Source organism: Astyanax mexicanus, chromosome 20 (assembly GCF_023375975.1).
Source record: "Astyanax mexicanus isolate ESR-SI-001 chromosome 20, AstMex3_surface, whole genome shotgun sequence".
NCBI classification, from domain to species: Eukaryota; Metazoa; Chordata; class Actinopteri; order Characiformes; family Acestrorhamphidae; genus Astyanax; species Astyanax mexicanus.
In genome coordinates this window covers 10,978,508-11,039,455 of record NC_064427.1, presented here as the reverse complement: position 1 = coordinate 11,039,455, position 60,948 = coordinate 10,978,508, and the positions used below count along the sequence as shown (strand labels likewise).

Sequence of the window (60,948 nt, the reverse complement as noted above, 5' to 3'; positions counted from 1 at the left end):
GCACTGTTTCGTCTTACAGACAGGAGTACAGGAGTTCCGTGAGGGAAAGATCACAGAGGAAGATGGTCCAGATGAACAGTCGAAGAGAAACATCGTTCAGAGTGAGTGCTTTTGGATAACACGGAGGGGGGGAGCAGGAAGGGAACTAATCCCAGGCTCAGGACGACAAGGGAAAGGTGCTTCAAAGTTTACCGGCTTTGCTCGCAGGCTCTGCACAAGCCAAAAGGGACCACATTCTTCAGAATCTGAATTCCAAAGGCCATGAGTTAACAGGATGCATTCAGATTCAGATGATATAGCCTACAAGCCATGGATATGGTTTCAGTTGAACGGCCTTGGAACTGGAAGCCAGCCCTCTGAACCACTGTGCAACATTCCATAAAATAAATCCACTGTTCATCTTCTTCACAGAGAGCCTTTTAACATAGCAAGCTTATCATATGCTTGGGGATCTATTACTTTAGCTGACTTGAGGAGAGAGAAATTCAACTCCTACGCCCATTAGTTATCATGTTTAAACGTGAACATATGTTCATCTCAGTGCAACTAAGGAAAAAATGGAGACCAAACTCTGGACCGAAGATCACACAAATAACAATAATTTATTACAGTGTGGAAAACAGAGCCAACTTCAAATTCTATAGTTGAATGGAAAACGCATTGGCCGATGACAGAGGGACAAGAATTTGCCTTGTCTGTGCAGTATCCAACCCTTCACACTAACCCCGTCGGGAGCGTAGCAAATGAGCAATTGTTTTCGAGACGGATCTAAGTGGATATTTTTCTGGATTTAATACATCCCCAGGGAAGACACATCTATCATTTTGATGTGGGCAAGTCCTGTATAACAATGAAGTCCCAATCAACAATTCAGCAAGTTATAGTAAATGAATGGACTTGTATAAACCACTTTGACTATAATAACTCAGAACGCTGTTAGAAGCGATCTTTAATTTTCTTAAAAACCTTCTGCCCTTTGAAAGGCCCGTCTTTTCGTCAATGAATGAATGCAGTGCTTCATAATTAAGCTAATAAACTCTTGTTTGACTGATTTGTGGTTGTGTGTACAACAGCACTGTCTTGTTAATAGCCTTATATGACTTTGCACTCTAACCTTTCCTACTGCCTTTCTTACAAGACATGACCCTAAAAAGATCAAAGGCCATTGCCCCAAAGGTGATTCTGGGTCCAAGATTACAGGAAAATACAAGACGAATGGCTTCTCAGTGAGATCTCAAGATCTAACCCTGAAAACAATATTCAGTGATGGATCTGCAGTCTACAAGTCTTAGGTTAAGGGTTTGCTGCAAATCATCGACGTGCAACAGGGGGCCAGGCTGACTCTGTGAAAGGCAAAGAACAAAAAGCCCAAACAAGCCATCAGAGTTAAGGGATTAATCATTAACCCTCTTTAACTCAAGAGAAGTAAAGAGAACTGTTGAAGGAAGCAGTGGATTATTTTTTTTTACTTGTTCTGGAAAATAACAAATAAACCATTCAGTGTGAAAGGGAGAAAACTACCAGACAACATCTGTACTCATAAATGTGTGTGTGTATATATTAAATAAATAAATAAATAAATAAATAAATAAATAAATAAATAAATATAAACACACATACACTCACAAACAACATGGCAGAACATTTAGCTCAAATCAGCAAAGTAAGACCCTGGAGGCCAAACTTAAAAAATAAATAAATAAATGTCTGCTTGAGGCAATAGCTAATGCAGATTTTAAAATGTAGACAATGATCCCGCTGCATTTGGGTGACTAACACCGTGCACAGCCAACAAGGTCACTTGTTTCTTCTCAAATTAAGAAGTGCATATTGTGTTTTTTTTCATCAAAAGAAGATGATCATTTTGATTTAAAACTATCCTAACTATAATCCAACTTTAGCTTTCTTATATATTTTTAATGTATATTAATGCAAAGCCAAAATCTTATATCTTGTTTAAAGAATCTATAGGTTACAACCTGAATAAAACACATTACAAGAAAAGTCTTGACATGAGAAGGTAATAATGCACAAAGGGATCACTGAAATAGTCAGTGACATTGCCTGACTCTGCAGGTCAGACCAAGATGGTTTACATATGTACTATAGGAGGGGATGCCTTTGTTTTGACCTCTTCAGCTGAAATTAATATGGACCTAATATGGAAGAACAGTTAAAAATGGACAAAGCATTAAACAGAAATGTGCAATTTACCACACCATCTACCATAATTACAAAATAGATAAATAATATATACATATAATAGAAATATATACATATACAATATTTGTGTGATGTGTGCTGATTATTTACAAAAAAGTTGCTCCAAGGTTTCTAGACATATGGGACTGAGTCTCACAGCAAACTGGAGTCTCGCTACAAACAGTAAGGAAAGCTAAGCCTGCCATCTTGTGGACATTCAGACAAGATGCTTTTACCATTTTATAAAGGCTGGAATTAAGTGACAAGAAAAAGATTCATGTAAATTTTTTTATTTGTTTATTTTAGTCAAATATATATGAATGCGTCCTTCACGAGGAGGGCTTATGGGAGAGAATGTTTACAGAAATTATTTTTTCTAAATCAAACTGCAAACAAATTAAAACTGTGACATACAATGAAACATAACATTTTAATTTGTGCCATGGGTTGACATTGTGACATGATGCAGCCATTTTAAATGTATGGGTTTTTCATTTAAACATAGGCAACCTGCCTAAATGTGTCCTTACTCGTAATGTATCTTATCGGATTTACATGACAAAAAATGCTTAAAAGTTCCTGAAGATGCTGGAAAGCTTCCAAAAAGCCTGGCTTGAAAGCATTTTTTCAGACATCCGACGCTTCATGTTCCAAGAGTCAGGGTGTTTTGCATAAAGGCACAAAAGCATTAGAGCCCTCCGAGGGCATTTTTTAATTTTTTTGGCAAGACATTGGTCCCCAATAGGCAGTCCTTTTTCTTATTCCACATCACAAAGAAAAAATAAGACCGAACAAAATAAAACATACAATTATTAGATTATACTTAGTGTACAAGTCTAAATCATTTTTCTAATAAAAAAAGCCTACAGAAACCTATGCTCAGATTTGAACAATAAAGGTGGATACAGTGGGTCACTGAGGACTTCAGCAGTTTTGGACACCCTAATGAAAAGCTAGTTTGCGAGCAGTTGAGGGCAAACCTCTACGAAGGATACAGCACAGGTAAGGTTGTCTGACGCTGTTGGATAAAGTCTATTAGACTCTTCTTCCCCTGTCTAGTAGTCCACTCCCCTCTGCAGCAGGGCAGGACCACCAGGAGCTGAAGAATCGTCTTAATGTTGGGAAAGGACATTGTATCTGTGGCCTTGAGGGTGTCTAGGATGCAGGTGGGGAGGGGACTTTGAGCAGCCAAGCTTGCCATCCATTTTTCCCTCCACTTTTGTAGCTCCACCTGCAGAGAGCCCCATTCAGGTAGTTCTTCCTGGTATACCTTGAAAGGCTCAACATCAATGCAGCCTCCTTCCATCTTGGATATGACATAAGGCACAACCTGCATGCAGCGAAGAGCTGACAGAACACTGCTGGAGAAAAGCGCAGTTATCTCGTTAACACAGTACGTTACTGCTCCTTTGCTTACAACATCTCTGTAGTGCATAATCACCGGCTGAATACTGTGGTGAACACTGATTTTCAACTTGGAAGCTAGTACCAGTGTCTCTTGCAGCCATGTCTGAAGATGACTGTCAATATTTATGGTAACATCCTTCAGCGTGGAAAGTAGATCAGGCAGGCTGTTCCCAGCTTGACATAAGTCAAGAGATCCACCCTGGAGACTCTGGCTTATATTTTTGGTGAGACTTAAGATGTTTTTCAATATTACCACTGTCAGGATGAACTCAAAGTTCTGAAAAATGGAGAGAAAATGAATGGCCTGTGCTCTTACTGCCTGGTTGCCACGGTCTTCCTTCATCTCTTTCAAACAGAGCATTATGGCTTCTAGAATTTCTACTGCAAAATCAAGGACATCATGGCTCCTGTCCCATTGGCTTCTGGTTAACTTATCACTCAGTTCTGTATACTTGCTTACCTCTTGTTTAAACAAGGACTTGACTGTGCTTTGTAACTTAGCCTGTTTCTCAGCATCTTCGGTCAACCAGTGGAGCAGCTTCTCAACCCACATGGAGCAGTCTGCAATCTCTGTGACTGGAGAGGATCTGGCCAGCCATACGTTGAGAGACAGTGAAGAGTTTAGTGTACATACAGCCTGTGGGTACCTCTGAGATATCAATGATGCCACTGCTTTCATCTGTGCACCTGCAACCCCTACAGTCAGTATGCTTTGCCCTCGACAGAATGCAAAGTTCAAACCAAACTTCTCAGTTAGGACTGTGGTCATAGCATCAGCGAAGACATTAACGTCTTTGTCAAGAAGGACAAGAGCCAACGTATCCTCACATAGTGTCTCTTTGTCCATATAGCATATTCCTACAGGGATATATGGATGACCTTCAACTTCAACCTGTTGTTCAAATAAGATAGAAAAAAACTTTGAAGTTGCATATTCTTTGACCAATGTCTCTTGAACAGGGCCATCAAAGAAAAATAAAACTCTATGAGGTACAGTCTCATCATGAGTAATCTCCATGGGCTGGTGAAGGTCATCCTGATCTGATTCTTGTATGACTACTTTGGGGTGACCAGTGTCATCTTGAGATACTGCAGAGGACTGATCAATACTTTCCTGAACAGTTGATTTAGTTTGGTCAGCAACATCCGTGACTGTTACTGTTTTTCTATTATCCAAACTACACTGAGAAGATGAATTGGCAGGACTAATGGCAGAATGATCTGATGTGGATGCCTGGGTAGTACCAGCTTGAGTGACAGCTATGAGCTGTTGACGTTGGTTATCTTGATGGGCTGTGCTGACCTGACTGCTAACATCTTGACTTTCATTGTTTAATTTAGTATCTTGGGCTACTGCTATGTGCTCCACAGAGGCACACTGGTCGACAGTGACTTGCAAGGAGACATCCTGCTCTTCTGCGACTGCCTCCATGGTGACATCCTGGACATCTGTGCCAGGTTCTTTTATAACATCCTCTACCACTGCTAGGGGTTCTTTAGAGACATCTTGGGTTTCTATTACAGACTCCATGACTACATCTTGAACTGCTACTACAGTGTCCATTGTCACATCTGGAGAGATTGCAGTGTGTGGCATACTGGCATCTGGGGCTTCTAAAATGGGTTTTGGACTGGGCATGGGTTCTGAGGAAACATTTTTAACCTCTGCAGTTTCAATGGCTACACCCACAGCAGTGGCAACTTCTAAAACAGACTCCATGTTGTTTGGCTGTTCTGATGAAACAGACTCCATGTTGATATCTTGGACTGCTACTGTGGACTCAATGGTAACACTCTGTACTGTTGTGGCAGGGTCTGTGCTAATGTCTGGGACTGGTGTTATGGGTTGTACAGTGGGACACTGGGCAGGAACTGGCTCATCTATTCCAGGATCTTCACCAGGCTGGGTAGGAATATCTGGGACTGCTGATGCAAATTCTTTGACACTGCAAGCAGCTAATGCAAGCTCTGTAAGCCTATCCATGGCAGGTACTAGGGGTTCTGTGGTAACATATTGCACATCTGTTCCAGGCTCTTTCATAGGCTCTGTAGGAATGGCTGGAACTGCAGGCATGAGTTCTGGGACTTTGCAAGTTGCTAATGCAGGTTCTGTGGGGATATCTACAGCAGCTACTATGGGTTCTGTGGTGACTTTTTGCACATCTGCTTGGGACACTTGTACAGGCTTTGTGGAAACTTCTGGAACTGCTACTTTGGGTTCTGTGGCAAGACTTTGTACATCTGCTTGGGACTCTGTTGTGATATTTTCTGAGGTGTTCCTTGTCAGGGCACTCGTTTCTTCTGATACTCCTTCTTGCACTACCACTGTGGTCATACTGCAAGCAACATGGGGTAAAAGTACAAGCTCCACAGCCTCACCCTGAGCTTCTGCAAGCTCCGTAGCAACCTCTGGCACTGATTCTACACATTCTGAAGGGACACTCTGGGCCTGCTCTGGTTCCATAGAAACATCCTGCAAAGACACTTGTTCTTGCATTTCAGTGTTGGCTGCTGAGTTAGGAATAATGGCTTGGGCTAGCTCAAGGTTTATTTCCTGGGATGCTGCAACACTAGCCTGCTTAGTTTTTACAGGTTCTCCTATGAAATTACTGGTTGCACTATTAGCCTCTGTACGGTCATGGGTTGTTTCAGACAAATCCAGTGCAACATCCTCAGGTGATGCAACAGGCTTTAAGGTGACATTCAGGGTAAGTGGTTCTGTTACTGGGACGGTAGCAGTACACTGATCTACTTCTATGAGCTCCATGGAGACATCCTGGGATGTTGTTACAGGCTCTGGGAAAGCACACTGTTCTACATCTGCGAGTTTCATGGGGGCATCTTTAGCTGCTGCATTAGGCTCTGTGGTTACATGTTGAACTGCAGCTTCCATTACAGACTCTGTGGCAATTCTCTGGGTTGTTGGGTTAGTTTTTACAGGCTCCTCTGTAACATTACTGGCTGAGGTGAGAACCTTCGTATGTTCTGATAAGTTGAGTACAACGTTCTCAGTTGATGCGACAGACTCAGAGATGACATTCTGAGTAAAAGATTCTGTTACAAGCTCTGTTACAGTAACCTTCATTTCTGCTGGGAGCTCCATGGGGACATCCTGGGCTGCTGGTATAGGCATTGGGGAAGCACTCCTTTCTTCACCTGGGAGTCTGACTGGGACATCCTCAGCTTTTATTTCAGGCTCTGGTGCGTCACCCTGGGCTGGTGGTTCTGTTACAGGCACAGCAGTAGTACACGCTTCTACTCCTGGGAGCTCCATAGGAACATCTTCAGCTGCTGCATTAGGCTCGGTGGTAACATGCTGTCCTACTGCTTCCATTACAGGTTCTGTGGTGATTCTCTGGACTGGTGGACAAGGTTCTGTACCATCACCTTGCTCAGTTTCTACAAGTTCCTTTGTACCATTACTGGCTGAGGTAGGATCCTCTATATTGACACAGATTGATTCTGATACATCTAGTACCACATTCTCAGTTGATACAGTCTCTGAGGTGACTGGTGCCTCTGCTTCATCTGCAAACTCCATGGGGACATCCTCGTCATACTTCTGTCCTGTTACAGGAACAGCACCTGCTTCTACTTCTGGGAGGTCCATGGAGATATCTTCAACTACTGCTTCCATTACAGATTCCGGAGCAATTATCTGGACTGCTGAATCAGGCTCTGCAGTTACACGCTGGACTGTCGCTTCCACATCAGTTTCTGGGATGACGTACTGGGCTGCTGGTTCTTGCTCGGCCAACGTTACACTTTGAGCTGCTGTAACACTTTCTGTAGTTTCACCATGTTCTGTCTGTACAGAGTCTATTGCAACACCTTCTACTGCTACTGCTTCAGTCACAGGCACCGCGTCCAAAGAGAGCCTTTGACCCTCTCCAGGGTTCAAGGAGGCATCCTCAGCTATTGTTTCATGATCTGTAGGTACAGTATGAGCTGCTAGTTCTGCAGCTACAGGAGGTGTGTCAACAGCATGCTGTATGGCTATGCAATGTTCTTCTTCTGTAAACTCCATGGTGCCATCATCTGCTGCTGCATCAGGCTCTATGGCGACATCCTGGACTGCAGACTCCATTTCAGGCTCTGTGGTAATGCCTTGTGAGGCTGAGAGTTCCAGCATGACAACTGCTGCAGCTGTAACAGAGTCTGAGGTTACAACCTGGGCTTCTGTTACAGAGTCTGTAGTAGGAGCAGAGTCATGAGGTGACACTTCTGTTACAGATTCTTCCATATTAACCTGTGGTTCTGACATAAGCTCCAGAGTGAAGACCTCTGCTGCTTCCACATGCCCTGTGGTGACATTTTGCACAGTCTCAGTGAGTGATTCAATAGACTGTGTAGTAAGATCCTGGGCTGCCATTACTGTTGGTGCGTCTCTACCATCACTCTGGGCCACTGCATCTGGTGGAACCTCTGTTGTGACATCTTGCACTAATGGAGTGAGACTCAATGTGATAACGTTCTCTTCTGTTACAGATCCTGTTGTGATGCTCAGGTCTGCTGACTGGTTCTCAGATGCTGTGGTTAAACTTTCTGTGCCATCTGGAATCGCAGTTGTTGGCTGGACATGTACAGTGTCTGGAAGGAAAGAAGCATTGAAAGCATTAGTTTCCACTGTGCAATCATCTGCAGCCTCAGTGGTATCATTTGGTGTAAGAGGGCTCAGTTTTAAATATACAGAACAAAAAGTACAATAAAGACTAAATGTAATTCCTGGCAAAGGTACCTACAAAAGGTATGCTCTGATAGTTTAAGAAACTTTCATGATACACTCTATACATCATATTTTAAAACGCAGAATAAATGCATTAGTAGCAGCATATTGTAAAAAAAAATACTAATTGAATTCAGTGCATTTAAATTTAAATGCACTTCATCCAATTATACAGGACTAATTACACTTTCTGTAACCCAATGTCATATAATTCCAGATATACAGATATCTGAATCATTTTGCACAATAACAAACTAATTACAATGCAATAAAAAGCATATAGATTTTTTTTTAAACATTTAATAAACAAAACCTGTAAACACAAAGAAATGTTAATCTAAATAATGTCTGAAAGCCTAATACTGCTCACCTCCGTCATACTGAGCTTTTTCAGGCTGGTCTCCTGCAATAGTTGGAGCAGCGCCTGTTTCTTCCTGTGAACCACCAGAACCATTGGTCGCAATGGCCATTACCTCATGATGTACCTCAACCATTTCTTAAAAGAAAAAGAAAAAAACAAAGTTGGAGACTCTACTAAAACACCAAAAGGGTAATGCATTACTAAACATTACATTTAGGGAAAAAAAATGTACTGCTAAACCAAATAAAAGATAAAAATGGAAAAGTGGCTTATCTGTTTAAAACATTGATTATTTGTTTTGCAAATGCTTCATGTTCTATTATTCAAATGTACAAGAACATTTTGAAACAGCAAAATAAGTTAAAAGGAAAATAAAACAAAACACTTACCACCATCCATTCTCATATAACCCACATTCTGTTTCATCTGTAACGATAAACACACAGAACACAAGTTCTATAACACTGGCACCAGACAGTTCGTAGTGACTATTTACAAAAACTGAGCAAACAAAACTGAACAGATCTAATGACGTACTTGAGAAAGAAAGCCATGACTCTCTGGGTCGTTTTCCATACACATGTCGATCACTTCCTCCAAGGTCTGCAGAATCTGTCGATGCATCAGGAGCAGTACAGTGTTGGTCTTACTGCCCCTGCAGATAATCTCGTTCCTGAGGAGGGTCCTCATAGAGTTAAGAGTGGTTTTCATCAGATCGCACTCCATACTTATGCTAGGAAGCACAGCGACAAGCTTCAGAAGAGCTGTAACATTAGGGTGACTTTTAGCCTCAGGATGGTGAAGTGTCTCCGAAATGGAGGCAGGTGGTGAGGTGTCTTGATATTTTTCACGCCAAGCAGTGGCCCAGGTATTGATGTCTTCTTCTGCCATGTCTGGTTCAGGTAGGTCACTTTGATAGATGGTGTAGAGTTTATCTGGTGCCTCCGGAAGAATAGGCAGAGGGTTGCAAGTAGGAAGCAGAGAGAGAACCTTGAGGGCTTTCAAGTGACAATCATCAAAGTTAAACTTCACTTCTTCAATCAAACCACTCAGGACAGGTCTGCTGACAACTTCTCTGTAGCCCACCTCTGGTGAATCATAGCCGACAACCGTCTCTGGGTAGGACAATCCACCCGAAACTTTAGCAGCAAGCTGCACCGCCTCCTCAAACCAGGTAGTATGGACTGCACTGATGTTCTCCAGTGTCTTACTCAAGGTCTCTACTATTTGAGGGATCTTTTCCAGCTCAAAGATGATATCAGCTGGATTTCCACAACGGAACACCGTGCTACAGTTGCGCAGAGGAGCACAGACGTTTTTCAGGATAACAAGAGGAATGACAAAATCAGATTCCCTAATGGCTGTAGAGAGGATTAGGGCATGTATGGACATGCTATTACTCCATGAACCATTGGCATTGTTGCTAACCGAGTCCAAGCAACTGAGGACTCCCTCCAGCATATCCACCAGAATGTCAAAGAAATCCTCCATCTTCTTCCACCTTGACAAACAGGTCTCTGGAACCTCTGCAAGAGCTTCCCTTGGAGTATTCAAGAGTCCCTCCATAGTCTGAGCAAGCTCAATATGCAATCTTGGTGACTGATCAAAGAAAAGTAACAGGTCTTCAACCACCCCAAGAACTTTGGTGATGGGATCATTAGGAAGGCTGCCAGCCAGCCAATAGGCAAGGCCACACGATTCACTAGGTGTATTGACAGCAAGTGGATAGTTGGCCAAGAAATCTATGGACATTTTTCTGAGACTCTGACTACTAGCACCCATGCACATGAAGGACTGGCCACGGCAATAAGCCATCTGGAGTCCCCATTCCTCTGTTAGAATATCTGAGAGTGTCTTGGCTTGCACATCTGCATCAGAACTTTCAAAGGGCAGGAATCCAAACAGCTCCACTTTTGGTGTGCAGTCATCAACAAATCTGACAAAGACAGGAATGTACTTCTTGTCATCTACTGACACTAACTTATCAGTGATGATGGAAAAGAATGGGGACTCTTGAACCTCAGCGAGGACTGTATCCCTGATTGATTTAACAATATACTCCAGGATCTCCCCATCTGACAAAAACTTGATGTTCCCTTGGTCCCAGTGACATGTACCAAGCTCTTGAAGAATAAAGTCTTGCTCCTCTTTCGGAAGGTCTGAAATTAGGCAGTTTCTTCTGGCTATTTTGGCAGCCAATCTAAAGATCCTTTCACTGCTTTGAAGATTGTCTGCCGAGTGGCCATTCTCATCCAAAGGCTTCATCTGCTGGTCCTCCACAGCTGCTTCGGACACCAGTTGCTGCTGCTGTACGTCCATTGCTTCAGCCTCTTTGTGGTTGTTTACTACAAGGAAAATACGGCAACGGTTAAATAACGATTAAAGGCTGGGCAATATTTCAAAACACAAAAATGAACAAGCAAAAATGAACACATTAATATAACTAAGGATAAAGCTTTAAAGTTTCAGAAGAGGCTGGAGGACATACCTTCTGCATATACCTCTTTAGACTCTGGAAATATTTCTAATGCTTTTTCTTTTGAGAAAACCTATGGGTAAAGAATAGACATGTTAGAAATGTAAACCCCATTACAAAAACAAACAAACAATGTACATGTAATCTGAGTTTCCAAACCTCCAAAATTTCCATGTCCTCCTTAATGTTTTTGTGGTTTTCTGCTGTAAAGCAAAAGATCAAGAGATCAGGTGAATTATAGGTGAACAATAGCTAGTTGAGAGGTCACAATACAAGAAATTTGGTAATTAGTACCAATACTAGGGGTGAAAACCATAAGGCATCTCATAACATGAGATTGTGGGCAACTTATAGTGATATCACCACAATACTGAGATTCTGCGATACTCGATATAAAGCAAGACAATATTCTCCCAAACTTCACAGCATCTGTGTTACTGAAAAAGATAAAATACCCGTAAATAAGCAAATACCAGGATTTATGGCTTCATTGCCATTAGTTTTACAGAATTTAATAACAAATATTCCTCATTGCAGATTTTCTCTATTCATTATTTGACACCACGTATTTATAATGAATCACAAACGAGAACGATACAATAGCTCACAAGATTTAATACTTGTTCCCACCACAAACCATTACCACTAAAATTATGATTTGAAAAGCACTCCTTATTTTTTAGCAACAAGCGTGGAATGCACTTTATTATTAATAAATTATTAATAAATTGTTATTTTTTTTTATCAATAAAGACCTGTTATTGAAATTTTCACTTTTTAAAAGTGAAAATTGAAGATTTCTGTGTGCTTTAAATAGTTTCTATTTGGTAGCTTACATCTGCGGTTGTACTTGTCAATCATTTATTTATATGTTTACACTTTTCCAGTGTATATGGAAAATGTATCCATGCATATAAATTAAGTAATTGGCTTATCCAGTTCATGTGTCCGGTCATATTTTTGCCTTTAAAATACTCACTACTTTGATCCCTCATTGTGCTCAACATCCTCCTGATGCCATTTTTAGTTTTCAGAAAGATTCAATTATATATATAAAAAAAGGGAAGAGTAGATTAAATTCACATATCTTTTAAAGATGAATTTTTAAATGTACTGGTTACAAGATATTGTAATGCTGTGTTGGGTATTTCTTCATTACTAGTAATGTAGTAATGTAGCTAGCTAAGTACTGAAACTGGGACTGAGAGTTTAACTGAATTCATTCGATTAATTGAACTGCTGCAAGATTTTCAAAATGGGATATTTAAAATTCTACATCTTTACATACAGAAGCTGCCAGAGGGAATATCAGTAGATGGAAATTGTCTACTGTCAGAAGTCTGTTAAAAATCTTACGTGGCAGTGATTTATATAGTTTACACTTTTCCTGAACTGAAATACAAAGAGGGTATGTTTGCAAATTAAACACTGAAGTTATGTAAGAAATAAAAATCGCCAAGCCCATAAACTTAAACTTTCTCACCTTGAATTTTGCATCTTTGTAGTCTACTTTTAATCTACATCCTCTGTAACACTGTTTATATATTGGGTTTTTGGTTTAGTTGTATGGTTGCATCTTGTACCTGACCATTGACTCAAATGCAGATCATCTACACATCAGACTTACAGGAGTCACTACAAACCTGTTGATCCCAACTCCATTTCTCATGTTATCTTACCCCTACATGTCTAAGCCTATTATGCTGCCCCCTTCAGTTCTTAAACATTTGCAATCTCAGGTATTTGACTTCTGCTGTAGTTTAGGTTGTAAAATCAAGGTTTAAAAAGGTTGGTATTCACTTGCTGTCGTCATCACTATTAGCTGATTATTAATGCTGAATTATTCTGAAACTTGAAGCTCATAAAGGAACCAGACACTGACAATAATAGACTATAGAATAGAGTATCTGAACATGGACTCACCGTCCTCATTGACATCAGAATTCCTGACGCGAGTTTTTGACTCTTTGTCCTGTGTAGAGAACATAACATACAAACTATCAAAAAACATACAGCAATTAACAGTCTATTACTATTTATTAGTAGTATTATTATTATCATCATCATCATCATCAACAATACTCTCTTGCCTTTTTAAAATTAATCAAATAAATAAAAACATTCACCAGGCAGATGCCTTCCAATGTCTTTGGGGTGACCTTCAAGCACTGGGCAACCATCTTCTCCAGATCCCGGTTAAAGTTTACTCCCAACTGTAGCATGGCTAAACACAGAGACCTATCCTTGGCATAGGTGTTCTTCAGGTAGTCTTGAAACATTTTATGACGATTCACTTCTCCGCAGTGCTCCAGCGCAGTGCTCGGCAACACACACATGATTTTCAGCAAGGTGTTAATGTTGGCAAAGTACTGCATGAGAGGCAAGCGAAGAGTCTGAAAAATAGTGTCCGGTACAGTCGGAGAAACTATTTTGGTCTTCCATTTCACCTTCCAGCATGACAACTCTGTGAAGAAGTTGGTAGGGTCTGGTAGGTCACCAACATACAGTGGGTGCTTTGACTTCAGGCTTTCGAACGTGTAGCTCATGGTCACAGAACATGGGACTAGGGATAGGAAGTTAAGCGCCTCTTTATGGTCATCAGAGAAGTGGTCTTTGACAGAGTTGATAAGGTGGTCAACTAAGGGGAGACTCACTGCATCTTTGTAGTATCCACCAGGTTTAAGGAGACCATCCCTGGAAACTGTTAAAGTATCAGGCACTTTAACCTGCACCCCCAAGCTTTGAGCGAAGGTGCAGGCTTCATCGAACCAGTTTTGGTGGAATACTTTGATGTTGGTCTTGACTCGGTTGAGCGTGGCTACAATGCCACCGATCTGGCAGAGCTGTGAGGCAGAGCTAAAGTGGTCTTTCTGTAGAGCCATACTCAGTTCTCTGGTAAAGGAAGAGACGTTCTTCAGGGCAACTACAGCTACAATGAAGTCAAAGTCCCGAATCAGCTGCAGGAGTTTCTTTGCTTGGTTGATCACAGATAAGCTCCACATCTGTGGACTGCCACTCTGTAATGACTCTAGACACTGTGCTAAAGGTTCCAGAATCTGAGCAAAGACATCATAAGAGTCGTGTTTCTCCATCCAAGAGGAACAGAAAGTCCCTTGAAGTTCATTGACCTTCTCATAGCTCTCCCTCAGACCAACAGCTAGAACCTGGTCTAGCTCTCTCTCCAGGTCTGGCGTGCTGCTGAAAAACAACACTAGCTTCTCTAATGCATCAATGGCTCTGCTGACTGAGGCCACAGGCACAGATCTTGACCACCATGTGTTAAAGGAGTAACAAGAACAATGAGTGCAAATCGCAAGAGGATGAGTTTCTTGTACTTTGCACGCGAAAGCCTTGAGCTTGTAGGCGACTTCCCCAGAACCCAAATAAGCCTGGCCTCTGCAATATTTCAAATTAAGATGCCACTCTTTGGTGACAAGGTCGAAAAGACGCTCGCACATAGATTCTGTATCAAGGTTCATGTCCACAAAACCCATCAGTTCCAGTCGCATAACATCAAAACTGTCCACAAACCTGAGAAACAAGGGCAGAAACTCTGCATCTCCAAACCTCACTGCTCGATCGATGAACAGGGAGAAAAAAGAATTCCCAATTTCAGAGAGAATACGCTCACGTACAACTTCCTCACATACTTTCAAAACCTCGTTCATTTCTGATTTGGTCACATATTCCACCTCCCCCTCCTGGCCTCCCTGAGACTGCCTGCTTTGGCTATTAAAGGCTGCTGTGATAGCAGCCTGCAAGGCTGATTTTAATGCCTCTTTATCAGTCCCTGTACAGTCAGCTGGTTTCGGTCTCTCCAATTCCATGTTCAAGGTCATTTCCCTTGGCTCTTCCATTTCTTCCTTTGATGCATCGTTTGCATTGTTCTCTGGAGCTAAAATAACAGATGGAAATAAAGTATTGATTTTAAATGAATTTAATGCATTTTAAAAACAGCTTTAAGCAACAAGACAGTTGTCTTAAAAATTAGGCAACACATTGTATCAAAATAATAAGTCTTACCTGATGGCTGAACCTCCATCATTTCATCCTGAGAAAACATAAGAAGCATTGATGAAACAAAAGAAGCACTGTAAGACTAGTAGCGCAGCAAAGAACGAACAACCAATTTCTTAAATAGCCATTAAATATTTTTGTGAATACATATCAGTGGCTTAAATCCGGTTTCCATAAATTAAGAATCTGGATCAGTTTTGATGTTTACGACTCAAATATGCAATGTCTAGTTTTACTACTACGAGATAACCAAAAGACCTGAGAAATAGTACACCATATACAATAAACAATCTCAGCTTTATGACAAATGCTTAAGAATAAGGAGATTCTGGACTCGTACACTAAATATTATATGCACTGTATGCTGCATTTGTAATGCTGTACCACTAAAGGTTAGTCTATATGTGTAGTCTATCCACTAGAACTACAGACCAGTATACAAGTCTACTCTTTCAGGCCAATGCATACTGACATTGGCCTACATTTCCCATATAGGTGCAAACAAACATAAACATGCAGTTTCTGTTTACCTTACAAAGTAGCTGCAGGGTCTCTGGATGATTCTCCACATATGACTGCACCATATCCTCAATGTTGACATGCACATCCTGATTGATGTAAACAAATGCCATGTTGCACAGTCTTTGCTCGGCTGGAACTTCCTTCATGTAGGAATGATATCTCTCTAGGACCATGTCATACTGTCCATACACATCTGCATCTGCATTGATGCAAGGAATCGAACCCAGGACCCTTAGCAGGCTCTGCACGTTGGGATAGAAGCCAATATCCGGTATTTTTAAGGTGGCGAAGACACTAGTGGGCAGTATCCTCCGCTTGCTGGCATGCCTCCACTTCACCTCCCAGCAGCCCAGCTCATCATAGAAGGAGTCTGGGCGGGCCAGGTTGTTCAGGTTAGCATCGGCCACCTTGTCCTTGCGGATGCTGAAGTTGTGGTCAGCCATGTACGACGGCACCAAGGATAGCCACCTTAGGATTCTGACCATCTCGATGCCAAGAACCCTCTTAACCTCATCTATGAGATACTGCAGGATCTTCTTGCTCAGCGTTTCTCTGTAGTAATCCTCGGGTGAGGGGTGTGGCTTTGTGTCAGCGTCACCATTTGTGGCAATGTCCACTGGGACAGGGACCATCACTCCCAGCTTTTTAGCTCGACCTACGGCATCAGAGAACCACTTTCTGTGAAATATGGGAATTTCCTGCAAGTGCTTGTTGAGTAGCTTTAAGGCATTGGAGATAGTGTATTGCAAAGTACTGCTGATGCTGATTATTCCTCTCAGGCTAGGGTTCAGGATGCTTACACAACACAGTGTGTTCTTCAGGACCACCAGGGAGATGATGAAGTTGAAGTTCTTCAGCTTCTCCTTAAGCTTGAGCAGCTGCTCCACAATAGCTGTGTCCACATCCGATAAAGCGCTAGTGCACATCTCTCCGATGCTGCTCAAAAGAGGCTCCAGAATGTCCAACATGGTCTGGAAGGCATCTGTGCCATATTCCCAGTTGTTCTGGCAAGACTCTTTGACGCGATCCACCTCGCCTTTGATGTGACCGTATGTTGCAGTTATCTTAGTGTGCAGTTTCTTCATCAGTGTCGAAGACTGCCTCAAAACGGCAGCAACCTCCTCTAAAGTCTCAACCACTTCCTGTATGGAGAGGACAGGCATGGAACGTATCAGCCACATGTTGAACGCATAAGGGTCACTGGGAGCAAGAACCACCTGTGGAAAATCTCTCAGCATCCGACAAGAGAGCTCCTTCAGCTTCTGACACAGATCACCTGTCGTCAGGTAAGTAAATCCTCGACAGTGCTCCATCCGCAGCCCCCATTTGTTGCGAATCTCTGACACCAGCATTAGGAACAGATTGTCCGAATCCAAGTCACAGGGAAGAAACCCCATCAGGTGCTTCTGTGGAAAGCCATCGTTGGTGACAGTGCGGATGAAGACAGGGATCTGATCCTTGCCCTCAATATTGGTCTTATCCTGGAGAAGGATGGAGAAGAAGCGTGCCAAGCGCAAACTGTTGCGGATCTCCTCGCGCATCACATCCTCTCCTAATTTCAGAACTTCCTTTGACTCAATTTTGTCTGCGCAGATGGGGTTAAGCTGCCCAACAGGACCACTCCCCATCGACGTTGTAGCACTGAGAGTAGCATTGTTAACAATGCTGAAGCCAGTCAAAGCTAAAGTTTCCTTGAAGTAAACCTTCAGCGTTTCCTTGGCTTTGGAAGTAGCAGGATCCTCCTCTTCTGGTTCAACTGGCACGGGATTCTGCGCTACACTGTTGTCTTCTGACTCTTCTTTCACACTCTGCTCTGCGACTTCAGGCTGAGGATCATCTGAAGAAACAAACACACAACACCTATTTTAGTCTTGTGTCATTTACATAATGGCTATACAATAAAGCTATTTACAACCACCAACCTTTTGTCTTTTTTGCTTTGACCGGACCCTCTGCAGCCTAAGAAAAAAAAAAAAGAAAGAAAGAAAAGAAAAAAAAAAAAAAAAAAAAAAAAAAAAAAAGAGTAAAAAACATTGTTAAACATCCAGCCTGTATGCAGTATTATTTTGTTATTTGCAGTCTTCTTTAATCTTACACTTCTAGCAGATTTGACTGACCAAAGGACCAACCAAAAGAGAAGGTCTCATGTTCAATTCAAACTGAATCATGTTTGGGTTTTGTAAGCAGCATCAACACTAACCCAGGCTATCCATTACTCAAATGCACAAGAAAAAAAAAATGTTGCTGTGGTAAAATCTGACTTTGCATGCACATGTGGCACACAGTTTTAATTATAAATAACTATAAAACTATATATATAACTTAAACCTGCATCCACTGACAACAATTCCTAAAGCAGGTATAGTTCATTTAACAAACTGTAGACTGTTTGGAAGATTTCTGGTAGAGATGGACCAACACCATTTCCAGATGGTCTTTCAGTATGTTCGGTCAATCACCAATACCGATTGAGGGCAGGGCAGGATGCTACATTAATCCTTACAAGCAAATTTGGTGATGCATCATTGCATCATCACTACTTTAAAAAACGCTGTTGAACTCCGAGTTGTCAACATCTGAGATTTCCTGTACAGAACGGCACTGTGGACCTGAAAGAGATGTTGGCTGTCTTTGATAGTTTGCTGGGTCCAACAGTATACAGTACTGGGCCAAGTAATGTACTCTTGAGGAGCATCTAGCATCTAGTTAGTTTTATTATATCCTTTAACCTTAATTCATGCATGGAAAAACAGATTATCAGATTTCAAAACCTGGAACTGCAGCTTAGAAGTCAATAAATCATTTATTAGGTGTGATTTAATAAACAGAAATGAAAGAAATCTGTTTTACTTTTAGTGTTTTTAGTAAGTGAAAAAAAATATTTATACCACACTATCACAATGAAATAAGTAATTGCTGAGAGAGAGTGAGCTGCCAGGGAGAAGACAAACGACAGGTTAATTAAGATCACTTCCCTTATTTGGTATAGGTTTACTAAAGCTTCACCACTTCTCTGTTTTCCAGCTAGAAGATATAAGCTATACAAGACTTAGCATTTGTTTGGTTAAAATCCTAACTGCCTTTCTCTGTGTACATTTCACTCCGACTGCAATAGCAGTGCTGAGGTAAATGTATTTGTTGGTTTGTCTGCAAGAATTAATAGTTAAATTAATATTTTAATTGCTCTGTCTTTAAAAACGAAGACACACAAATAAGTGGAAAACAGGAAACTACATTTGGGTTATTTAATTTATTCAGTGTTTAAAAAATGGAAAAAATTATGAAAAGTGCTAAGTTTTGCATTTGGCCTCTGGACAGATGTTAAGCTTTTCTTTTTACTTGTTTTCAGACATTTTTTATTTGGTTGTAGCATTACAACTGGTGAACTGGTGTAACTGGTGAAAGATGTTCAACATTCTGCCACTGCGACACCATGCATACAATGCATGCAAAGTTATTTGCATGCTAAACCTTTGATTTGATTTCTTTTCCTAATGAAATAGAAACTGTTATCCCTGGATTATTTCTGCTTTTCTATTATAGACTAACCTGTTTTAAGGTGATGCTGTTTGATTTTTTTTGCTTGTGATAAAGCAGAGGTTAAACTGTTAAAATGATCTATAAACCTGGTATTAAAACTGGACTGGTGAAGGAGAGCTCTTACAGCATAGTGATTATGGAACAGGGCCTCTTAAACTTACCGTCTGTCTTGTTCTCTTTCTGCCGCTGGTCTGTATACTGTCTTTGTTGGTTTTGGATTGAAATATAGTTGGAACGGCGTCATCCTTCAATACACACTTTAGTTGGCTCTAAAAGAGAAAAGTGTAAACCTGTATTAGTATTAACGGGCCTTCACTAACATCACTACACCTTACACAGAACAACTAACTAATTTCTAAAAAATTGAGATCTGGGGTCTAAAATGCATTAAGAAACATTGCATATCATTAAATTGGTGAAGGGATAAAATGTAGACGATAATAGTTTAAATAATTATTTTTTCTTATTTATCCCTTCTTTATAAGTTCAGAAGACACAGATAGACACACTGGGTGTGAATAGTAAATATAACGCCCATATTGGCTATATTCCTCGTTATGGCGACAACAGTAATGACACTCAAGTCTCTACAATGAACCGCAATTTCAAACCAAAGCAAATCTGCACAACAATCACGCAATCAACTTCAAAATCTTCATAAGTCATCTTTTAGGCCAATTAACAAGTGCAGAACCCAACAATGTGAGGTCCGGAAACAAGTGAAACAATCTTACAAAACTGAACAAGCCAGAACACAACTAACAGGTTCCTACAGGAGAAACAGGTCGGTAAATATGAACACTTACTTCCTTGTTTATAAAAGATGCTTCGAAATGTTTGGAGCACAGTTTGAAGTGTCTGTGTAAGTATTCTGGGGATTTCTTCTGAAGGTCTGGTCTGCCACAGTTACCCACCCATTGTTTGCATCTGGAAAGAAAGAGAGAAAACATTCATTACTTAGGGGTGCTCGACCAGACAGCTCCCTCTACCCAACAGAGAACAATACAGGTGAAGAGGGTCATTTTAACCAAAAAACTTGGAAATACTGGAAACAAATATAGAAGACATTTTTTAAAATAAATTTTAAATTATTGTAGGTGTACAAGTACAGTCTGTTTATGGTTTACCCTATTTATCACTTGATATGGACCAGACAGGAGAGAGGCTGTGATGGTCGAGTCTAACCCTGCCTTTCCTCTGTGGTGCTGGTTCAGTCCCAACTTCAAGTTTAAAAATGTTTGTCTATCGCCATCTGCAGACAGCCACTGCTGCACCCACAGCCTCCCCAAGCAGGACCACCAACTGTCTGACCATGGCAATAAATATGAGACACATTGGGGTACAAGTAACCAGGATAAGGTTGGGTGATTAAGTTATCCCTTACAGAAACAAGAACAAAAGCAAACTCCCCAACTCATCCCAAAAGTACATTAAGGAGCACCATCAATACAGAGGACACAGTTCCACTGCTCCACAGCTCAAAGTGCTGAAAGCTTTCATACCCTGCTAGGCTACATAAGGCACAGTGCCAAAAAGTTTATTTTTACTTGTCAAAAAGGAAAAACCATGCTCAGCCTATATGTGCATTTGCACATCAGTGTCAACAACAAATGCAACTAAGGCTGCGTTCACATTACAAGCCACATTGCTCAAATACGTTTTTTCTCAGATCAAATCAGATCTTGATGGTTCACATTCACAGATGTGACCTGTATCTGTGTGTAAAACAGCTCATCTGAAGTGCGTGCTCAGGTTGAGGAGGTAAAAAAATAAGGCCAGGCGGTTTGCTTTTGCTGTTTTTGCAGCTATAGCTGCACAGCTGCACCAATAGATTTGTGGATGTGAGAGAGAAAAAAAAAAAGACACATGAATTCTGATTTGACCATTCAAACTCATGTCACATGTCCATGGATCGAATACATATCGATTTAGGACCACGTATGAAACTGATTCAAATCTTATTTGAAAAAATTAAATTTGTCACATTCACACAGGCATGAAAAAAAATCTGATCTAAGCCACATTGAGTAAAACAATTCAGATTTAAGTCACTTTAGCCTGGTAATGTGAACGTGGCCTAAAAGTATTTAGCAATTTCATTTCCCATTATTGCAATGTTTTATTATTTACTCACAATATCAATAAAAGGAGTTTTACATTAGCTAGTTAGCGATGTTGTGTAACTATTGCTATTGCTGATTTTCCATATTTTACAAATCACCATTGACATCAGTTAATTATTTTCAAGTGTCTGAAGAAACTTGCTGCATGTTCAGCAATTAATATTCATTTTACACAATGTTTCTCACATAGTCTCTAAACTAACTGAGCTAAAGCTTAAACTGTCCACCCTGTTGTGGTAGAATATCATTAAAATATGTTTAAAAAACTAAAATGTATCTTTGAAACAAAATATCGATATCACACTAAATCATGTTTTGTATTCTGATACATTGTCAATACCTGGTGTCAGATATGTATTTTTATTTTTATAGGCGCTCCTGGCCCCCAATTTGACTTACTAAAAAGTTACCGCTTTTTACTGCAAATAAACAGCAAATTAAATGAATAAGGTGTATACTGGTTGTTAAATTTTTTGCAGCTGGCACAAATACATTTTTTGATTATTTAGAGGTATTTTATCCTGCTCAGTAACACCGATTGATGTGAACTATTGTAGGGAATTGTCTTGCAATATACCATAAGATTCCCTGTGATTCTCACCCCTATTATAAATAACTATTTCATCAAGGACAATTCAAAATGTTAAATGCTACTCTAGGTCAATTATGTCTTCATTAAATGCCATATTTGGCTAAAAATGTTCACTATTAGTGTATTAAAAAATGGCACAAGCTATTTGCACCCAGGTGTGTTTAGCAGTGTGTACTCTACCTAGGTAGGTAGCTAGGTATATTTTATCAGCAAATAAGATGCTTCCAGTCATTACGATAAATTTACCTCCCTGTGTTGCTAATGCTGCTTGTACCCTGGTGCAAATATGCACTCTACAAAAAAAATGTTTTACATTTAATTAAACAAACAATAGCTTCTGCATCAACTTAAACTGTGATGTTTGTTCACAGATAAAAAGACTGGAATTGTCACCTTACGAACTATATGTCATACATTTGAATACACATTATAGATTAGCAAACAAACTATCTACTTTATCAGAAATACTCCATTGCGCTTTAACTCATTGTTCACCTTTGCATTTCATTGCAATTAGCTTGTTTATACTTCCAGTTCTTAAAAAGACACAGTAAAACTGTTAACCCTGCAATTTTATGTAAAGGTATTTATTTACTATTGAACTAAAGAGAAAACAACAAATGACAGCTTATTTAATTTCTGACCAATAATTAAAAACAATCTATACAGTATATTATACTGGGAACACAGACTAGCAATGCAATGAAATAGAACAGACACAATTAAACATAATATTTCGCCAAACAACTTTTTTTTAATACTTAGACAGGTTCTAATAATTTTCCTCTATCCCAACACACCTGACCCTACTCATCAGTACATTAAGTGACCATCACTGAGTGGGTGTGTTAAAGCAGCTAAAACACCAGGATGTGCAGTGCAGTGGGCTTCAGGATCAGGGTTTAGAAACGCTAGTATGTACACTTACAGCACCCAAATAAAGCAAACAAAACCCATTCATTATACAGCTTGGGGGGGGGGGGGGGGGGGGGATAAGAGACCAAATAAAAATGATGTTTTTTTTTTTTACATAACTGAAAACATCTGGAATATAATCAAGAGGAAGAGGGATGATCACAAGCCATCAAACCAAGCTGAACTACTTGACTTTTTGCACCAGAACTGGCATAAAGTCTAAAAGCATATATCCAAAAGCAGTGTGTAAGACTGGTGGAAGAGAACATGCTGCCAAGATGCATGAAAACTGATTAAAAACCAGGGTTATTCAAATCACATATTGGTTTCAGAACTCTTAAAACTTTAATATATGAACTTGTTTTCTTTGCCGTATCTGAGGTCTGAAAGTTTTGTTAATTCCGTCATTTCTCATTTTCTGCAAATAGATGACAGTTTTTTATTTGGGAGAAATGTTGTCCAAAGTTTATAGAATAAAACAACTGTTAACGTTAATTTTACTCAAACATATACCTATAAATAGCAAATGTAGTGTTTTTCTGAAAGTTCTGACAGGCCTAAAGGTACAGTATTGATACAATATTGATATAATGACCCAGCAGCTCAGGCTGCTCTCCCCTCACAGCCCGGGCTCTGAACTCAGCCCTGCCATTTTGAGGAGGGCCGGATGATGGCGACCGAGAACAGCAGCCAGGCAGCTCGGCTGCTCACAGTCGTCATGCAAAAAAAAAAAAAAGAAAGAAAAAAAAGTTAAGTCTAAAATCAATTACTTTACACATAGAGCTAACCTCAGCCCAGCCTAACCCCGCACACGCGCCCAGCCCGGTGGGCCCAGGGGTCTCGGGATAAGATCTGTGAGCAGATCGGGGAAGAGGAGCGCGTGCACATTCACTGAATCAAAGGGGAGGAATGAGCTAACAGCTAGCAGACAATGCTAACATGGTAGACTGGGGTACTGTGGAGGAAAATAAGAGCAGAGTAGGTTAATCTCGACACCCAGAAATCAGCAGAAGCGTGCACTCACCTCTCAGCGTCCAGAGGGAACCTGAAGAAGGAGACGTTGGGCTGAGTTGTGCTCTGCTTACACTCCGCTGCGGCACAGCAGTCGGGCATTTTGGACTACATGCATTCACCTAATCAGCATTAAAATGCATGCGTGCAAAATCTAAAGCCCTGTCGCGCGAGTGATGGACGGAGCGCTGGATGATCTACAGTGCGGCCGCGAGGCTGAGCTGCTTCCTCCGGGTCGAGATCATACCGTAAAGCTCACTGCTGCTGAGAGAGAGGTGCCGCCGCCGCTGCGCTGCTACTTTATCCGAGTCCTCCTCCACCAACAACCACCACCAGGAAGAACAACCGATACAGAGCGGAAATGGACTCCCACATCAAGGATCCAGAGACCCCGTCACAATCCGGTTCCGATCAGCCCCTAAAACTAAACCCCCGGTCCCACCAGCAGCGCCACAACAGCCTCCTACAGCACGCGATACACCCCCCTCATAATTATGCAAAGAAATATCAACACGTAGCCCCGAGCCTGATCTTTCTTTCTGTTTCACCACGAGGAGCCAAGGATCCCCCTACAGCCTCACTCACCCACGTGACTCTCAGAAAACACACCTCTCCTTAGAGACCCCGCAGATACACAGTGGAACACCTTTTGTTTTGGTCTATCAAAGCTACTGCTGCTCACCACTGACCACTTTATTAGAAACACCACTGACCTACTACTGAAACTACTGACCTTATGCTTCGCTCACTGGCTGCTTTATTGTCACAGAAAAATGAATGACTGGAAATACCTAAACCCAGCTAAACTCAACACGTATTCTATCATATATTTCAGCTCACTGACCGCTTTAGCAGAAACCCTTGTGTCCTTAGACTTACTGGCTATATTATTAAAAAGACCAACCTTAAACTTCCATTCCTTTGCACTTTTATTTGAAATTCTTGCCTTCTGTTTGCACGCACTGGCCCTTTAACAGATTTTTTTTTTTAAAGGGAAGGCTATAGAGTGCAACTTTCATTTCTAACCATATTCTATGTTTTAGCTCACTGACCACTTTATTAGAATTACTTACATTGTTCTTCCACTCACTGGCCACTTTAGTGTCTTTAAAAGAATGACAACTGTACACTTACATCTTTATTACTAACCACATTTCGGGTCACTTAAAAAACACATACCTTGTGTCTCCTTTAACTGGTCACTTTATTAAAAACATATTTCATGTGCTTCCTCTCAATGCCCAATTCATTTCAATCACCCTCTCTACCTACCTTTTGCTTACAAGTATTGATAGTTTTAATTGAAACACCCTCTCTACCTACCTCGTGATTCCTCTCACTGGCCACTTTATTGCAAACAAACTCTCTATCAGAAATACTCCTTTGTGCTTCCACTCATTGGTCACTTATTTACTAGCTTATTTATACTTCCAGTTTTTAAAAAAGACAGATTAAACAGATAACTCTGAAATTGTATGTAAAGTTATTTATTTACTAGTGAACTAAGAGAAAGTAACAAATGACAGCTTATTTAATTGACCAAGAATAAAAAAACTTACTGAAATGTTTAATTTGTAAATTGGCAAGAAGTTGTGAAGAAGTGAAGAACAGTAAAGAACAAGCTGAGAACACAGACTAGCAATGCAATGAAATTCATTCTAAAAATGAATTTCTAATATTTGGCCAAACAACACATTTTGAATACCCAGACAGGTTCTAATTGTTTTTTCCCACTTAGACAGGTATACCTGTGTTTCTAAACCCTTGTCCTGGAGACCCACTGCCCTACACTTTTGAAAGTTTTCCTGACCCTACTCATTAGCGCATTAACTGATCATCACGGCGTAGGTGTGTTAAAGCAGGAAAATTACCAAGGTGTGCAGTGGAGCGGGCTTCCAGGATCAGGGTTTAGAAACACTAGTATTTACACTCAAACCACCCAAATAGACTAGAAAAAACAAACTCTGAGGGGTTTGTGGCAGTTGATCACTGTACATAAAACCAAGATAAGTTCTAGCTGCAAAATTATTGCATTTTTATTCTAAGCAAATGATACAGGCTTTTATGTCCACTTGATCAAGCAGGTGTTTCTGTTGTCTCTGTTGGTTCTTTATCTGGGTAAAGTTTTAAGTAGGTTTCAACCATCAAGTCTAGGTCATGCCCAGCACCACAGTTAATGTTAAACATTGCCAAAGTTTTGTTTCTGTGTTTGGCAGGCGTGTCCTGCAGATACGTCATCAGCCGCTTTCTTGCTGTGCTGCATCGATCATCAACGAGTGAAAGGACAGGCAGGCAGCTCAGGATTTTGAGGACTGCGCAGACGTTTGGGAAAAACTTCACATCAGAGAGCTGAAGTGTTTCATAGATGGTGGAAGGCAGAGTAACGTTCTTGGTGCCGTGCTTCCATTTGATCTTCCAGCAGTTGAGCTCAGTGGGTAACGTGTCTGGATTGGGCAAGTCATCCTTGTAGATGTCTGCGCTATTTTCTTCTGTGTTGAACTTGAGCTGCCCCATGATTGCAGGAACCAAAGACAGAGACTTGAGAGCCTTGAGGTGGTTTTCCGAAAAAAAGTCACTTAGCTCCTTCAGAACATGACTCACCACTGGAAAGGTGAGGTGAACTTTGTAATAGACCTCAGGCTGGATTTCCTCGGTCGCATCTGGGCGCTGCTTTCTGAAAAAAAGCCTGGGGATTTTGACCGGGATCTCCAATGCTGCAGCCAAGTTGACAGCCTCTTCAAACCAGAATTCGTGGTAAACCTCAATGTTCTCCAGAACTTCGTTTACAGAATGGAGAACGGCAGTCAAACTGCTTGCGGCAAAGAAGACCTCACTAGTTTGGCCTTGAAGATTCTTACCGAAGGCTCTGGAAAAAGAAAGAGTGTTCTTTAGCACAACTAATGCCATGACAAACTCAAAATCGGACAGTGCTTCGGATATGACAAAAGCGTTGTGCGCAATATCGTCACTCCATTTGAATTCTTCATTGTCATGAACGCTGTCCATGCAGAGAAGCAAAGACTCCAACAGGTCAACAGCCAACTCAAATGCATCATGCTGTTCAGTCCAGTTGGTGTGGCAAGTTTCTTTAAGTGCAGCTCCTTTCTCCTCGTTGCCCTGGTAGTAGATAGAAATTGCATTCTCCAGCTGATTCTGTAGCAAAGGTGATTTGCTGAAGAACCCATCAATCTTTTTTAGGGTGGACATCACAAGCTGTACACTCGTAAAGTTCATGCTGTTGGCCAAGCAGATGTTCAGGGAATGAGGAGAGCATGGTGTGAACACAGCTAAAGGATACTGCTCACTCAGTCTAATGGCCACAGCTTTGACTTTAAAAGCATACACCCCAGTACTAAAGTATGCCTGCCCCCTGCATTGCTCCATGCTCAGGCCATACTTCTCAGACATTTCTGTACAAAGGCTTTGGGCGATGGCCTCCACATCTCCTTCAAAGCGATGAAACCCTAAAAACTCCTCTCGTACGCTGTTAGTCTGGTCTACGAAGCGAATCAGCAAAGGAAGGTGCTTCTCCCCTGAAACCTCCACAAGGTTGTCCATTACCAGCGAGAAAAAACGTGCCTCCCTGACTTCAGCAAGCAAATCTTCACAGATGCACTTCTCACTTACATCCAGAATCTGCTGCAGCTGGGTGGATGAGCAGTACTCTAAATTAACGGCCGATGTTTCAAACTTTTTCCTGAGCACTTCATCACCAGCATTAATGCGATACTCCAACAGGGCCTGGAAGTTGCTGGGTGTGAAGCTTTTGCTTTTCGGCTCCTTTTCAGAATGGCCATGCAGAGGAATGTTCTGCCTGCCCATCATGACTAGAACATCAAATAGTGAACGAAGAAATTCCTTGTTTTCCTTCTCCACATCTGAAACCTGGGGGCCATTATCAGCCTCTTGGCCATTAGTACTCTCGGCAGCTTCTTTTTCTGTCTCCTTCTCCTCCACTAAATACAAGAAATCAAGCAAAGCACAGATAATCTTAGTTTATGTTCAAATACAACTCAGTAATTGATAGAACCTATCCATATAAATCTGGCTTGTACAATAGATAAATCTGGTACTTAAATGCCACTGGCCAGCTGCATTTTTTTTTTATTAAAAATCTAGTCTTGTTAAAAAAAAAAAAAAACAGATCTCCGTAAACCTGCTTTTAAAAAAAAAAAACAATTACTGTGGAAATAAATGAACACACACACGTATTTGAATAAACTTGAATATCCATGTAGCACAAAAGTATCTAAGTAGTTTAATACAATAGCTTTTCTTGCTCCCTAGTTCTATGTGTCCCATGTACAGTGGCAATTGATAGTGAATCCTATTTTAATGTTTATAAGTCCACTATCAGGAGAACTGCGATCTGCAATGCATCTTTGCACTTTACTAAAACTGACATGGACAAGCCACAAGGTCAAACATCCTGACCTTGATCTCATAAAAATGTTGTGGAAGGACCTGAAGCAGCAGTTCCTAGGAAACCACCAAAATTACAGCGATGCAAGTATTGGGCTAAAATTCCTTTATGCTTTAATAATCCGGAAATGATTAATTCCAGTTATTGTGGGTCACATCAAAAACTGAAACAAAAGTTTACATACTTTTGCCATGCAATATTGGATCATTTATCATCAATAAATAATTTAACCAAATCTAATACTTTTGTCTCATATGTTTGACTTTTACACTTGTTTTTGGTCAAGATATATGCAAAAATATAGAACATTCTAAAGATTAACAAACTTTCAAGCATCATTGTACATTGTTATCCTACTGATTGAAAACAGTCTAAATCTAAAGGATTCACAATCTTTGAATTACCACTGTACATAGAACACACAAAACTTTAATAGACCAAAACACCTTTTTGAAAATGGTTCTTTAAGGATGCAAATCATACATCTACTGACCTTTTTTTACTTTTGCCTGGGTGGCCTCATCTTCTGCCGGCTAACAGATACACAGAAAAAATGCAACATTATCCATAACATGAACAGCCAGCAGGTTTACAGTGATAACAGATTTAAAGAACGCTCAAGGTCTACACCTAATATAACACATTCTAATTAGTAACCCCCCCCCCCCCCCAACCCACCACCATCATCATCATCTGCTATTTGAAAAATACATCATGGTTAATGCAACAATAAATAAAGAAGAATTCCATACCTCATTCTTCGCTCGCTTATTGATGGGATGGTCAAAGATGGTTGGTATGGCAGTATCTTTTAGAACCGTCCTGAAAGGGCTCTATAAAAGAAGATACAAACTGAAGAGAAATCTACTGCATGCAATCTAAATGACAACACCACCATAGCAGCACAAACCCATCCCATCTCACTAAAATGAAAAACTCCTCACTGTTTTCAAAATCAGGTCTGGTTCAAAGTGTCTGGCACATAGTCTGTGGTACTTGTTCAGATGTTCTGGAGTTTTGTCTCTCAGATCTGAGCGACTACAGTTCTCCACCCACTTCTTGCACCTGTAAAAATAAACAGGACAAAATAGACTCAGGTTTAAAATGTGAGGAACACCAAGGTCAACTAAACAAAAACAAGTTTGGTCTGGTCTTGAAAACATTTTATAACACAATTTATTAATTTTTGAAATGTTATTACACAATATAATCTAAGACTGCAGGTTAAACCTGAAAGAGATATTGATACAAACAAATAATACATTTTGTATCAAGGCAAATACATTTAATTTGCAAAGCACGTTTTTAATCTGATAATGTAAAAAATCAGTTTCACAGAAATCCAGAGAAACACACTTATTCACAAAGTATGAACAAATGGAATAAAGTTACCTCTAAACTAAATAACATACACATCACTTATACATCACTTAAGTGACACTGCTTTCTCCTATTATCTTAACATGAACATGATCTTGATGAACTGCAAAATATTTGTGTTACATGATCTTAACATTCTGACATAAAAAACTCAATTAAACAAGACTAACATAAATCAGCTCATTGTCCGGTCTACCAAAATCAATATACAGAATCTAATATTATAATAATTTCCCAATAATGTAATAAATGTGCCCTTACCTCGATGACAGTGTAATAATTTGCCATTAATGTAGTACTAATAATGTAATACCTGTACTTACTAATCGAGACAGATAAGCTTTTAGGTTGCCCATTCCTAACCGTTATTACTGAATTGTCTTACAGTGTCAGAAATAAGTGAAACTTGTATTGAGTTTATGGCTGTTCCTAAGTTATTAAGAAATCATAACACCATTAGCTAGCTAGCCTAGTACTATATAAAACTGTTTACTCCTCTCTTTTCCTTTAAAGTCATTTATTCTCTTTTATTCTGTTTCTATATCTTTTTCCAACATGAACAGGCTTACATTCACAGCTACTCAACACATTTCAATCATGTATTTGAAGTTAATCCAGTTCCACCTTAAAATCAGCAGTTTAAATGTTTGAGGTGCAGCGGATAAGTGGAATAAGTCTCCCGTCAGTTAGCAAGTTAGCTAACACCATTTTACACAGCACATTATCTGTATCGCAGCCGCACAGACAAACAGGGAGCAGAATGGTAAATACTGGTATTAAACGCTCAGTTCTGTGGGAGAAACTGTGAGACTGTGAGTAACATTACTCGCCTCTCCGGGTCGCGCGGAAACCTGAAGAATGCCAGCACCGAGTGCGAGCTCATGCGCGCGCAGTGCAGCGCCGCGCAGAAGTTGGGCATTTTTACCGCGGTTTTCCTCCAAAACAGCGGCTCCGCTCAGGCAGCAGACATCACTGAACCGGACGAGTCGGGAACGGGGACGGTGGAAACTTCAGCAGCGCTGGTTTTAGAGCTGAATTCGAGGCGCTCGCGAGTGCTTTGTGCGGTCTGGAGGAGTCAGCGCTCAGAGGACCCACAGTGCTTTGCGCGGAGAATGTTGTTCAGCAAATGAACCAATCAGAGCGCGCGACGAGAGGAGATTTGGCGCCATCATATAACGTCAACATCAGTGTTCAAAACTCACTGTAAAAGCAGAGCAGTGACCAATGGACACATCTTATTCTCCCCCTTCCCTACACTTATACACTCATTTACTGACCAGTGCCTTTTTATAAGCGAAGGGTTTTACAAATAACAATATAAGATCTATTCTTCATAAACCTCCAGTATCTGTTCCAGCTCATTGTTAAAAAATAATACATTTGACAACTTAGATAGAAAAGTGAAAAAATATATTTAGTTTCCAATAAAATAGTAGAAGTTGCTCTTTAAATTATTTAAATTTGTTATCCAGTAAATTATAAATTGGCAAAATTAAAACGTATGGCATGTATTATGTCAGATTGCACTGTCAACAATATGATAAAAACACATCATCTCTTTGGAAAAGTATTTATTGCAAAGGTTTTTTTTTTGTCTACTCTCAAGACAAGAATGTATTGTGAATTTACTTTATTTACTTTACTTTAACTTTATTTAGCAAAATTCAATATATACAAATGTAAATATTTAATATAAACCCTATATTTTGCATTTTTGTAAAAAGGATCCTTAACTGTATAAACACTCCTCATTTAATTTAATGAACTCTTTAGCAATTTATACTCTTGAATTCTGTACCACTTATTATCTCACACGATACTGCTTTTATTTTTTGCTCTTGTACCCTAATGTGCCAGGCACGGTTGCCTCCCAAAGCACGGCTCACACGGTACACATTAGTGACCAATTCAGCACCACCACCAGGAAAATCACCCCTTCACTGGAGTGTGCGCTGTGTTGCTATGTATGTAACTGTGATTGAGATAAACTGTGACTTTTGGTTTGTATTTATAAGTAAATTAGAGCAGATTATCTCCGCTTTTATCAAGGTGACATGCTCCCAATACAGAATGCTTATCATGGCAGGGGGTTTGAATTTGGCACAACACCGGCAAGCCCACTGAGCAGTGAGTGAGGTAAGCATGCTCGGGCACAGATTATTTAAACATAGTGTGGGTGCAGGCCAGTGGGGAGGGGGCAGAACCGTGCTCCAGAGAGAAAGAAACCACAACTAGACATTTTAAAATGAATGAAAAAACGATGGAACGACACCTTTAAATACATAAATAAATAAATTAAAAACAAATTGTCTAAAAAATAATATATCTGTCCTAAGGAATATGCTGTGGTCATGGATGCTATCTCCTCTGGATTTTTTTTTATATTCTGTAAAAGGGGGGCCAAATCTACTAATTCTAAATTCAAAGAATACTCTGTCTGCAGTCTCATATTGAAATTCTCTAGTAGGATTTTACCTTATAACATAATATCATATTAAGTTTAAAAGGGTTTCAGTATATATTTCAATATTAATTGTTAGCTATAATAACAAATAACTAATAACAAGTACAACTGTAGTTTAAGAAAAGCTCTGCAAAGGCTCACATTTATTTTGACAATGTTTTAGACCTTTATCATTTCACCAGCGACTGTCAATTTTCCAAGATTTATAAATTCTGTGACTAAACCTTTCTACACACTCATCAACCATGAGCTCCTCCAAGCATATGTGTAACAAGCCCTAAAGGCCAGAGGTGGTAGAAGTACACAAGGTCCACACTTAAGTAACAGTGCAGATATTCCAGTTAGAATTTACTTACGTTTAAGTATTAAGTATTATTTTTACTCGAATAAAAACACTCAAAAATGTACTCCAAAAATGTAAAAGCGTTAAAGCGTTTTAAAGGGGGCTTAAATTTAGAGGTGTCCTTTCGCTACAAAGCATTTAGTACTTGTTCTTTTAAAAAAAAAACAGTAGGTCACTCCGAGTTTCATATGCATGCTACACGTGAAACTGCTACCCCCACTGCCTGCCTGCATAAAAGAGAACAGACAAGAAAAACGAGTAAATCAGCCCCCGGACTGACGTTAACCTGTAAATTAGGATTCATGGCCTCGCCCACTGGGCTTGTGACCGCCCACGGGAAGAGCGTGCGTGGTTTCTGAGAGAAGCCTAGAGAGAGCAGAGAGCGTCTCATCAGCTGGAGCTAAATACACCTTTAAGAAGATGGCGGAACAAATTCGTTCCTGTTCTGTTTGTGGAAATAAAACCTCAACATTATATGCTTTGCCCAAGAATGAGGAGCTGCGGACGAAATGGTTGGAGTTTATATTTGGAGCACCGCCCGATTTCTACAACGCGTCCCTAGTCGTGTGTTGTGATCATTTCCACGAGAGTGACTTTACTAACTACGGTGCCTACAGTAGAGGATTTTCTTCGAGGTTGATCTTAAAACCTGGAGTTTTACCGTCACTGCGATCGACCGCCACAGACTCACAGACTGTAAGTAGGAAATTAAACATTTAACGTTACACCCGAGGGTTTCGGTACAAAACAGCAGGTTCATATTCTCTACGTTAACTGGACACAAGCTGGGCTACAACACTCATATCTGTACACACACACGAGCCGGCTGGCTGCTACCATAGCCTTAGCTTGTTGAAGGTAAAAATCTCCCAGCCTAAACTAAGCTTTAAACCAGGGTTATAATATTAGCAACAATGTTCAGTTCTAATAGTACATGAACATTTTTCTACTCTAAACATGGAAAACCCAGGACACTGCCCATGCACTATTGGGGTAAATTAATATCACTAGAGCATCTGCAATAGGGGTGGGCGATATGGCACTAAAATAATATCACGATATTTCATAGTATTATCGCGATAACAATACTCTTGCCGATATAATTTTTAAATTTTTTTTTCAAGAATACACTACTGCAACAAAATGAAAATTTTATTTTATTATTGCATACGATTTATGTCACACCCCTACCTGAGATATAAAAAAAATAGAAGAATTTGATCAGATTTGTAACAGAAGTCAATGATCCAGAATGTAATGATGACTTATAATGCACTTTAAATATCTCCATGGAACCAGGATTAAAGTAAAATAAATGATACTGGACAGACATAATCTGTCTCTAGTAGATATATAATGAAAAATGAAAACAGTGTGAAAAAAGTAGTACCCTGATGTAATAAGTGGGGGTGAGTGATATGGCATGATATATTTAGAGTATAATATCGTTCATGATATTCAAAAATGTTGGCGATATTATGGCACATCCCTAATCTGCAAATTAATTAACTAGTATTTACACTGAAGTCTAATTTAGTCTATGTATTCTTGTCATTGTTACATTTGTCTTTTTTACATTAATGTTTTGTTGTGTTTCTTGCTGTTTATGTAGTGTTTTTGTGTGTCTTCCAGCGCAAATCACAGACATTGGTGACTCCCCATTCACTTCCGCGCCGCATTCATACCTGCACCCAAACAGACACTCCTAGCCGGACATGTCGGGCTACACAACTTTCTATGAGTACATTAGGCCATCGCTTTAGAAGCAAAGGTTTGTGATTTAACTCTTATTTTAATTTCTGTTGTGCTAGTTAGTTCAAGTAATACAGGTTTGGTTGTGTTAAAGTTAAAAGCATTAAATAAAACTGATAATTAAGAATGTATTTTTGTGGGTATTCTATTTGGTACTTCATACACCTCCCCTTTTATTCTTTATAATAATAATAAATTATACACAAAGTTGCTGAATTTATATGATTTTTTTGTACGGTCTCTGTACAGCCATCTGAAATTACAGTATTATAAAATAAAATAGATTAGTACTCTAAACTGAGTACTTTAAAGAAGACAAATTGACTTAAGGTGAAGTAAAACATGATAAAGAGTACTTACCTTTGTTCAATAGCCCAACGCTGCTTTCCCGCAGCCTTCCGAGATTCCAAGATCCAGTAATTCATTTTTGCCCAGCATTCTTTACAACTGCTGCTTCGGTACATACACTTGGCTCTCATTAATCGCTTTATACACCGTTATCCAGGCTCAAATAGCTGCACACCTCATTGTTGGAATCCGGAGAGTTCTGACCTTTAAAACGAGGCATTAATAACTTTAAAAGTGTTTACTACTCACTGTTTACAACCCATAGCGTTAGCTACATCTCAGGGCGCCGCCATCACTGTACTGATCATGACCAGATATATATACATAGACGTCGCATAGCCTGCCTCCTGGCATAGCAGCCAACTGCTATATTGGAGGAGTCAACCATTCCCCCCCAGTGGATTTATTAGTACTGAGGAAGATGTTTAATACACCTATAATAATCACAACTCTACCAATTTTAACTGATTTTCATACGATTTGGTTTGTAACAAACAGCAGAAATTTACTAATGATTGAGGATGCTGTCACACGTTACAAATATGTGCTTTCATGCTGAAAATACTGTATTATGCTCTTTAACAAAAACAGGCATATTAATTGTATAAATTAATACATTTTATATAATTATATGTACGTACATACAAATGTTACAAATACAAATTTTGTCATTTACAGGATTTATTTGCAGAAAATGAGCAATGGTCAAAATAATGAAAAAGTTACAGTGCTTTCAAACCTTAAATAATGCATAAAACAAGTTCATATTCATTTAGAAACAACAATGCTGATGATTTAAGAGTTCAGAAATATTTAGAATATTCAGAATATTTGGTGGAATTACCCTGATTTTTAATCACAGCTTTTATGCATCTTGGCATGCTCTCCACAAGTCTTTCACACTGCTTTTGAGTAACCTTATTCCACTCCTGTCATAAAATTTCAAGCAGTTCATCTTTGTTTGATGGCTTGTGACCAACTTAAATCTTATATGATTACATTCAGAGGTTTTCCAATGGGGTTCAGGTCTAGATATTGGCCTTCAGCTTATTTGAATGTCAGTTAGGAATCGCAGAATGACATCAAGTGACCTATAAAAAGAATGGCAAATGGCAGCTGGGGAAAGAACAGTTCAAAACTATCTATTATAAGCAGGACTTGCTAGAAAAGGACTGAGCCAGGGTGAAGTTTGCAAAAGATCATAAGAATTGGGCTATAGAGGACTGGAGCAAGGTCATCTTCTGTAATGAGTCCAATTTTAAGCTTTGCGCAACACCTGGCCATCAAATGTTTAGATGGAAACCTGCAGAGGTGTCTTGCACTCACTGTGAAATTTGTTAGAGGATCGGTGATAATCTGGGGATGCGTCAGCAAGGCTGAAATTGGGCAGCTTGGTCTTTGCGAATGACGCATTAATTAACCTGCGTACAAGGTTATGCTGGAAGAAAACTGGCGTCCTTCTGCTCTGGCAATGTTCCCCAACTCCGAGGACTGTTTTTTTTCCCAGCAGGACAATGCTCAATTCCACACAGCTAGATCAATTAAGGTGTGAATGAAGGACCACCAGATCAAGACAGTGTCATGGCCAGCCAAATCTCCAGACCTGAACCCAGTTGAAAACTATGGAATGTAATCAGGAGAAAGATAGATGGTCAGAAGCCATCAAACAAAGCTTACCGCTTGAATTTTTGAGCAAGGAGTAGCATAAGGTCAAAAGCAGTGTGAAAGACTGGAGGAGAGCATGCAGAGACACATAAAAGCTGTAATTAAACATCTGGGTAATTCTTGCAATTATTGATTATGAACTCTTCCTTAGATAAACCTTTAGTATTGTTGTTGTTTCTAAATGAATATGAACTTGTTTTCTTAGCATTATTTGAGGTTTAAAAGTACTGCATAGTTTTCATTAATTTGACCATTTTTCATTTTCTGCGAATACATGCTCTAAATGACAATATCTTTATTTGGAATTTGGGAGAAATGTCATCAGTAGTTTATATAATAAAATATTGTCTGTATTAATATATGTATTAATATGCCACATTTGTAATGTGTGACAGTGTCCTGTATCATTACTATATCTCTGCCTTTTTAACAAACCAAACCGTGTGAAAATCAGGTAAACAGTTGTTTATTATAGGTGTATTAAACACCTTCTTCAATACAAATAAATGCACTGGTGGCCGACTGCTATGCCAAGAGGCAGGCTATGCGTTATCTATGTATATATGTGTATGGTCATAATCAGTACAGTGATGGCAGCGCTCTGAGATGTAACTAACACTATGGGTTGTGAACAGTGTTTTTTAATAGGCTTCTTGTGCATTTTCACAGTTATTAATGCCTCGTTTTAAAGGTCAGAACTCTCCAGATTCCAACAATGAGATGTGGAGCTATTTGAGCCTGGATAACGGCTTAAAAAAATGATTTATATGGGGCAAGTGGATGCCCTGAAGTGGTAGTTGTAAAGAGTACTGTGCAAAAAGCACAAAATTACTGGATCTCAAAAGCTGCAGGAGAGCAGTATGGGCTATGTTTTACTACACCCAAAGTCAATTTTACACTGAAGTTCTCGTTTAATTACAGTGGCTCAAACATTAAATATTCCGTTTAGAAATTGTGCAGTGTAAAAGAAGATGCAACAACCGATGCAACTCTTTTACAGTTTATTTAAAACAATTGCAGGATATTGGTAAAATATTGATACATAAAATGTACAACAGTATAATCTCACCTCAATCTGTGACATTACAGAGTAATAAGAGATATCCTGGCCTGTGAGAAAGTAGCTCTTTCCAATGTAAATATTTCAGTTTACCTGTTCTTCGAGAAGACTTCCACAGCGTCCTCTAAAAAATACATGTTGATGATTTTCATAAGAGTGTGCCTGTTATCTGTAAAAATAAATAATAGAAAAAAATGAAATTATACTGTTATGTTTAATTTATTATAAGGTAAAATACAGAATTTGTAATTTACTCATTACAGCAGCCACACCTATACATTACAATAACCCACACTAAACCTAATCAGTTGAATACAGTATAGTGTTCATGACTTGAGTCATGAAGTTTCAAAAATGTTTTATAATACCATAAAATATTACTTTGCAGGATCCTGAGGTTTCCGTGCATCATGGACTTGTCATTTACATTGTATCTTCACATTTAAGCAGCCACGACAGACATTTAGTGATATTTCTATCATTTACACCTGATTCAGTGTGACACCCACTCTAATAATTTCTTCAAAACATATCAAATAAATGCTAACGCTGTATTTACTAGTTGGGAAACTCGTATTTCCCCCGTTTAATTGTTTGGTTGCATATGGCTTCTTGTTTAAGTGATTTAGCTACAACAACTCTGTTTTAGAGTTTTAAAGTTATAAAAAGGAGTTTCTAAAGAGCAGCATTCAGCCAAAAAATGGCAAAATTGGCCAGATTACTAAACCGTACCACAATCACTGAAAATGTTTTTGTTTCCATTGGGCCATTCCGGTTTTATGTGAAATAGTGAATGCCCTGTGTAGTATCTTGTAACTTGACAATAATAAACATTAATTTACTTTAGGTACCCAAACAGATTCCCTCGTTGCCACTACGACTATCGCCACAAGTACCCTGGATGCACCATGGGGGCCTGCTAACTCAGCACCCCTCAGGACTGTTTATCCAAGGCCAGCAAAAAGACCTCGGGTATATGAAGAGGAAGAAGATGAAGAAGAAAAGGAGGAGGATAAGGAAGAGGAGAAAGAGGAGGAGAAGAAGGAGGAGGAAAAGGAGTATAAGGAGGAGGAAAAGGAGTATAAGGAGGAGTATAAGGAGGAGTATAAGGAGGAGTGTAAGGAGGAGTATAAGGAGGATAAGGAGGAGTGTAAGGAGGAGTATGAGGAAGAGGATGAATGTCACACCATTACAATTAAACTTGAACCCTATGACTTCCACCTGTGATTCAGCGCAATGTGCCGTAACAAAAATCTTTAAAGCTTATGAATGTGTTTTGGCATGTCATTTCATCTAAGTGACAATATATTGATGGACATTGACATGTCTTTGCATTAATACTGTGCTTTTAAAAACTAACATTGTGGGTGTATATATTGCCATTTGTCTTAAACAGCGATATGTCTTCAGCTGGACGCAAACTAAATGGTAATAACTGGTTTTAAATGTCCAGTCTGCACTTGGGTGCCCGTTGCAAAGACCCACAGATGAGGAACGTTTTATCTATTGCATTTTGCCAAGCCATGTAAGCAACATACAACTGTCAGCATACACATTCAACATTGTTTTTATGTTTTTTTTGTTTGTTTGTTTTTTTTCCCGTGTGCTTTTTTTGGTATTGAAAGTACATGCAAAGCACAATAATAAAAATAAAAAAAACGTCTTTTCATAAATATCAAAAATTTACCTTTTCTGTTTGTAACAAATTAACTTGGCATATTTAAGCAATAATACACGAGAGGGAGTGCCATGACATGTAATATTGGATCAGCACAGCAGTGCCAATATTACACATTATATCACGGACCTTGAGTGTATTATTGCAACTTTACAACAGTTCTATTATCGCTGTTTATTGAAATATTTAGAGTTAAATAGATTGAAAAAACACAATCTATTTGGTTATAAACACTCTGCGAGTTAAAATAGTTACATTGCTGCTCTGTTTGTAGCTGCACTGTTTGGCTTGTAAGTGCTGCATCGTTGCTAGGTTACCAGTATGTGGCGGAGTAATACATGAAGAGCTTCAGTTACAGTTGTATAGTTATACATAGTAGTTTGTGGTCTGACTCAGAGTCTAATTCATAGATGAGAAATGGTCCTGATGCTGATTGTCTGCTTGCTTTAAAAGTAGGGCCCCTGACACATCCCACCTCCTTTCTGGCCCAGCTTTACAGGGCCCCGCTCACACCTCTCCACTCCCCCTGCTGGTCAACTTTACCCAGACGTACTGTTTAGTGGAGACACAGCAGTTACATTATAAACAGGCCACCTCCAGCCTAATGTAACTCCACTGCACATGCTCATTAACCTTTGTAGAATTGAAAGTAATAATTTTAATGCAGTTCATGAATGCTTGTAAAAAATGGACTTCTATTAATTGTAGATGTGGTTCTGTGCCTGAGAGGCAACACCAGCCATGAATGTACAATGGGCACTTGAAATCTCCAACAAGGTATAGGAGATATTGAAAGAAAAAAAAATGATTCTCGATTACAATTTAGATCTTCTTACATAACAACTTCAGTTTTTTATTTATAAACGGGCGCACAAGCTATTGTTTCCTACTGCCATAAAAGAGTTCTTCACAGGTTTTTAACATAATCAAATACCTATCTACTGAGATTCACTCTGGCAGATTCTGTATATAAAGATGTACAATCTTAATTATCCCATTTTGAAAATTACATTAAAACAGTAATTTAATTCATCCAGTTAGTTTGAATAACCACAGAAATTAGTTTGTTAATTTACAAAAAATAAAAGTAATGTGACACAGTTCTACTAATAAAACACTTTTGTAGGTCACTATGCCAGACAATGGGCACCTAAAATGTCCAACTAGGCGATATTGGGGGAAACAATAAAAAATGAATCAATATTCTATAACTATATTAGACATTCTTAATTAAAATTTAGATGTTCTTACATAACTTCAGTTTTTTTATTTGTAAAGGGATGCACAAGTTGTTTCCTACAGCCATGAAAAAGCACTTTTTTTTTTTTTTTACAAAAACGGCGCACGGGCCATTCATTCATACTAGAGACAACCGCATAATTAGTGAAAAAACAATGAGATTTTTTGTTTTTGAGATACAGATGGACAAAGCAATAGTAATAGTTTTTGCTAGAACCGCATCATCTGAAAACTTATACAAATTATATTTTATTCTCTGCTTTTTTATACAATGCTGTTTTTTTTACATGCTGTTTTAGGATTCCTTTGGCATCTTAATTACATTATAAATATTTTAAACTCATCTGAAATAACCACTATCATTTAAAATACACTAATTAACTTGGTGGTAAAGACAGTTTGTCCAAAAAACCTAGTGCAAAGTTCACCTGTATCAGATCGCTCTACACCCAAGCATTCCTTCCTCAACTACTGAAGCTAATGAAAACTATATTAATATTTAACAGTGGAATAAACTGTATATTAAACAGCATAATCTACCTGGATGTCAGATTGAACAAATTTACTGGAACTTGACACAATAATGTTGTACGAACCATAGACTGAAAGTCTATACATGCTATGGTTTGATCCATCGTTTGATGGATACTCCTAGGTGTGTCTGATAAATACACACCTTTAAACCTACATGGGATCAAACCAGACAGATACAGACAATAATCTGGGTTACACTTGAGGTAGAGGCTGTTTTTGTTATACAGTATATTATAATACTGTAGAAAGGAATAGAGATACTCACAGACCTCACTCAAACAAAAGGAATCAAAAGTGTAACTGTGGAAATAAAAAATAAGTCTAACAGAATTAATTATCCATAAGCAAAACTCTTTGACTGTCGGTAACCGGCATGAAAATGTAGTTTTAGTTACTGTGTGTATATAAATATGCAAAAACATTAATTGGAAACAGATACAGTCAACAAGCCAAAAGGGAACTTTTTGGAGACTATAATTTAACTGCCTTTAACAAAAACACCTTACTGACTATGAAGACTAGGGGGTCTTGCTGCCCGTGGCATTGGTAATGTTGCATGGAGAGTGCAATAGTTTATGCAATATGCATTAACAGATGTTGTACATAATAAATGCTTAACTTTTTCATTTATTCCAAATACGGTCACCTAAATTACAATTAGTTTGTCTTCAGGGTGCTGACATGAATCAAAAACCTAAAAAGGACTGAACTTTTAGTAGAATACTAAATTAATCAGAAACAAAGTCACAAAAGAGGAGACATTTATTAAACAAAGCATTTTACAATGAATGCCTGAACAGCCTTTACAAAGACTTATCAATTGTCAAATGTTAAAGTAGTAGGCCAGTGTGCAGAATTGTGTAAGTATGAAGAGTTAAAATTTTCCAGAAAAAAATTCAGAACAAGAAAATACTTACAAGGAAAGAAAATGTAACACTTTTTACCATAGATATCTTTACATATGGCTTTTTTAGGGAAAAATAATTGTTAAATTAATCTAAACATTACTATGAAATAGTGATTCATATTAAAGTCATATATACACCTTTAAAAACACAGGCCATAAGAAAGTGCAGTAAATTAAATTAATTTTACAGTTTCACATGCTGCATTAGAAAAGACTGTATGTAGTATTATGCCACATGATGGTATCATACAGGATTTAAGTAGTGCATGAGTAAATGCAATGTTAACTTGTACAATATTTGTTAAAATTGCTCAACTTACAATACTGTTACAATACTGTGCTTGTGCCAACCAACATGTTAATTTTTAATGTTAATGTTTTAAAAAATGAGAAACGTAAAAGCTCTTACATTTCTTATATGCCAGTTAAAAAAAGAAAAAAAAAGCAGCTTGCTTATACTGAGTCATTATCCATTACCAATAACGTTAGATAGACTTAAATTATATAAGGTTTATCAGTGTTCATAACGGAATATACCGATCCAAACCCCGATCACAACTTTATTATTACAAAGTTACTGTTGTGAGGTTGGACAAGATTTATAGGACACTGGCAATTTTTTTTTTTAAATGTTAAGTCCTGTGATATCCACTGAGAAGGAGATTAACTCTCTCCTCAGAGTTGAATAGGATTTGTATCAGCGTCCTGTATAGCTTGTTCAAACTCACAGCAGCAGCTACAGAAAACCACATTTAAGAGCCTGGGGAGAGAAATTGTAAGCTCTTTCTATAAAAACATTTAAACAAACATTCTAAATGACTTCTGTCATTTCCACTCATTTTCTCTCTGTTGATAACCTTTCCAAGTCTCCAGGTTGGTCTGGCAGTTGGTCGAGCAGCGCTGGGTTTTTCCTGTAGATGTAGGCATTGGAGTCGGCATCATCCAGCTGCACCAGCTCAGCCAGTGAGGAGACGCAGGGATCATGGTCACTGAGCATGTCCGGCAGTCGGGAAGACTTACGCTGAATGCGGGAGGAGCGGCGAACTGGCGTGAGAAACTTCAGGTCTTTGATTGCACTCTTGCGGCAAGAGCCACTACCTGCCACTTGTTCTTCGTTTTCAATTCTCTTCTTAACACTAGAGAAACAGAGTTACATTAGATTAAATCTAAAAATAATCATTAGCTTTATTACTTTAAATCTATTCAGAACAATTACTATATTAATGCACCAGGTCACTACATCTCAAAAGACTAATGATGTCTGAAAGACTGTACATTAGTCTAGCACTTATTAGCTTTATTAGCCTAAAGGCTCCAGTGTAAAACACTTAAGACCTATTTGGTTTTTGGAACATATGTTCTTAAGTGATTGTTTAACCAATGTTGATGTCACTCACCTTTGAAGGAATGGAGTTGTTTTTACACTATACTTCACAACAGATGCTCCTGCAACCTCCTCTGGTGTGGAATCCATCTTCTCATCATCATCATCATCATCAATATTGTCATCGTCGTCGTCATCATCATCATCATCGTCGTCAGACTCACTTTTAAACAGCTTCTTTTCTTCCTGCTCGTCAAACTGCACTTTAACCTCCTTTCTGTTCACTTTAACATCATTTAGAGATTCTTCCTTTACTTCCAGGTCTTCTTCTTCTAGGATCTCAAACTCTTTATCAGTGTCTTCTTCCACCTTGACATTAGCCAAAACATCTGCCATGTCACTTTCATCTGTCTTTGTATCTGCTGAAGATGTAACCATAAAGTAAAATAATTATGGCATTACCCATTCCTTGACAACTTAGAAATTAGAAACATCCTTCTAGCACAACCATCTTGGTGTACAGTTACAGACTGTTGATCATTTCCTGATGTAAATGTTTATTTGCTAGCTATTAAATTGGTGATCAGTTTCTGTTAATAGAGCTGCTCTGTGTTGAATATTTTTGGGTGGTGGACCTACTTTCAGATTAGTATAAACACAACCATATTTTACTACATATGATACTGCCGTGCTGAGGACAATCCACCACCTTAATAATATTTAATCAGTAATTGCCCTTTCTGTGCAACAGTCTGTAACTATACATCTACAATGTGCATTAATAATATATGATATAATTAATATCAAGTGGAAAAGGAAAATGCTTACCATTGTCACAAGATGAGAGAGTTTCCATTGCATCCAGTTTATCACACAGGTTGAGCACCAACTGCAATTTGAATATGAGAAATACACACAAACTTAAAAGCACTGTATGTTTACTAGTCAAAATGATGTTCAATATATATACACATATATACACATACCGATTCCATTCTGATCTCCGGATCGGCAGGAAGATCCAGGTCGGAGTTATCCAGCAGGTCCAGTGTTGTGTTCATTATGTGGCTTGGACTGCTAGAAAACACTGGTTTACTCTGGGGGACACAATTGTGCTCAGGCTTCTCATGCTTGATAACTTCATGGCCAGTCTGCTTCTCCTCACACTGCATTTGCAGTTTGATCTGTGTTGGCTTACTGGGTTCTTGTGTGGCTTTGGCTGGTGGAGCTGGTTTGCTTTCAGGACGAGTCACTTTCTCTGATATGGGTGGCCTTTTCAGAGTCTTCCCCTTTGATGCCAGCCATTCTGCCAGCTTTGCCCTAGGAGAAACCGTTTACATGTGAAATTTTTATGCTGATTGAATTTGCTTAAATATTATATATTTTTTAAACTTTCAATTATCCCAAAATTAATGCAATTAAAGAGCCGCTTTCAGATCGTATGAAAATGGATTAATTAACAACAGTTAAGATTAAGATTCATACAAAGAAATAAATGCATACTGGGATCAGCACACAATTCTCACATCAGTGGATGTCTAAACCCAAATACTAGGTTATATGGTGGAACAGCAAAGTTCTACATTAAACGTACTTACCTCCTCTCTTCAGCCGTTTCCACTCTCACTTTGTATTGGCTGATGGTGTTTGAAGTTGGTCTGGTTGGCTTCTGCTCCACAACAGCTGCTACAGGTTTGGGTTTATTGCTCTTCACTACTGGTTCCTTCTTTCTGATAAACGAGGTAACCTTGGTGGAGGCAGGACGAGCTGTGGTCACCGGAGCTGGCTGCGGTGGGATTGTTGCTGGGCGAGGTACTGTGGGTCGAGCAGATGATGGAGCTTTAAATGGGATCTGTCTTTGAGAGATGGTCCTCTGAACTGGTTTCGTCACCACATTTAACTGAGCATCTGACACCGACTTTGTTCTGCTTGACAGATTAGGCTGAGGTCTGGGTCTTGAGGAACTTGGCAATGTGGTAACACTCTGCGAGCGGACTTTCGACAAAGTCCCTGTCTTGGGTTTAGACTTGGGTATGCTTGGTTTAGCAAATTTAGCTTCAGCCGTCTGCTCTTCCCCACTAGGGGGCCTTCTAAAACAGTCTATTTTAGACTTCACCACTCTGCCTTTGTAGGTGCCAGGGATGGGTTTAGGAGGCACGGTTAAAGGGGGCTTTTGCGCCTCCTCCACCAGTTTTTTGTGTCGAACAGACTGTTCGGTGCGGAATGCCTGGCTCAGGGTTTTTCGCTTGTTAGGATCTGACACATTGGTTTTAGTTACCGGTTTGACGACTTCTTTTGCTTCAGCTTTTTCTACAGTGTTTATCTTCTTTTCTTCCTTGAGGTCATTTTTGGACTGCAGTGCTGGAACTCTAACCAGCTTTTGTTTTTGTATTGCATTTTTGGACTCAGGTCTTTTCTGACCAGCCACTGGCTTGGTGTTCTCTTTATTGCTCTGAAATAAAACAAATCACAAATATAATAAAAAGTATTGCAAAGTAAATCTCATAAAAAAAATAATATAAATACAATGCAAAACATAATGAGTGTTCAAAACACCATCTCTACACAACAAAAGTAACGTGTATAAAACTATTCCAGGCGCAGAAGAATCCAGCTCTGTTTATTAGGTACGTATTGGTCGAGACGGTTAGTGTCCAACCTTTATCAGATTCACATGACTTGAGTTTCGATGCTCATATAGGTCGTTGTTAGATTGAGTTGTAACTAAACAGATTTAATGAGCAGACTTTCTCCCATAGTCCAAATAGGGCATAAGTGTAGAAAACAGAATTATAACTCACTGATATTTTATGTAATCGTATGAGTATAGGTTTATAATTGCTTTGAAAATATATCAGATGTTTAGATAAGATGCATATGTGAAAAGTATCAGACATATCAGAATGTTTTGGGCTATTGTTATTATTATTATTATTATTATTACTACATTTGTAGGTTAACACTTTACCCCTTACCATTTTTTGTGGGTGAGGTTTAAGGCATAACTTACCACTGTTGACAATTTAGTTATATTGCTCAGCAACACTATTTAGTGTATAAGTGAATACGGCTTAATACCACATTAAGATAGCTTACCTTTTTTACTGCTGTATCCATTGTGTGCAGATGCTGCAAGATAAGTCCTCCTGAGTCTTCACAGGTTAAACGATCACCTGCTCATAAAAAAAAGAATTTATTCCACCCAGCTCAAACAAAAACTCAATTCATTGTTATACCTTTAAAAAATGAAGTAATAACCCTCTGTCGAACATCAACTAATGTATGGTTTAAGGTTGAACGGACAATTCAAAGAGCCAAGTGCAGTTTCGTGTTTTGTAAATTTTAATTATTCACAGGTGAACAGCATTACATTAATAACGGTACACGGAACAGTTAACTAACTAAGCTAGCTAGCTAAGCTAACTATATCAGAATGTTCTTAATGAATAAATAAGGCAGTATTAAAGCTAAAATGTTCGGTTTAATGAACCAAAAGTTAGCTAGCAAGCTAACCCTTGCTAGCTAGCTAACACGTTATATCAGTTAGCGTTAGTTTTTTAATGAGCAACGGTTGGCTAAATTAAGCTATATTTGTAATAAATAAACAACATCAAATAACTACAGCTATACTCACATAAACACTCATATATAATATAACTTACCTAGCCGCTGGTGTTGCGTTAATGTTGTTGTAGTTTATTTGAAATCCTGCAGCCCGTCTTCTAAACCTCTCACACCCTCCAGCATTCAAACTCAACTGAGTTTGGCGCTGCGCTTCCCCGCTCGGATTCGTGCTCGCCGCTTGTCACTCATCCGGTTTAGCCAATTAGCTGAGCGACTACAGGTCATGTGACACAGCAGGCGGTGCTTTCGGCACCAACCGGGATTCAGGCGCTGCAAATTTTGAACCAAAATAAAATTCCTGTCATTCTGATCCTGGGACCCGCCTGAGCCGCCTGCAGCAGCTCTACCCGCCTCTCTCAGCTCCTCACTGCTGTTACACTGTGACTTCACATGACCTATTTACATTACCAATTATTCAGTTACTTATTTTGAATGTGGTGAATGTATAATGCATTACACCCGTAGCACACTACGGAAGTGTAGATAATACTGAAATATATTCAGTTACTAATATATTTTCATACAGTCTGTTATTTATTTTTTTTGTTTTCAGCTCAGTTTAAAAGATTGCACAATGACTATGCATTATTTTAGGCCTGCCCCAACAACCAGTTGTTTTAAGATGATACAATGTCTCGGAAATGATTACAATGAACAACATTCGTGTAATTAGAACATTTTATGCCTATACTATAATATAGCTGATGATAGCACAATAACACAGTTACACCCTTCAAGAACAATTAACTTATAATTAATAATTCATAGTTTGGAGAATGCAGGTTATACTTTCCTTCACCTGTCACAGTTCATTCTGTGTTTATGGGGCCAGTCCATTGGTCATATTGGGGCTGGCTAAAACAGTGATGAAGCTCATTTCTATGTAAACAACCACGCAAAAACACAATGGAGGATATTATGAGATCATATCCATATATTTTCAGGTAAGTCGATAATGTGATAATCGTGACAAGCCTACATTATTATTATTATTATTATTATTATTATTATTATTATTATTATTATTATTATTATTACTAGTAGTAGTAATAGCAGCACTAGTATTGATGATAAATAACAATAATAATACCTATTTTTTATTATTTTTTATTATTATTATTTTTATTGTTATTATTATTATTAATAATAATTTTTGCTACGTTTATTTTTTCACCATATATTGCAAGCTATTGAATCGTCTGTTGGTATTAGAGGGTGGTGCATCTGCTAACTGACATTTATTTCAAAGAAATGCTCATTTAAGAAATGAAATCGCTCTTTTTCGCCACTAGATGGCACCACCCACCTACAGTTTTGTTAAAACATGAACTTTAATGGTGTCTGCAGTATTTTAGCTCTCAGAGCAAATTAACTGTAAAAGCACGATTACTGAAGTGTTGGAAAATTGTCCTATTAGAACTGCTGTGCTGGAGCATCGTCTTTCAAACTCTCTCTGCCTCTGCGCTTTAATTAATACAATATTTAATTCATGAGGCATTCTGCTGAGTGTGTTAAAGTGGGCTGCTTTTATGTGGGTCATTTGTGTTGCTTATTTTTCTGTACTGTAAATAATACAGCATAAATACACAGGAAGCACGCATGATTATACTCAGGTTGAGGCACGGTCTTCTTCTTTTTACTACATTTAAAAGCATGTAGCGTGTGCATGTGTTCACTTACTAGTATACTTGTAATTTAAAGAGAGATTCCACCTAAACTTCTTTATAATTTGGTGGTTTTGGTATGAAATTGTGGTGAACTGAACCAGACCTTGTCATGAACATAGTCATTTAATTTATCACTTTTAAACCCACACATGACATATTGTTTAATAGGGAATGTTAGCAAAAGAATTACTATAAATAAAAATACTATTTTTTGCCTCACTGCCCTGCATGTAGACCTCCACCATTTTACTGATAGGTACTTAAAAACATCTGTTTTAATCTTTTAAATGTTATTCTGTGGTAACTTTCTGTGAGGAGATTTTAGAGATTCAGATGTCTGATTCCATTCACTGGCACTGTTAAGAATTCTGATTGGATAAGGTTCTCTAGAACAAAGTGCTTCTTACTAAATCTATTAAAATTACTTTGTTTACATCATAAACGATAATTATTTTAAGAATTTAAAAAATGGTGCATTTTTCCTTTAATCTCAGCCACCAAGAGAGCAGCCAACTGACCCCCAGTGTTCATTAATCTTTTTCGATCTGGAACACAGACCCACTCGGGCAGTCAATCATTTAAACAACTAAGACCATTCTCACTGGGCTGCATCTTATATCGCAGCCTCTGTAGTCAGCTGAAATACACATTATCCTCTATTAGTCAGGCTGAATTGAATGTCTGTGCTTGTTTTCATCACTGACATGTTTGTACCGCTGTGTGAAGGATGCTGGTTCATAATGCATTTATTTTCCCACCGGAACAGCACTGTGATTATTTTGTGAGAGCAGGTAATAGACTCAGACACTGCTTTCGACTGAATATCAAATTCATAACCATCATCGCCTGCAGAAATGAAATTAAAGTGTTCATTTTGGCTGTAAATGAGATGCACTGTAAATTACAGAGAGACACTGAGAATATGGAGCTATGTGTACACTCTGCGGACGCTCAGTCAGGACCATATTAGCTGCTCCATTATTTATACAGCTCGTTCGCTGGGTTCTTGCTGGGTTGTTCGGTTCTGATCAAACCCAGATGTGATCTTGGCGTGGTTTTTCCATAAATATGGGAGTTTCCCACATATGGTATCTGATATGGGTCACAGTGTGAGCACAGTGTGATGGGAGAGTTTGGAAATGAGCTTATTTAAACAGTGCTGTGTTCAAAATCCCCCTTTACAGGCCACATCTGAGAGCACACTGAATCAATGTATTAACAAAAAAACTATAAATGTTGGTCAAATTACACCCATTTCTACAATGACACTAGTGGTTTGATTTTTATTTTTTATTTTTTTAGTATTTTTGTGGTTAAATAAAATCCATTTCCATTCTTAAAATACAGCCATTTGAATAGTAACACTTCACCCAATTCCACTGGTTCCAATGCTAATCACATTTCCATGGGTTACTCTAAACTTATTTCCACACCAGCGCTAGGCCCATTTCCATGTTGTTTACAGTACATCTGTTTTCATGTTTACACTACTACACCCATTTGCATTGTTACACAGCATTTACATCATCTGAATGCCTACAGTTACTCATTACTCATTTCTATAGTGAGCTTCACTTTTGTGGTTACACTCCTCCTGTAAGTGTCTGCAGTGCCACTTACCATTGACAAAGGGCGCCTCCGCCTAAAAATGTTTGAGAACCGCTGCTCTATAGTATATTCAGTAATAGTTAGACTGTACATGTGTCCATGGTTATGCCACTCCCCTTTCTACAAATAACAGACAACAAAATATATGCTTTCCTCTATGGTACACTTACTTTAGTTATTACCCTATAGCTACAACAGCGTTTCTTAAAGTGTGGTGCGTGCCCCACTGGTGGCGTGTGTGGTTATTGCAGGTGGGGAGCAAGAAATCGGAAGAAACAATTTTAAGCCTGTCTTTATACTGCCTCTCTGTTTTGCCAGTAAAATGGGCAAGGGGCGGATGCATTAGCCTGGGATGTTTAAAATGCTGGTGGAACAATGTAACCAGTACAACAGGGTGATTCTGCGCTAACAGAGAAACAGAGAACAGAGATGTGTATAAAGTTAAGGTTTACCACAAAAGTTGGCAACGAAAAGTAAGTATGATGAAGCATATCTTGCTTTTGGATTCACTGTAGCTGAGGTAGGGGATGAAGAGCGACCCATGTGTGTTCTCTGTCCTAGACCACTGGCAGCATACATTATGAGACCTAACGAACTCTGCAGACACTTGGAGACCTCACATCCAACTCACGTTAAGAAGCCTATCAGTTTTTTCTAATTAAAAACTCACAGATTACCGGCAGCAGGAAAAGCGAATGGTGAAAGCTGCATCAGGGAATAGTAAACCACAAGTGGCACCATACAGAGTTGCACACAAAGTTGCCAAGTGCAAAAAAACACACAATAACTGAGCAACTTATTCTCCCCGCTGCTGTTGACATGGTGTCAATTATGCTGGCTGAGACAATGGCGATATGGGACAGGTGGGGTGCAGAATTTCCCCTGTTTCTGAAGTGGGAGAAAAGTTTAAGGACCACTGAGTTACACCAATGATTGTTGAAAACATTGACAGCACAGCATCTCGCAAATGTGAGGCCACTACAAGTCTAGCACCTCTGCTGGCTGGTTGCAGTATAATGTGTACAGTACCTCTGCCTATCCCCATATGTTTCAATACCAAAACAACCAATTTTCTAATGCAACATAAATTTTCTCCTCTCAACTGTCTTTCCATCTTCAGTGTCTAATTCAGTAATATCATTGTTTAATGTTATTTTTCTTTGTTCTTTATTGTAGGAAGGAGGTGCTACATAAAGGAATGGAGACTGACAGTCTATGTTGGAGTCTGCCTGCAGGAACCTTCTGTTGATTACATGGACTTCATGAGTTCTTGTGGAACTTTCATGAGCATTTACATGAACTGCATTTTTACTGTTGAAACATTACACTACCAGACAAGCAGGCTATCCAGGGCAACTGTAAGCCTAAGAAAGGTGCTCTGAGTAAAGGGTACAGGTCAATCATGAAATAAGGCGTGTCTGGTTCTGCCTTGGGGCTCTAATACACAGAAACAGGTTGCAAATTGGACAACATGGCAAATACTACTGGACAATTTTGACTTCATTTCTATAGAATGGAAATGAATGGAACCATAGCATCCATGTTTTCTACTGTCACTAGACTACGCAGTAACAGCCCATGAAAAGATCAGCTTATTACTGTTTAAACACAAATACAATGATGATAAATAGGCAAAGACATTTATTTGAAATATATATGCAAAGCTGTGGAGCATAAATGTCGAATTTATTGTTCCTTCACACACACAGGGGTGAAAAAAGTAAGAATTAAACTTTTGGACCAAAACGTATTACTTAGTGTGAGATTTACTGCTTTCCTCGAATTTCCATAAACTGATAAAGATTATCATAAACTGGTAGATCACTATATTCCCCTGGCAAACCTCAGCTTTCCAGTACACTGCTTCAAGCTACTGCAATTTAAATGATGAACCAAGTATCTAAAACTGTGAATGAAGACATGGATTCAGCTTGTTTTTTATGTCTGCTTCCATTCATTGTCTCTGAACTTCCAAAAAAAGAAACTATTATTTTATCTGGACTTTTTTCCATGGTAGGAACTGTCCATATTGATTTTCTATTGTCTCTAATTTAATTCAAGAGTCAGTTCTGACACCAGTCTGTCCTCTTTATGAAAGCTTCACAACTTTCAGCCCTCAACTAAATCATTCACATAAATGTTCAACGTGAACACTCCATTTATCGCTCTAGTGACAAATAATGATGAGTTTTTTTAATGAATAATTTTAATTGTGGAAGCCATATTCTTCTTTTTCTCATGATTAGATTTACAAAAAAGCTATGAGGCTAATGTAGCAAGCTAACAAATAATGGAAGATAATGTGCAACACATAGCATTGTGCTAGTAGCTTGTCTAGATAAAGCACCACACGCTATTACTTTCTGACACTGATGACTGCATGACACAGATTGTGTTTTTTTATTATTATTACCTGTAGAAAAAGCTATCTTAGCTTTTTGTGTTGCATGTTCGTTGATCCAAGGATTCAGACGACACGGAGATTGAGAGTGAACAAGTATGATTTATTTCAGAATTCTGGGAAGAACTTTACAGGCATGCATCCTAAGCGAGACGTCACCCCCAGTTCTTCTGAACCTCGGCATTTCTGACTCCATCTTTTATACCCTTTTGTGACGTACCTCGGTTGCTAGGTGGTTGCTAGGCATGAATGAGTAATACTTCTGTTTTTCTAATTATTAGTCCATTTTTAGTTTTATTCAGTCTTTCTCAGAACTCGTTTTATTTAGACCTTCTCGGAACTTCTGTTTGACCTTTGCCCAGTAGGCTTTCTGGGGAATCGTGAGTTGCCAAAAACACTGCTCGGGAAGTTTCAATTCCCCTAAGTGGCGGGCCTTTGGTTAAACGAGGTTCTATTAAGGGTTATTAATTCCCCTGCTCAATGAAGAGGGGAAGATTCACTTCCCCTTTTGTGGCAGGCCCTATGGGTTATTAATTCCCCTGGTCAATGAACTTCCCCTATTTGTGGCGGGCCATGGTTAATTAACATTCACATTGTCTCGCTGTACATCTACAGTAAGTTTTAGTTCATACTCTCCGTTTTATGATGGTTTCGTTATATCTACTGTAAGATTAGTTAGTTAGTATATCTTAAACAAAGCTTGAAGTTGTATGTATAACTTTTCAGAGTAATCTTTTAATGTAAGGTTACAAAATGTACTTTATTCATTAGTTTCAATCTAGCTGAAAAGAGGAACCCTGTAGTCTGCTACCCTCTGGAACCGCAAGATGTTTACCATTGAAAAGAGGAAGTATGTTTTCTGCAGTTGACCCGGTCAAGGGTCTCTTGGGTCAGTGCTGCTGATATGAGAGCTTCATTTAAGCAAGTATATGATGTGTCTACGTGTGGATTAGTGACTAAGTCTTAATTCAGTGATTAATGATTACGAGAAGATTACGAGAATATAGATTATAGTTTACATAGATATATTTGTGTAATGTGCTTTAATTATCTAAGCTAAGGCTTTAGCAAGCATGATTATTGTAAGGTAAGCTCTAGCATGATTATCGTAAGGTAAGCTTGTTATTTTAAGGCCAATCTTCCACAATTCCTCCTTTTGGCCTGTCCTAAGACAGGTCAACACTAAGCTCGAAGTCAAGCTCGAAGTCTACAGAACCCCCGTGGTTCTCTGGGCTAGCATCCAATAGTGACATCATATAATCAGGCGGCCGCTGTTTGTCGTCAAACATTTTAACAATGGTACGCTCTATGAGGGTTCGTAAGCAAGGAATACAGCAGCATCCGCATGTGACTATGATGGCCACAAATATTGCAAGAGCAGATGCCAGTGATAAAAACACAGCCTTCCACTGGCCAAAAGTTCTATCTAACCAGTTGGTAAGCGGATTGTCGACCCCTGTATTATCTGTCATTTCTTTTGAGAGTGCCTTAAGGGCGTCCAAAGCTTTTGTTACGGACCCATCAGGTGCAGTGTTGTTAGGAATTACGGTACAGCACTCGGTTTTAGACTCAGTTCTAATCATATGACATACCCCTCCTTTTTCAGCCAATAGCATGTCCAGAGCTATCCTATTTTGAATGGTCATTAGTGACGTTGCAGACAATTGGGATGCTAATCCTGTTAACGCTACTCCAGTTATATTAGCCAATCTCATTACCTGATAATTGACGTAATTAATTCGGTCAACATTTTTATTGGGAGTAATCCAGATTAAGATACTTTCAAATCCGGCTGAAACCTGGTCCACTAATTTATGTTCATCCGGAACGCCCCTCGGAACCCCAATCGAGTCTATATATGTGGGTGTGTTTTTAGTAAGATCGAATGAAACGTCACGTCTACTTCTGGATCCATGTAATGTAGGTTTCCCAGTACTGGGACCAAACAGGGTAATTGGAGATAACAGTCTAACCATAGCACACAGGCCCTTGCTCCATATGGGGAGTCTCAGCAACAATGAGGAACCGCCACAATAATAGTACAGTCCCGCCCTGGCCCATTCGCCAACCGAATTGTTAGATGTATCAGTAAAAATAGTATGACACCAAGATGATTGTATTTCTCCCAGAATTTGAGGCGGATGGGTAACATTGCCCTTAGTGCGTCGGAAGCAAGTAGAATTGCCGGTTTTTGGGACTTGGAAGGGGCCTGAGCCTGTGTTATTAGGAATTACTGGAAAAATGGTTGAAAGCGTGGTGCAGTTCGGTGGAGTAGCCATACGAGTCATTTTGATTAAACAGCTAAACCCTATCGGATCAGCTTTTGGATATAGTGGGGCCGTACTTAAATATAATGGGGGTCTGGCTTCTGCACATGCCACGCAGCCTTCCATCCCGGCCTCCCGAGCCTGACCCGCTATCCAGGTCAGCCACAAACTGTCGTTACTGTACCCCATAGTTAGCCTTAGTATGTCCTCGGGTGTCCATGTCGAGTAGTCTGAACCTACCAATGTTGGTACTGCACCGTCAGGGGTAGTAGCGTTATCATTTGGTGATGGGGTTGCCCCTGCTTTCGGCAGATGCTTTGGAGGTGTGCTTAACACTCTGACCTTTATTACACCTAATGGATCTGTTCCCGTTATGGATACCCCCAATGTCAAATAGATTGTTGACTCCCGCATATTTAACCAATGTATAGACAACGTGATTGGGTTTTGGACCCCGGATTTGTCACGTTGCATCCTGATACGCTTCAAATTAAAATACATGGAGTTGGATACTATCTCATAAATGCCATTAGACGAGCGACCATCGGTGCTAAGGAAAACATTGGCTGAGTTTGGACATAGTTCGATAGTTTTAAGCCATTGTGCCTGTCCTGCAGTGCACTGTTCATTAGCGTATTTCGAGTAGCACAGATATATGGGATAGCCCCGCCATGTTGAATTCTGACCGTTACAGTTGATTACGTCACATAGGTCGAAATTGTATGCTGTTTTAGTATTTATAACATATTCTAGATTAATTCCCTTGAACTTCTTTACACATGCGTTTTGGTTATCTGTCGAGCGTTTAGTCCGGTGAAAATTATTGTTGCCTGAACGGGCCTTATTTGGGGTGTATTTAGTTGGAGGGTTTACAGCTGTCGTGTCATTGTTCTTACTAATTGGTTCAGCTTTTCTCTGAAGCGCTATGTCTACCCAGAGCATGCCAACCAGCAGTACTACCAATAGTACTTTCAGATATGTTGGAATCACTCCCATCTGTAGATTTGACCAGCTTAGGCAATCCCCATTCCTTTCTTCAGTCCTGCCCCCACCCCGTCTGCCATACCATGCCATAGCTAAAACAAGTGTGTTCCCCCTAATGAGTAAATAGTTGATTATAGCCCTATATGTGTATGTGTAAAGGTGTAAAAGTTCAGTTCTTCAACTCCCCAGGGAGTCTCAGGGTGGTAATTCAGGTGGCGCAGGTTGGTGCCCTAGGTGGCACTAGTTGATCTGCGCTGGAGGCGAGAGGTAGACTACCCTCGACGTGCCCCTGGCCTCAGGGGATTATTCTGCCCCTATGTTGGTGGAGGCCTCCTTTTCTGCCTCTTCTGATCCGGTTGCCTTGGCTTGTGGTTGATCAGCAGGCCGACACTGGGAGAGATGATACCAGGAAGTGCCTTTGCCGTCCAGCCGGACTGCGTGGCTTGTCCTCTCCGCCACCCGGAATGGGCCTGTCCACCTGGGTTCCCACCACTTTCGTTTTATGACTCTCAGGTATACCCACGGAGTTATGGCCAACTCGGGGGGGTTGTCCTCCTCTGGTGTCTGCTCCCGTGTGTTCTGTACCTGCACAGAAAAAGCTTCACATACAGCTTTTAATTTATTGAACACTTGATCGTAACCTTGGTTGGCAGTGCCATGAGATAGTTCGGATGGGGCTTTTAGTGCAGTTTGCGGCCCCGGGAATGCTACGCCTCTGACCAGCTCAAATGGGGAGAAGCCTGTGCTTCTGTTCACTGAACTCCTAATGCTGATCAGGGCAATTGGTAAGGCATCAAGCCAATTCATGCCTGTGGTCAGTTTAATTTTTGCTGGTTTGGCCTTCAAATTTTGATTCATCCGCTCCACCTGACCCTGTGAGGCGGGGTGATATACAGAACCATAGCTATGGCGCAAGCCCAACGCTTGCTCTACCCACTGCAGTGTTTTGCTGGTAAAATGCGTCCCGTTATCTGAGTGGATTCTCCTAGGAAACCCATGTTGTGGAATCCAGTGGTTGATCAACATTTTGCAAACTGAGCAAGCATCCTCCTTAATGGTAGGAATTGCCTCAACCCACCCTGAACCTATATGTTTATTATTATTGCTCCATGCAAAGTTTTAATGATCAGCTGCTCTATTCTCCCATTCATCTCCACACTGATTGATAGAATATCAGGGCCCAAAGTTTTAAATTCTGCACAAACTACACATAATGTGGCTTCTGTGTCAGGAATGGTTCCATGTTGATGTACTGGGCTTTCTTGGGTTACTTTTGCTTGGACTTTAGCATCACCGCTTGTGGCTATATTATTTTACCTGCCACTTTAATTTTTTCTGCGGTGTGCTATTTATTAAGAAATTATGATTCTGACTTTATTCAGTTCCCAAGATTTTATAAAGCCTTGATTTCTAGATTTAGTTGATTTTATTTAGTGCTTTAAGAATTGGGATAAGTGGAACGTGATTATTTTTCTCTGTATCAATCGTTCCATTACAAACAATAATATTATCAATATTAATAAACACAGATGTTATGCTTTGCTTTGTCCACGTTATTATAGCAAATAAATCCGAACAATGCTTAACATTTACTTTTCAATATTTTCAATATGTATTTATGCATATACAATGCCAAGCAGATTGCTTTTCACAATTATCAACAATACATCTATTTCCTTAAACAATTTATCAAATCTCACTTACTGTTTCCCTTGCTCAAAAAGTGGCTCACATGTTGAATAGTGAAAGTTCAATTTTGTGATTTCTAAGTTTCTTATTTCTTCTTTTTAAATTAGGATTGAGTGTGTCTTAAAGTTAAGACTGTTACAATATTGCTGAAAGTAATTGCTCATCTGCATAGAGGTTGTTTTAAAACCAAACTGTAAAAAGATAAACAAGCTAAAATTTTTAAAAATGCTCTATATCTATAAAATAATGATTGGTCAAAAAATTTTAGTAATAGTGGTGAGGGATGAAAAAGGTAATAGGTTTAAAAAAAAATAAAAATAAAAAGTATAAAATAATTGTTGGGCAAATAATGGTGGTAATAATGATCATCTATTTACATCTCCCCCTTTTTCTGAAACAGAATTTCTGTTTCAGAGAACTTAACGCAAAATTTCTTCACCCTCTTTACTGTCCATCTGTGTGGTCTACCCTGCCCAAGCCTCCACTGACACACACCCCATCACTTCATTCATCCACTCACTCTCCCCCTGGGCTGCGCTTCCCTGCCACAATGTTTTCTCCATTTTCTGTCAAAATGCATGTGGTGGTCAGATCGAGACTGTGCCTGCCTTAGGTTGTCCCTGTGTAGTACGTTGGGATCTTACCCGTCTTTGGCTAACCAGCCTATCACACTGAACCACACACAGCGTAGCAGCACTGTTTTATCAACATTCAGTTCCGTAGTGTTCCTGCAGGGTACAGCTAGGGAGCACAAACCCAGGTATGTCATACTGTCATAAACTCACACTCTGGTGTTCACCGTGAAAGCCTGTGCAAGGCACCGAGTACCCATGGTTTATTATTTGTTATTATTGTATACAGATTTTCCTTATTACCATCAGTATCACCCTTTTTCTCCCACTAAATTTTGCTTAAATTATTTGCTTTGATGCCACTGCTCTGGAATAGACCCAAAAGAGTGCATGTCAATGAATAATTATTCAGATTTGGCATCTGTATCTCACAGATGTAGCGCAAGGTTAAATTTTGGTTCAGTTTTATTTAATCTATATACATAAATTATATTGGTGGCTCTGCTTCTCAGATTGCAAACTTTACCATTATGCAGATGAAACAATGTTATATTGCTTAGCTGATTTTGTTCATGCTACAGCCAGAAAATTATGCATTTGTTTTATAGGTGGCATTGTATAAGCATGAAAACTAAATTTATGCTGTTTTCCAGATCTCTTTCTAATCTAATTTTAATACCGTAAAGCAAAACAGAGAGCTGCATTTTTAAATACACTTTATTTCCCCTTATTTAAAATGGGAAAGACCCAATTCACTAATGCTTGTATTACATCCAATACTGAGTTTCATTTTTCAATAAATAAGGTCTTTTCTCATTGGTTTCCGAAATCAACTATCCCTCTTAAGAGGATCAAAATGTCGGCATAGCCTGAGATACATGAGAACATAGAGAAATTAGATATTACATCTGTCTTATATAAGTCTCATTCAGCTAGGACTGAACTGAGATCAGTCTGAATAAGAAACGAATAGTAAGATAATTGACTAAATCACCTGATAGAAAAAGCTGTGTTTGGAATGGCTCACTCATTAACTCATTCACTATTCACTATGTAGCATTTTCTATTTATTGAACTGATTATTTAACAATCAAACAAGAAACCATGTTTATTTGTCCTGCTCTGAGGACATCTGACACAGCAGTACTGCATGGCATAGTATATTTTGGAATTTCCAGCATACATCTTCTGTACAATATTATTATACTATAATGTAATTAATAGTGAACTATATGGGGAAAAATGTACTGCTCAGTTTTTACAAAGCACTGCAAAAATGGCCAATCCAAATTGCTTAGTATTTCTGCAATAGGAAACGATTCCGACACCGCCACACACATTCATTATTTCCATTATTAGCTTTGCTTATAGAATATAGAGTTAGACATATGTCCCTGTTAGGTTAGGGCCCCCAAGATATAGTCTAATACCCAAAATTAAGCTAATTATTTTCCTCAATTCTGACTCCCCCTTTTCTTTGTCTTTTTTATTTTTATTTTTAATTTATTTTGCTAACCAACCCCATAATCCCTTTATTAAATTCTCTAAATTCTCTAATTATCTATCCAGTCACACACACCTCTCTGACATTATTCAACAACTTAATTATTTATATTAACACTTCCCCAACCTTGCTTACATTAAAGTACACTGTACTCATGATTGGGTATTCACATTTTCATTTTAGAACTGTCTTATAACGTATGCATATGTATATTATATTATATTTCTATGTCACATTAGTCACTGTCATAATAGATGTCATTGCACTTTACTCTGTTAATTATTTAATTATTTATGACCATTAGCAACATCTACTGCACTGCTCCGTTTACAGATAGATCCTAACCTTGTATAGTTAGGTTTCTTATATCCTTATATTTTCTTATATATATATCTATCTATCTACCCGTACAAAAGCCTTTTTCCCCCTGTTCACCTCTGTCCCCCATTTTCACTGTGTATTACTCTATTTCCCTACTGAACTGATGTTCTATTTTCTATGATATCTCACAAGCGTTAATTCACAAATAAAACCAACCTCTCAGTCTAAACCCAATAGGCTGGACCAACTCCCCCTACTTCACCTTGGACTCCTCCCCTGCAGTGGGACTCATCCATTCCTATTTCGTTATCACACAAGATTTCGTACACTCAACCAATCACACCGCTCACAGGAGCCCCGCTCACACACAGTTTCACACACACTCCAACACATACGCACACACTTCTGTTTCACGCACTCTGTCTTACACACACTCTTTTAATTCGCTGCCATACACTTTCTCACTCACTGGTACACTTTTAATCCCTGTAACAGACACTCGTACACCCTTTTACTGTGCCTATTCAGTCATCATCACTATCGCTGCTGCGGTCAGTACTGTCACTACTGTCACCCCCCAGAAAATGAATGGTCGAGAAGGGTGGGTTTAACACCGACTGAACCTCCCTCGTCACTAATGCTGACTCACACGTTGAGTATACCGCAATGCCGTTTGGATGTGGTGCTGCGAAAAATGTAGTAACTTTAAAAAGGGCGTCGTGTCCCACCAGTTACCGCACACAGTGAACTATTCTACTTGTAGTAAAAAGCTGCAAATTCTGAGTAATTAGAAAACGTTCCTGTGGGGTGCATGTATTACTCAAACTATGCGTAGTATCCATCAAACCATTTTCTCTTATCTCAGGCCGAATAATGTCATGATCGTCCAAAACCCATACCCAGTGTTCAGTCATTATCAATTAAACAAGTGGATTACCCATTGTTCTGTAGGATTGTTAAATACTCCAACTATCCTATTTATTTTATATATGTATATATATATATATATATTTTTTATTATTATGTTATTTTACCCCCCCGCGCGCACAAATCACATACAACAATTAAATCAACAATTAGCAATTGCTTTACCTTAGTTGTACAATACCAATAGCATATGTATTTTTATTTTGTTTTTCTTATTTTTATTTAAACTACATACTCTTTTCCTTCTTTCCTGCACCTAAGCAGAAAACACTACCTCAGAGTATTTCAGTGCTCGTTCTTTAAACTAAAAACTTAAAATAAAGAAAATAAAAAAGTTTTAAAATCTCCCAGCAGTTTGTATAACCGTCTGGGTTT

General features: G+C 39.1%; 4 protein-coding genes across 7 annotated transcripts; 1 reads left to right on the top strand and 3 right to left on the bottom strand.

Moving 5' to 3' along the window:
* Positions 1 to 2,476: 2,476 nt before the first annotated feature.
* On the bottom strand, positions 2,477 to 24,505 carry si:dkey-250d21.1 (uncharacterized). Of its 2 annotated transcripts, none has more exons than XM_015608411.3 (14): positions 23,906 to 24,505; positions 20,058 to 20,178; positions 19,413 to 19,520; positions 17,634 to 17,670; positions 15,720 to 17,548; positions 15,196 to 15,223; positions 13,299 to 15,067; positions 13,096 to 13,144; positions 11,332 to 11,372; positions 11,185 to 11,245; positions 9,234 to 11,041; positions 9,086 to 9,122; positions 8,706 to 8,831; positions 2,477 to 8,199 (listed from the first exon to the last, which is right to left on the bottom strand). In XM_015608411.3, exons 1-14 carry the CDS (start codon positions 23,992 to 23,994, stop codon positions 3,185 to 3,187), a joined length of 11,118 nt encoding a protein of 3,705 aa, XP_015463897.3. In that variant the 5' UTR covers positions 23,995 to 24,505; the 3' UTR covers positions 2,477 to 3,184. The 2 variants fall into 2 exon arrangements, with proteins under 2 accessions (XP_015463897.3, XP_007259509.3); XM_007259447.4 differs by having other exon boundaries at positions 11,332 to 11,375; positions 23,906 to 24,504.
* An 855-nt stretch (positions 24,506 to 25,360) lies between these two features.
* Positions 25,361 to 30,796, bottom strand: thap12a (THAP domain containing 12a). The gene is made up of 5 exons (XM_007259448.4): positions 30,526 to 30,796; positions 29,260 to 29,380; positions 29,068 to 29,148; positions 28,809 to 28,848; positions 25,361 to 27,848 (listed from the first exon to the last, which is right to left on the bottom strand). Exons 1-5 carry the CDS (start codon positions 30,612 to 30,614, stop codon positions 25,969 to 25,971), a joined length of 2,211 nt encoding a protein of 736 aa, XP_007259510.1. The 5' UTR covers positions 30,615 to 30,796; the 3' UTR covers positions 25,361 to 25,968.
* A 2,008-nt stretch (positions 30,797 to 32,804) lies between these two features.
* Positions 32,805 to 39,003, top strand: LOC111195050 (putative uncharacterized protein DDB_G0271982). The gene is made up of 3 exons (XM_022681109.2): positions 32,805 to 33,198; positions 34,135 to 34,273; positions 38,175 to 39,003. Exons 1-3 carry the CDS (start codon positions 32,923 to 32,925, stop codon positions 38,552 to 38,554), a joined length of 795 nt encoding a protein of 264 aa, XP_022536830.2. The 5' UTR covers positions 32,805 to 32,922; the 3' UTR covers positions 38,555 to 39,003.
* A 2,519-nt stretch (positions 39,004 to 41,522) lies between these two features.
* Positions 41,523 to 46,824, bottom strand: si:ch211-266i6.3 (cytoskeleton-associated protein 2). Of its 3 annotated transcripts, none has more exons than XM_007259449.4 (7): positions 46,672 to 46,824; positions 46,106 to 46,182; positions 44,608 to 45,461; positions 43,996 to 44,329; positions 43,838 to 43,898; positions 43,083 to 43,431; positions 41,523 to 42,821 (listed from the first exon to the last, which is right to left on the bottom strand). In XM_007259449.4, the coding sequence occupies exons 2-7, from the start codon at positions 46,124 to 46,126 to the stop codon at positions 42,521 to 42,523; spliced, it is 1,920 nt and encodes a 639-aa protein (XP_007259511.3). In that variant the 5' UTR covers positions 46,127 to 46,182; positions 46,672 to 46,824; the 3' UTR covers positions 41,523 to 42,520. The 3 variants fall into 3 exon arrangements, with proteins under 3 accessions (XP_007259511.3, XP_007259512.3, XP_049324947.1); XM_007259450.4 differs by having other exon boundaries at positions 43,083 to 43,428; XM_049468990.1 differs by having other exon boundaries at positions 46,106 to 46,185; positions 46,672 to 46,782.
* Between the last annotated feature and the right edge of the window lie 14,124 nt (positions 46,825 to 60,948).

What these genes read in the sequence shown, in the direction of transcription:
- si:dkey-250d21.1 (XM_007259447.4), bottom strand. Translation starts at nt 23,994, where the DNA reads ATGCCCGACTGCTGTGCCGCAGCGGAGTGTAAGCAGAGCACAACTCAG. An exon ending in CATTGGAAGGCATCTGCCTG is followed by an intron (nt 13,145 to 13,298) that starts GTGAATGTTTTT and finishes TTCTCTACACAG; the next exon opens with GACAAAGAGTCAAAAACTCG. An exon ending in AGGACATGGAAATTTTGGAG is followed by an intron (nt 11,246 to 11,331) that starts GTTTGGAAACTC and finishes CTTTACCCATAG; the next exon opens with GTTTTCTCAAAAGAAAAAGC.
- thap12a (XM_007259448.4), bottom strand. Translation starts at nt 30,614, where the DNA reads ATGCCCAACTTCTGCGCGGCGCTGCACTGCGCGCGCATGAGCTCGCAC. An exon ending in TTTCCGCGCGACCCGGAGAG is followed by an intron (nt 29,381 to 30,525) that starts GCGAGTAATGTT and finishes TTATTTTTACAG; the next exon opens with GTGCAAGAAGTGGGTGGAGA. An exon ending in CAGACCTGATTTTGAAAACA is followed by an intron (nt 29,149 to 29,259) that starts GTGAGGAGTTTT and finishes CTTCTTTTATAG; the next exon opens with AGCCCTTTCAGGACGGTTCT.
- LOC111195050 (XM_022681109.2), top strand. Translation starts at nt 32,923, where the DNA reads ATGGCGGAACAAATTCGTTCCTGTTCTGTTTGTGGAAATAAAACCTCA. An exon ending in CCGCCACAGACTCACAGACT is followed by an intron (nt 33,199 to 34,134) that starts GTAAGTAGGAAA and finishes TGTGTCTTCCAG; the next exon opens with CGCAAATCACAGACATTGGT. An exon ending in CCATCGCTTTAGAAGCAAAG is followed by an intron (nt 34,274 to 38,174) that starts GTTTGTGATTTA and finishes AATTTACTTTAG; the next exon opens with GTACCCAAACAGATTCCCTC.
- si:ch211-266i6.3 (XM_007259449.4), bottom strand. Translation starts at nt 46,126, where the DNA reads ATGGATACAGCAGTAAAAAAG. An exon ending in GAAACGGCTGAAGAGAGGAG is followed by an intron (nt 44,330 to 44,607) that starts GTAAGTACGTTT and finishes GGTTTCTCCTAG; the next exon opens with GGCAAAGCTGGCAGAATGGC. An exon ending in TCTCTCATCTTGTGACAATG is followed by an intron (nt 43,432 to 43,837) that starts GTAAGCATTTTC and finishes TTACATCTTCAG; the next exon opens with CAGATACAAAGACAGATGAA.